Source organism: Macaca nemestrina, chromosome 15 (assembly GCF_043159975.1).
Source record: "Macaca nemestrina isolate mMacNem1 chromosome 15, mMacNem.hap1, whole genome shotgun sequence".
In the NCBI taxonomy this organism is placed as follows: domain Eukaryota; kingdom Metazoa; phylum Chordata; class Mammalia; order Primates; family Cercopithecidae; genus Macaca; species Macaca nemestrina.
The window spans coordinates 57,567,532-57,639,620 of NC_092139.1; the positions used below are offsets into that span (position 1 = coordinate 57,567,532).

Consider the following 72,089-nt stretch of genomic DNA (forward strand, 5'->3'; position numbering starts at 1 on the left):
AAGCATATATTATAACTAATATTTGATACCAGGAAAAGTATAAAAATTAATTACAAGGAGAATTCCAAGGTCTAGTTTATATATTTAAAAAATCAAAAGTTGGGAGGTAGAACATGAAGAAGGAAAATCATTCTAAATTCTAAATATTGCATACATGAGGCAGCAGAGTCAAAAGACACATTTCCTCTCTCTCTGTGTTGTGTTCTGTTGTGCTGTGTTGTTTGTTTGTTTGAGACAGGGTATTGCTTTGTCACTCAGGCTGGACTGCAGCCGTGCAAACATGGCTCATTGCAGCCTCAACCTCCTAGGTTCAAGGGGACCTCCCACCTCAGCCTCTTGAGTTGCTGGGACTACAGGCATGCACCACCATGGCCAGTTAATTTTTAAATTATTTGTAGATATGGGGTCTCACTATGTTGCCCAGGCTAGTCTTGGACTCCTGGCCTCAAGCAATCTTCCTGCCTTGGCCACCCAAAATGCTGAGATTACAGGTGTGAGCCATTGCACCTGGTATATTTTCTTTCTTGATTTGAATAAGGAATTACAGGTTGAACAATTAAGCCAGAATGTAGATGTAATAAACCATTAGAGAAAATAAAGTGAAACATAATACTCTTAACATTTATTCCAACATAATAAAATAACAAATATAGTAGGGATTACAATAAATGTAAGTAGGCTGGGCTCTGTGAAAAAAGATGTATAATTTCTAGCTGCATTAAAAATCAGTATCCACGTATGTGCTTACATTCTAGAATGGTCTGATGAATAAAACATTTAAAATTTAGCTTATATATCAAAACAAAACAACAACATAGATGACAACATTGTTTTCAAAGAAGTAAAATTCAAGGATGAAAACAAACAGGTTGAGAAAATGTTATAGGGGACACAAACATTCATAAACATTAATATACTGATTAATACTGCATCAAAATATATAACACAAAAATTATCCAAATAAAACGAAAAATTGAGAGATGATCTTTACCGGAATTAGGAATGTAGCTGTGTGAGCCCTTGATAAGCTCAGCAAACATGTAACAAAAAACGTTGTAGAGAATTAAAGTCAGATTAAAATACTTTACTACCTTTTGTGCAGGAAACACACCTCTAAAAATGTTTATAAAACATTTACAAAAATCATCAGAATTTCTACAAATTTTTAAATGGGAAACACTTGTCATACTGCCATCAAGCTACAGTAAAACAAGAAATGAATGTGAAAAAAATCTGCAAAATTAACCAGATATCTAAAATACTTGTATAAAATTATTGGATCAAAAGATAAATGAAATTTCAATTTTAGGTTATTAGAACACTATATATCTTAAAATTGAATTAAACATGCATTGAGTACAAATTTACATACAAAATAAATAATGAACGAGTTATATAACAAAATAAGTTTAAAATAAAAAAGTAATTCTTGGGGAGCAAAAAAAAAGAAAATAATAATGAATGACAAATTAATTCATAAGATTTTCATAATTTAGTTCTGTGGTGAAGCTATTGGCAAATCTCAAGGAAAGATAAAAATAACCAAAAAATAACCCAATATGAGAAATGTTGATATTAACAGAGAATACTGAGAAATAACTTCCATAATCTGTATCCTAGTAAATGATAAAAACTTCTGGAAAGACTGATTTGAAGCTGATTCTTGACTTCCATGTCCTATGGTATTTCTTGGAGAGAGAGTAAGTGTGAGGCTTTGTCCTTGACAGACAGGCGAGCCTGTGGGACTGTGGAAGAACTTAAGGCTTATATATTGTTGTGTAGCAAAGCACCCGCACTTAGTGACTTAAAGCAATGGCCGTTTGATTTGCGTATGATTCTGCAGTCTGGGTTGGGTCAGCTGGGCAGTTCTCCTGATCTCACACCGGTCAAGCTGACAGGTCATCTGGGCTGGGCTCACCTGGGATGCTGCAACAGCCTCTGTCTTTCTTTCCACTAGTTTCACAGTCATGCTCTCTCCAAGGGGTCTATCCATCATGGTACCTGAGCCTTGGGGCTTCCCAAAGTGGAAAAGCAGAAGCTGCTGGGTCTTCTTGAAGCTTAAGCCTAGAACGGGTACAGCATCACTTCCTCTGTGTTTAATTGGGTAAAGCTTTTAGAAGATCATCCCAGACTTGAGCAGAGAGAACCACCTGAGGGTATGAACACCTGAGCGCGTGGTTCTTTGGAAGCCATGCATGTAATTGAAAGACACAGCTACTCTGGGGGCTGTGAAGGTTATTTATACCCATGTGGCTTGACCAGCAGAAGTCTATGAATCTCTCCAGGAAAGAGCTGCAGTGTGCAGGTGCAGGTTGAGGTTTCTGGTCTTGATGATCCTGGAGAAAGAGAAAATTGACGTTGGGTTGGATTGTGTGTAACTCCTCTGGTTGGGTGAAGACTGTGTTTAGCATTTGGAAGCAGAAAAACATCTTTTCCATGTTCCAAAATGAAGGTAATGATTTTCCAGCCCACTCCCTGCACATGCTCGGGGAGCAGGAGTCACACATCTTCCCTTGCTGTGGAGGTCGTCCTGTTCCAGAGGCCCTAAAAGCCTGATGGGTCTGGAAGAGGAGGGGACACACCAGCACGAGCAGGCCAAGGAAAGCTTCAGCTCCTCCAGAGCCCTTGAGTACGTGCAGAGCAAGGAAGCCCAAAGCAAGTAACGGAACACTCGGCTCCCCCTGAACTGGTGAGAGACCTACATAAGAACTTGACAAAAAGATAAGCCCTAGGAGACGTAGCTAGAACACAAAATACTCTGAGGATCTATAAAGTAGACAGAAGAATGGATTTTTCACTTAAATGAGAATGTTTAACAGATGAAGTGAGAGATGGTCACAGCGGATAACTGATGTACAGATGTGGGGGACCAGGTAGACATTCTGCAATCCCCTGAACGCACTCACACACACGCAGACACACACAGACACATGCACACGCACTCACACTCACACACATACACATGCACAATTATGCACACACACATGCACATGCACACACACACACACGCACATGCACTCACACACATGCATGTGCACACACACATATGCACACACACTCACATATGCACATACACTCACACACATGCACACACATACACACACAGGCACACACGCACACATACATGCACACATATGCACACACATGCACACCCACGTACACTCACACGTGCACACACACATGCACACACACACTCACAGAGACACAAAAGCCACAAGGTAAAATATAAAGAGACCCGAAGGACAAATCCAGGATACCCAAAATGTGAATAACGGACCCTCAAAATGGTAAACAAAAAAGAACCCGTGGAAGAAAAGTCACACTTGAAGATTAAGTGTATGTGATGAGAGGCCGGACTGATTATCCAGGTGGCTCTCACGGTGGAAGTAAGTGTGAGAAAAATAGTCTGTAACTTCGTTTTGGACATACTCATATTACAAAAGTGTAGCCCCTGAGAGGATATGCTACTGTCCCATGGGATGCCAAGCCTTTTGCTCTGTCAGGGTACAGATACCAGGTGACATGTATTAGCTTAATGCACTGAAAGAAACCAAAATGTTCTCCCCTACCTACTGAGGATTATGGAGCTTAAGAAGGTTCAGACGCAGGGAGAATCTGCCCTGTCACTGCTTGCCTGGTAGCAGGACAGCAATTTACAAAACCAAGGTATTCTCCCTTCCTCTCTGTCTTTCCCACCTAGACACAGGCCCCTTTCCAACACTTGCTTATAAGCTCAGAGACAGTCACGCCAGAGAATCTAGGAGCTGACTTTACTCTTCCCACAATTACTTTCCCACATATCTCGCCTTTTTTAAGCCTGAAGATGCTCTTTTCTTTGTCTTGTCACTAAATAGGATTTATGGCTCTTTGTTAAAATACTTTTTGTTTTTTTTTTTCTAAATGGAGTATGGAGTCTCACTCTGTTGCCCAGGCTGGAGTGTAGTGGCACAATCTCGGCTCACTGCAACCTCTGCCTCCCAGGTTCAGGCAGTTCTCCTGCCTCAGCCTCCTGAGTAGCTGGGATTACAGACGCCTGCCACCACGCCTGGCTAATTTTTCTATTTTTGGTAGAGACAGTTTCACTATGTTGGCCAGGCTGGTCTCGAACTCCTGACCTCAAGTGATCCGTCTGCCTTGGCCTTCCAAAGTGCTGGGATTGCAGGCATGAGCCACTGCACCCAGCCAATACTTTTAAAGCAAAGCCCCTAAGCCACTGCCTTGAGAGAGAAATAATTTTGAACTGAAGCCTCTCCCAGGTGATGGGCACAGCAAGCGTTAATAAACTCCTACTGGGTTTTCTCTTGTTAGATTCTCAACTAAGAATCTATAAGGGGAAAAAAAGAAATTGCATTTCCTCCCCTATAGCACTGAAGGAGCCCGGGGAACTTCACCCAAAAATATAGCTCTCTAGTATAGTGAGTATTTCGAATTGAAAGTCCTTAGAGATCAACAGAGGCCGAGAGAGTTTTCCTTTATCTGCATGAAGACCGACCCCCAAGGAGAACAGTTGCTTTTCTTCTCCTCCCTGTTATCTCCTTATCTTCTGCAGAAAAGAATCCTGAGGAATATCGCCACTCCTGAACAGGCCCTTTCGCCCTCTGAGTATGCCATCTGTCCTCTTGGCAACCAGGACCCCTCCTGAGGCGGTCTGGGGTCAATCACCACGTTCGTGTAGAAACAGACACTTGTCACTTTGGAGACTCCAAGCTTTTTAGGAACTGTGTGCCAGGAGCAGGACAAAGACCAAATATATATTTCTTATCATAAATCACAATGTCATACTACCGTCTATTCATCCCTCCCCCCGGGATAGATAAGCTTGTCGGTCATCCTTTGGGCGGCTTACAGAAACACCTAACCCCACAGAGATGTTCTAACAGGCTGACACATAAGAAAGGTAGAGGACATCCATCAGCTCTGCCTACTTCGGGCTCAGGAAGACCTGGTTATGTTGCAGCCATTTCTGTCAACAAGAACCTCCTGTGGCCCTGAGGGTAGCCTTAAAAATACTCTGCCCTGGAAGCAGTCTCCTTTACTAGCCCCAGCAGACCAAAGCAAAATGAAGTCACTCTCGCTAAAGTTCCATGTCACCAAACCAAAACTAAGCTACTTGACCCTCTGAGAAATCAGGAGAGAAAGAAATATAACCAAACAAGCCATCTTTAGCTGGCACAATAAGGAAGTCCCTCCTGCTTTAACTCTCACAAAATACTAACCTGGTGCTATTAATTGATCAGTTATTTTTCTATGGTTTTGTTTCCTTGTTTTCCCCTTAGAAAACCCACTGTTCTGCTACTGGTTGGTGGAAGCTTTCAAGCTTTCATTTTATTTTGTAGGATGGAGGCTGCCCTGATTCGTGAATTACAAATAAAGGCCAATTAAAATCTTTAAATGTGTTGTAATTTTGTCTTTTGACACAACTGTGATTATTTATTCTGCTCATGAATTTGAAGATAGCAGGGCTTGGTGAAGAGAGCTTGCCTTGCTCTCTGGGGCACCCTTTGGGGCAGCCCCCAGGAGGGCGGAGGGCCTGCTTCCGAGGTGGCTTACTCCGGGGCTGAAGTGCGGTTCCAGTCGTTGGCTGGGAGGGCAGCAAGGGTGGTGGGCCCCGGGTTTTAGTTTCTCTCCACACAGGACCTTCTCCAGGGTCTGCCTGGGCTTTCTCACAGCACAGTGTCTGGTCCCAGGAGTAACATCCCAAGAGAACAAAGAGGAAGAACCGAGAATTTCCATGACCTTGTCTCAGGAGTCACAGGGCTTCACTTTACTGTACTCTGTGTTGAGGCAGTCAAAGAGGTCTACTCTGATTAAGAGGAGGGGACACAGTCCTGATCTCTTGGTGTCACAGATGACGAGTCACTGCGTAAGGAGAATGTAGGGGATAGGAGATACTGATGGCGCCATCTTTGGAAAATCCAATCTGCCAAAACTCTCCTGGGAAGTGATGATAGAGCCTGGGGGCTGGAGGACAGGCAGCCTAGAAGGATCTGGGCTGTTCACCTTGAAGAGCGCAATCACTGAGGAGGTGTGTGAATTCCTTCCTGCTCCTAGTCAGAACTCAGGACTGCACTGAGTGCACCTCCTGCAGGGGATCCAGCAAGCATGGCACTGGGGATGCTGGAAGGGTTAGGTTTTCCTCGGCAAGAGGGACCAGCAGGAGCAGAGATGTGATCTGCCTCTCTGCCACTTCGTCAAACATTAAACTACAGCCCTCAGGTTCCTTCCACCCCCAGGAGGAAGAATGTATATCTTGCTCTGTTGCGATTAAACATTTCTCCTTGCTGAAGGCAAGGAGGTCCCAGGGAGCTGCTGATCCCTCAGGTTCAGCTGTGTCTGCACCAGTGCCTCCAGCATCTGCTCATAGATTTACACACAGCCCAGCATTTTGTTACCTATATTGATCATTGATAAGGAATTGGATGGAGTCTGGAATTTGGTTTCTGGTGAAGAAACTAGGGCACAGGAGACGAAAGCCACCTGTGCTTTTGGTGTTTTCCTGGCTTCTTTCCCCTCAGCGGAGACAGATTCTTTGATTAATGCAGAGCTAGTGTCTTTGTAGCTCCTAAGCGATCGATACACTACTGCTCTCATCCGGACCTCTCAGCTACTCCAGTGAGTTAAGGCGATATTTAAAATGCTCACCGCAACTGCTTTGCATTTCTCCGGTGTCATGTACCTTGCTAATTGCTTGTGTTAAGCAATTAGCAGCTTCGACAATCAGCCTGGGATGCACTAGCTGTGGGGATGAGATTTCTTCATGCTTTGCTTTCCCCAGTGGATTGAGTGCGTATTTCCGATTGGCAGTAGTAAGGTTGAGTTTGCAATAGCAGCTGCTGGTGCCAGCTCCAGCCTGGAGAACAGGGACAGCCCCTGCCCTGATTTTTCCTCCCACTGGTCTCTCTTCATGTTTGTTATATCACCCAACCCCAGGTTCACAGGAGTAACTGAGGAACTGAAGCATGAAGCACAGACTATGCCTCCAGTTGTTAATGAGCCAGATCAGGTTTGCTGCAAAACAACCAGGTCGCAGTGGTTTGGAGTGCAGCTTCCATGCCTCCTAAAGCACAGTGACAAATTACTATTGGGAGTTTTTTGTTTTTAATTAAATTGAGAGCAAGTGCTCCCAGAGCACTGGCAATGTCTCTGCTGACATGCACGGGGGCGCACGTTGCTCTGACACCCACTTATTTGCATGTGCTGAGGACACAAGAAGCTAAGCATCACTCTGCCTGAGACGTAGTGCCTTCCACGATGATATCTGAAGCTGAAAAATACCCCCTGTGTCCAGACATACTGTGAATTACAGCACACTCAGCCAAAAATAGATCAGAGAGACTTTCTGAGAGTCATTCACTTCTCTGTCCACTTCGGAGAACTCAACTTTGATTGGCATTATGACCAAAACAGATCTGATTTCTGTCCTCAGCGGGCATTAAACAATCCTAGGAAAACACATTGCATACTGTGATATGTGCTATGAATAATAATAATCTTAACAATCACAAATCATGATTAACATTATGGAGCGGTTACTGTGAGTCAGACATTGTTCTAAGTAACTGACATTTATCAACTCATTCAATCCTCACAACAATTTTTTCATTATTATCTCCACTTTACAGATGAGAAAATTTAACACAGATGATATGAAAACACCTTGCTAAAGTCATGAGCTAATATGCTGTGGAGTCAGGACCTGGATGTGCAGCCAGACCTCACAGCTCAGTTCATAACAAGAGAATGTCAATTCAAAGTCATGAGCTAATGTGCTGTGCAGTCAGGACCTGGATGTGCAGACAGACTCCAGGGCTCAGTTCATAACAGGGGAATGTAAATTCATCTCTTCCCTGGTTTTCTCTGGACTCTCATTTGGTCAGACTTGAGTTCCCATGGCCCTACAGACTCTGCTCTTGTCAAGGTCACCTTCATGATCTAAGCCAGGGGTCTGTTCTCAGTCTTGGCCTCCCTGAACTCATCTGCGGCTTACACAGCTGATTCCTTGAAGCACCATGGATGCGTGGCTGCAGCCACACCAAATCCTGCTGCTTCTCCTTCTGCCTCTCTGTTCCCTCTGCACTGTTCCACTAGTTCCTTCTTATCTCCCAGCATCCAAACCTCACTGTCCTTGGCTCACTCCTTGGACCTCTTTGCCATTTCGTATGTGCTCACTTCCTTGATGACCTCCCCCAATCTAATGGCCTCAAATAAATCTATATGGTGATGATTCCAGTTTACCTTGTGTTTTGACCTCTCCCTCAACCCTGGAGGACCAGCAAATCTAACTACATACTCCACATTTTCATTTGGATGTCTAGTAGGACATTTCCAGGGTGACCTGCCCAAGACAGAGCTCCTGTCCACCCTCCCCTCCTACTACCAAACTGACCTCGTTCCCTGGCCTTCTGCATCCTGCCAGTGGTGATGCTCTCCTTCCAGTTGTTCAGGCTAAGACATTTGGTGTTATCCTTGATTGCCTTCTCAGCTTTGCTTATAAAAGATGCCCAGAATCTGCCTGTGCCCAGCATGGCCTGCCAGCACCCGGGGCCCAGCCCTGCTGCCTCCAGGCGGGCTTGATGCAGCGGCCAGGTTTCCTGTTCCTGGCATCCCTGCTGCAGCCCTACAGGGCCCTGGTAGTATGCAGGGACGTGGACCACAGCATGGTCTAGAGCTTGACTTACAAGTTCAACTTTTGCTTCCGCCTCTGAGTAACTGTGCTTCTATGAGGATGTCACTTAGACTCTTGTGGACTGAAAATGGGCCTGATATTAGTTTTTGCCCCTCAGAGTTGTTGATGTAGGTAAAGAGTTTGAACTTATGTCTGGCTCATGTTGAGGGCCCCACAACACTGGTATTATTATGAACATAAAAGGCAAAGCACGGGACCCAGGGCTCAAATCTTCCAGTGGCCTCCAGGTTGAAGTGAAACAAAAATCATAACAGTGGCCTCCAGGGCTTCACCTTTCACCTCTGCCCTCTCCTCTTGTCTCCAGTCACCTCGTGCACTCACTCTGATGTGCCAGGCTCTGGCCTGGGGCCTTTGCATGTACTGTTTCCTCTGTCTGAAAGTCTCTTCCCCTATGAGGCCACCTCTCGTTCCCTATTCCATGTGACCGTGCTGCTCCCAGGCCATGCACTTTTCACCCATCTTTCCCTTCCTCCATTGCAGCTGTCACCAACTGACATCACACTAGCTATTGACCTTGTCCATTGCCAGTCTCCCTGCTAGAATGTAAGCTTGGTGAAGGCAGTGGGTGGGAGGAAGTACTTTATTCTTTTCTGCATCCCAGCCTCTAGAGCCATGTTTTAACTGCCTACATATTAGGCAGTTAACAATGGATGTTAACTAAATGATTAAATGAAATATAAAAACAGCAGGCACTTATTGGGTACCAACAATCTTGCATACCATATCCCATTGAATCCCACCATAACTCTGTGCCATAGGGCCTTATTTTTAGATCTTTCACTTTGCTGGTGAGGAGAGTGAAGCACAGCATGGCTGGTGTGCCCAAGGTCAGTGGTGGGTGGATGTGAAGCTAAGACACACCTCCAAAAGCCTATTTCTAGAGCTGTAACCATTCTGAATTTCAGTGAATTCTCAACCTGTCTGCTGTGTACATTTGCTTCCTCTCCGTGATCTCTATATTCTGAGTAGAGAATACACTCAGGGTATATTCTCTATACCCTGGGTTAGACCTTTGAAGTGTGGCTTGTGCCACTGAGGAGCTGAATGTTTAATTGGCTTCATTTTCATTAATTTAAATTTACATAGTCACACATGGCTGGTGGCTATCTTATTATACAGTGCAGGTCAGCACTGCCTCTTACCAACAAAGCCCTCTCTTTCTCATTGTCTTGTGCCAACATTTCTTTTAAAACTAGATGTCTGCTGTAGACTGAATATTTGTGTTCCCTCAAAATTCATGTTTTGAAATCCTCACTCCCCAAGTTTATGGTATTAGGAGGCAGGGCCTTTGGAAGTTGACTCCGTCTTGAGAGTGGAGCCCTTGAGAATGGGATTAGTGCCCTAATAAAAGAGGCCCAGAGAGCTCCCTCACCCCTTTGCCATGTGAGGAAGCAGTAAGAAAGCACAATCTCTGAAGCAGAGAGCAGCCCTCAGCAGACACTGAATATGCCGGCGCCTGCATCTTGGACTTCCCAGCCTTCAGAACTGTGGGCAAGACATCTCTATTGTTTCTAAATTATCAAGTCAAAGATATTTTGTTTCAGCAACCCGAATATGCTAAGACAATGTCCTTCCAGCCAGGTGAAGTGGGCCCTTCTTTTGACTAAGAGAAATGCATTATCCACTGTGGCAATGTCATTGAAGGTCATCTGCTCATTGTGTCACAGAATTTTTCTGTCATTTTGCCCAAGATCTTATTTGCTTTCAAATTGCAACAGTCTAGAAGAATCCCAGGGATCCAGTGGCTCTGATTCTCTGATTGTGTGTAATGGTAAATATTCTGTAGCAGTTAGAGAAGTCTGATAACAGATGTCAACAGAGATGCAAGGTGTTGCCTGTCAAATCACTGACTTTTGGAGCAGGGGGTTTTCAGAGTAGGTCTGGCAGGAATGGGTATGTTCCTTCCCCCAATCCCTGACACCTTTTATTCAAACATAAATCATTCTATTCTCTCACAGACAGGCAAGTGAGACAACTCTGGGATTGACCAAAGGGTATCCTTTCCATTTCAGTTCCAAGGTGTTGGTTCTGATGTTCCCTTGGGGGCCACTTTTATTTGCCATGCTATGTTGATTGTCTGAGGAAGTAACTCATCAGGAAATACAATTATTGCAGAACTGTGGTGCTGTACTGCAAATTTCAAAACAGAATTGCTGGGATTCCTGGTTCTTAGGGCTCATGTTTGTTGAGGTTCACAGCAGCATAGGATTGACAGAGCAATGCACACCTGCATGGATCCCTTGACCTAGGAATGGGAGTATTGCAATTGGCTGGGACTGCTGACACTTAACTGCAACCTGGGGATCTCTCAAAGCAGCTGCTGGTTTGGCTGCAATTACTGTCATGTATCTAATACTTTAAAGGGTATACAAGAAACACAAGAGCAAAACCAATTTCAGACTCAGCTTTCTTCTCTCAAGGATCCCCATGTAGCCCAGTGCTTGGGGAGGAGGGCTGGATCAGTGGTAGCATGCAAGGTGGATAGACAGCTGCCATTTCCAAGTCATTCAGACCAAGCATTTGAAGGACACTCATGGCCTCAGTCACTCAGTATGCACCTACCAGCCACTTTCTCCTGCGTGCATCTCTGTCATCACTGTGCTTTGTTGGTGGAGGCGAGATGCGGTGCTGCCCAGGGCTGGGCTGGTGGTGAGCACATCTCATAAACATGCTCTGTGAGTGGGGGAATTCAAATGTTGCACACCAGCTGACTTTCTGTCATCCACACTGACCCTCTCAATACTGTATGCTGAGCTCCACTAACTCCTATACTATGTAATTGATGAAGTGGAACAAACTTCACAGCAAGTTAAATGCAGACTTTATTCAAGCTCCAAAGGACTTGGAAAGACACTCAGCCCAGTCAGCCCAGATGAGCCCACCTCTGCGAGCTCCTTGATTTGGAAAGGTGGCTTGTATGTCTGTGTCACCAGGAAGCCCACTGCATTGTGACTCAGGTGAGGAGGGCTGCCCTGGGAGCAAACTCCTCTGCCGCCATCATCAGGACAGGCACAGCACAAGCATGAGTCTCTCATCCGGCCAGAGCCTCCCCCATCCACTGGGGCAGCAGTCACATTGAAACCCTGCCCTGTGATGCACCAGCCTGGAGGGGGGCATCATGTCCATTAGGGCTTTGGTGCCCCCAGTGAGTACAGAAGTCTGGGAAACCTGGGAATCTTTCTCTCGGGGGAAAGGTTGACATGATATGCAAACCAATTTATATGTGTCTGCCTTTGCTAGAGGATGACCTGGGAAAATGATGTGCACATACTATCCATGCACTGAGAGACAAGGTGGGACACCCCATGAGAGTGGTACAGGCAGTGCTTTTGGGTGCTAAGCAGTTAGGGTGATTTTTGGCTGGAGGTATTCAGGGAGACTAATCTCTGGCATTTTGATTGGTCGGATCAAGAAAGCAGGGGAAACACTACAGAGATAGGGATAAGGGGAACCCACGCAGGCTGGAGTTTTTGGAGTGTGGAGTGAGGTGGGGAATATGGCAGCACATGGACCCTAACAGCGTCACAGCAGCCTGTGGACACCAGCCACAGAGCTCGGGTACAACTAGGAAAGCATCAGGAGCATTTGAGAATTTGAGGAAAGAAAGAGACCTCACCAAGGTGGGCTTCTAAGAAGACTCCCCTGCCAGTTGAGCAGGAAGCGAGAGGGAGCAGGGTAGCCAGTGTCTCCCCCTGCCCCCTTGCAGAAGAACGATGCTTGTAACAGCAGGTTCTTGTGGGTGGATGTGGTCTCAAGTAAGACGGCAGGTCCAGGGCAACACCAACGGGATTCAGGCTCTGCCAGGTCACAAGTTTTGGAGACGGTGACTACACCTGCTTTGAACTCCTATAAACCAGTAATGAATGCCCCAGGGTACAGGAATGGTGTGGCGGGTACAGGGCAGCCTGTCAGCCTCCAGGTGCAGCCCATGGCCGTTCCCTATGGATGTGTCTCTGGTGGGCCTTGCAGACCCTTCCCCTGGCAGGGCAACCTTGCTGCATGCTCCTCATCCCCTCATCCCCTCTTGCCCAGGCTTCCCTACTTAGCCAGTGATTTGATTTCCTTTGCATATGAGTGCATCCACCTTCCCTCCTCTTCATAACACATCTGTCCCCATGGCCCACTCAGTCCTGCACCTTGACTCAAGTCTTTTTGTGACTGCCCTTCAGTGTGACCACTTCTGAATGGACTCCCTCTTCTCTCTTTAAAGACACTCGAAGACATAAATTGTCCTCCAAGCAAACCTATCACTCAACCCCACTGCCTTTCTGGTTCTCATCCTGTGACATCGAGGGGAGACCGAAGGTTCCATGTGGGGAGGACCTCAGGAAAGGAGCTTCCTAGCTCCTGCCTCTGCCCCAGGAAAGGAGTGGATAACACACACCATCGGCTTCAGAACAAGATTGCTTTGTTCTGTTCATTGTTACTGTCCTATGTTTGTTCATTATTCCCCATGTTTCCTAGGATATGTTTTCTAAGCCAACACCTTCATTCAAATTACTGCATTTTTCTTGAATCTTGACGAGAAAATTACGTAGGAAGTAGATTTGAGGCTTTGCATAGCTGTGTCTACTGTGACCCAATGGACTTTCACCCTGAACCTTTCATTTCTTGTGTAAATCACACTTTTCTGCATCCTTTCCTACCATGTTACTCGAGAGCTGTGGCTGAGTAACATTTCAGCACAGCATCAGTTTCCCTGGCATCAAGTCTTGATTTGTCCAGAAAATGAAAACTTAAGCTCTATCAAGGACATACCTGAAATTTCATTCCTTTGGAATGAATAGCTTGGTTTTTGTCAATGATAATTTGATCCTGTTGAATTTCTGACCCTTTCAGGTAAGCCCTGGACCAAGCCACAAAAGTAGCAAGATTGGTTTTTGGAGTTTCTGATTGGCTGTTCTTGTTGCCTTCTGTCACAGTCACTCCATCAGGGCCTACTCGCTGCCCAGATGAGCCATACACATTGACTGGATGACATGAAACTTGCCCTTCTTGTCCTACACGTCTGTATCTAAAAGTATACATTTTGGAAAGAGGCCTTATTCATCTTTTTATTTTTTATTTTAAGGTAACAATTTTAATTTCTGCTTCATTTGGTGATATTTTGTTCATATTAGTGGTCCTGTGAGTTTGCAAGGAAATCCATCAAGGTTACAAAAGAACAGTTTATAACTCTTATTTTTAACCTAAAAATAGCAAAGGAACAAAGCATTAGTACTGTTTTAAACATAGGTGGACACTTACAGCTCATTTGGCTTAAATGATGGCAAGTTATCTGTGAGATAAGGATTCAAGGCATCTGAGGGAAAAGTGGGGTACAGGGAGCAGCTTGGGGGCTGAAATGCAGTGTCATGTGCGTGGGAGTGTGATGTCATGTGGTGTGCATGTGTGTGCAGAATGTGTGTGACAGATGACATATGTGTGCCTGTGTGTGATCTGGTGTGCGTGTATGTGTGTGTGCAGGTGTCTGTGTTGGGAGCAGTTTCCTGGGAATCCCTGACTCCTGATAGCGGATCAAGCTTCCCCCAGGAGATGTCTGAACCCTGCCTGCTTTCAGCAAGAATCCTACCAGGTTGGGTTAGCCAGATTTCCCCACCCACAGGCCGGATGCTTCCTCGTAGTGATTTAACATCCACTGACCCCATCCTGCTCTTTGGTGAAAGTCCCTACTGTCCATGCTGTATTCAGGAGTGACCCATGTTCTTCTTTGAGGCCTCTTTTACCCTATTGCAATCGTTCCTGAATCAAATCTATTTTTATGGCTTTAACTGTTGTCCAGTTCTGGTTTTCTTTAGCGGAGGGAAGCAGCCAGGGGGTCTCCACAGTCAACTTGACCCTGATCTTCATAAAGGTATGAAGGCACTTCCAGGCCAAACTTCTAGTGAACCTGGGATGTTTGGGAGCTAAGTAAGCTGCCAGCGGCTCTAGGATCAGAGTGGGGAAGGGCCTAGGGTCCTCCTCCATCTCAGGCTTAATGACTGGGGCATTTCAGCTCCACTTACTGCTCTGTCTTTCGTAACTTTGTCCAAATCATTTTTTGGGATTATTCTGGAAGCAAAGGGAAGCACAGTGTTGATTACTCGCTGTGTGAGCAGTGTGTTCCCTTCCGTGCTGTATGAGTACTTTGCTCACATCTTACGTTTCGCTTTACACATGTGTGTCAGGGTCTGGGAAACCATCTCGTTCTTGTTTTATCCTTGGCTTTAGTTTTTGGCATCTTGACTGAAGCACCTCTATGTAAATGCGCCCTCACTGACATCTCCTGGGTTCTCTGTTCCAGTGTCTTGTGGATTTTCTGCTCCCCTATTTCTGACCATGAAAGACAGGGTCCCCGTTGCCCTGCCCATCGGTGCCGCTGCTCCCTGCAGTTCTCTGGCCAGACTCAGGACCCACACCACCAGACCTTGTCTCCCTTTCCCCTTTCCAGCCCAACCTCAGACCCAGACCCATCCTGTGCAGCCTGGGACACCCCTGCAATGGCTCCCAGCCCCCTCAGCTCCCTTGTAGGGTTTGTTATTGGAAACCAAACCCATTGCTTCCTCTCATATATCTGGTGCTAACCTAACCTGTACTGATTCCCTTTCTCTACTTCTCCTGTCCTGATACTTCAAAAACTACATTTAATACTCCAAGTTCACATGAATCATCTATGAAAAGATAGGCTATTGATTTATATTTTCTTTTTTGTTGTTTTAATGATATGCCTTCCTTCCCATTCTCATTTTTGTATGTGGTTACCTATTATAGCAAATTCCTCAAAGAAAAACGTGAAATGATGCCTGTGGCTTTGTATTATAAGGTAGATATCTTAAAGACCTTCTTTAAAAAATAACTAAATCAGGTCATTATCTCTAAATGCACTAACTCTTATTAAAATACCTTAAGGCTCATTTGCCACTCTACCTACTCATAGGAATTTCTTTTTTGATGTAAAATATAGTATTTATTTATTTTTTTTTACTATACTTTAAGTTCTAGGGCACATGTGCACAACGCGCAGGTTTGTTACGTATGTACACATGTGCCATGTTGGTGTGCTGCACCCATTAACTTGCTATTTACATTAGGTATATCTCCCAATGCTATCCCTCCCCCCTCCCACTACCCCACAACAGTCCTCGGTGTGTGATGTCCCCCACCCTGTGTCCAAGTGTTCTCATTGTCTAATTCCCACCTACTCATAGGAACTTCTTTTTTTTTATTTTTTTATTTTTTAAAATTTATTTATTATTATTATACTTTAAGTTCTAAGGTACCTGTGCATAACGTGCAAATTTGTTACATATGTATTCTTGTGCCAAATAAACTCATCTGTATAAGAGGAAACATCCTTGGCATGTCACAGGTCTTCGCAGAGATTAATGTAGTAAATAAGTTACATAAAACAGTTCCTAACTCTCTCCAGTGATAAAAGCAGCAGCTGGCCCGCTTGTCCTCATGCCCACTCCCTGTACAAGAGTGGATTTGGTGCCCTCACTTAAGCATCATTGTCTCCTTGTGCAGTGTTCACCAGGACCCACAGCGGGGTGAGTTTACTAAGGTGGTGTTGAGTCCTGGTTCCCAAGGATGGGCCTCACAGGCTATGTCAGAAAACAGCAGAGGGGAGGTGTAGGTCCGAGAGGTGGGCTGTCCATTGCAGTCCACCTACCACCTTCTCCAGACAACACAGCAGGGCTGCTCTGTGCTACGAGTATTGTTGCTTTCTGAAATTGTGCAGGGATCTATGCACTGCTCCTTTCAGTTTGAAATACTTTCAGACTGTGAGCAGTTTAAACTAGATAAACTGTGTTTCCTTCCAGCTAAAATATGCTCTCATCCTATCTTCTTAAAACCCATGCATGCAGAGAATCCAAAAATAAATCACGTAATGAATGTCACCTTCCCATTGCCTTGCAGCCCAATCAAACAAAAATTCCTTAAACAGAGCCCTATTAAAGTCACTGCTTTGTAACTTCTCAGAATATGAAACAAGCAATTTAGTCTCACTTGAGGAACAGACCCTGCCTTCTGGTGTTTGATTTTGTGCCCTTCCTATTTGAACCACCTTCCTTGACAATCTCTGCTGTTAGCTTAGAAGGAAAGCACCGTCCATGATTGTTCTATGTTCCCAGCTGATTGGAGCTATGGAGGTGAGGTGTACTTGAAGCTGGAGAACCTCCTATTCTTGATATGTTTTATGTTTTGCAAACTCCTCTAAATGCACAAGAATGCTAGTTGCTGAGACAGGCAGGACTGCAAGGACTTGGTATTTACCAAAGACCCTGTAGCACTTTTCTGTAACACTCCAAAATCCTGGCACCTCCTGGCTGTCATCCTCACTGCTTCTCCCACAGAGTCCCGGTCTGTCATTAACACCAGCCTCACTCATCGCTCAGCCACTCAGTATGACAGTGATGGTGGGAACACAGATCTGCTGTCCCTCTAGTAACTGTGGAGTAGGAGATCGCAGAATGTCAGCTCAAGAAATGGCTCGCATATTTCCTGTGTGTTATTACTTTTTAACCCAGATCATCTTGGAAGAGAAATAGCTTTCATTTATATTCTAAACTCATGCAAAGGGTGGCAAAGCTTGCTGATTCAGGAATCTGATTTATTTTACAGAAATTAACATAACCACTAAAATCAAACCCATTCCCTTCCCCACTGTGGTTGCTAAAGTGGCTCAATTATGATAAAGAGAGTGCAAAAAGTATAAGTCTCATTTTCTGCTCATCTATTTTATTTTGATGCCTTTATTAAATGCAGGAGCCATGGCTGCTCTGATGGGTCTCCTCCCTTCACTCCCCTGGACCAGCCCTACCTTGCCATCAGCATCTGGCTTTTTTTTAAACATATGTCTTCTGATTTAAACAATGCCTTTCTGATTGTGTTAAAATATACATAACATAAAATTTACCGTCTTAACCCTGGTAAAGTACACAGTTCAGTGACATTAAGTACATTTACACTGTTGCACAATCATCACCAGCCCCATCTCCAGACCACTTACCATCTTCAAAACTAAAACTCTGTCCCCATTAAACAAACCCATTAAACAATCCCCACTCTCCCCCTCCCAGCCCCTGGCAGCCACCATTCTACTTTGTCTCTATGAATTTGGTGACTCTAGCCGCTTATATAAGTGGAATCATTGTGAGTGGCTTATTTCATTTAGCATAATGTCCTCAGAGTTCATCCATCTTGTGACCTGTGTCAGAATTTCCTTCCTTTTTAAGGCTGAACAATATTTCATTGTATGGAAATGCCACATTTTGGATACTGTCTTATTTCTCTACCTGTATTTTCTGGAAATAACTTCCCGTTTAGCATCTGTATCCAGGCTCTTAGCTCAGGGTGTGCTTTGGAGGGAATACAAATCAAGGAGGATTTACATGCTTTTTACCCCTTTGAGGTGTTTTAGACCCTGGCTTATAAGTGGAATAAAAAAACAAGGTAAAGAAATGCTTAACATAAAAAAAAAATTCTTCTGAAGGAACTGAAAAGAATACCAGGGCTACTTAGAGAAAACTCAGGGCAGCAGAGTTGATATAAGGGCATGTAACTCATGGTAAGTGCAGGGGGAGAGTCCACAGACTCAGCCAGAAGACACAGCACTGGTGAGTCAAGGCAAATGGGTCAGGGTCCGTGGCTGGTGACTTCTTGGTGTGAGGGACCCAGATGAGGTTCATTCCCAGCACAAGGCCCCAGAGAGCTGGACAACCGCTTAGGGCTCTACAGGGACCAAGAACCCAGGCAAAGGCAATGGCTTTCAAGGACTCAGGTAGATGAGGCAGGTGAGAAGCCTGCTCCAAAAGATGGGCATGAGAATGGAATTTCTAATATTCTCGCCCAGCTGGCTCTCTCTGGGTCCTGGCTGTTGACAGCTCTGGCCAGTTGGGGAAGGACTAATGTGGCAAAACCAATCTGAACTTTTTAAGGTTTCCCCAGATGTTATGCTTGCTTCAGTGGATTCCACAGTTGAGTCTACAAACATCAGAACTTCGGGTGTGTGAGCTTGTGATCTCTTTGCCCTTCTCTCAGACTGTCTGTGCAGTCCACAGTCCTTATGACCATCTTCCCATCCCTTGGCAAAACAGTTGAGCTGACATCAGGAAGAAAGGTCTTGTGAGTAGTTGCCCAGTTCATCCCCACTGTAGATCACAGCTCAGGGCTTTTCCACTGAGCACTGCTGATTCATTCTGGTTGCCCCTTAGTTTGATTATGAGGTCCTCTGTGTAGCATGGCTCTCTCTTGTAAGCCTGCTCTTTCAGAGACAGAAGAATGAAGATGTCTTCAATAAAGGAACTGGATAATACTGAGCTTTACAAGTGACATCCTTTACAAGCTGAGAATGTGCGAGCATAGGGGCAAGTGATCCGTAAACTAGCAAGTTTAGTAGGGATGAGGAGGTTCTACTAAAGGACTGGAGAGGCCAGGTGAATGCAGAATGAGAGGAGCTCCTGGGGGTTTATGTGACAACAGGGATCATCCCCTGGATGTGGTACAGATCCGACAACCCTGTATCCTTAAGCCCGGCCGTTCTTTCACTGTGACTTGTAATGGGGAATGAGTAGCCAAAGAACAAAGCCTTGTGGCAGCTGCTCTCACAGCCATAACCACATTCCCTGGACACTGACTGCTCTCAAACCCTCATGTGGAGTCCTAGGGTGCATTCCAGTTACTCCCCAGGGCTTGCTCTCCCCGCTCACAGGAAATGCCAGTGCCCAATTCCCCAGGAGCAGCCTTCAGCCAAGGAGGATGGGGTGTTGGGTAGAAAACAAAACTGCCCTCTTCCTCACCTGTTCAGGCAAGTCTGAGACAAATTCCACACCAACCGGTCCCCAGATTGCACATGAGGAGCCCACAGCAGAGACCTGCTCCTTAACTGGCTCCCATCCTTCCCTGTCTCACTTTTTCACAAGCTATCTGTGTCTTCCTGGAAGCAGATACTGGGAAAGAGTTACAAATACAAGTAATTCCTTGAGGTGGGTAATACCTGTAAAAGAAAACTGGGTGTGATTGTTAATACTGTGTGTTAACGTAATTGGATTAAAAGATGCAAAGTATGATCCTGGGTGTGTCTGTGAGGGTGTTGCCAAAGGAGATTAACGTTTGAGTCAGTGGGCTGGGAAAGACAGACCCACACTTAATCTGGGTGAGCACCGTTCAATCAGCTGCCAGGGAGCCTAGAACATAAAGTAGTCGGGAAAACATGAAAAGACTAGACTGGCCTAGCCTCCCAGCTTACATCTTTCTTCCATGCTGGATGCTTCCTGCCCTCAAACATTGGACTCCCACTTCTTCAGTTTTGGGACTTGGACTGCCTCTTCTTGCTCCTCAGCTTACAGACGACCTATTGTGGGACCTTGTGATTGTGTGAGTTAATACTTAATAAAATCCCCTTTCTATATATATTTCTGTCCCTCTAGAGAACCCTGATTAATACAGATTTTGGTGCCAGGAGTGGTTCTAGAGAAACAGAATATTAAGAATGGAGTTCTTTCATTGGTTTTGGGTTTCTGGAGTTGGCTGCTTAATATGACTAGACCCCCAAATACCAAGGACTCTACTTCTAATAGTATAGAGAACAATGGTGGTCCTTGGCATGAACTGTTTAGAAAGTTATGCAAAATAAATGCATTTGACACTCCGGATTCATTGCTCATGAGAGGCAGAGAGTTTAGTGACTCAATACATAACACCTTTGACCATATGTGGAGAACAAAGGAACATAATGAAGCTGGTTGGTTGCTCCTAAGTTTGGTGGAAAAAGTGACGAAAGAAAATGATGAACTCAGGGATTCTAACTCCCAGCTTCAGAAGCAGATACCGAGGCTCAAATCTGGTAAGACTGCCCTGAGTGAGAGTCTTATCTCCTGTAGAGAAAGAACTGAAATTATGGAAAAACAGACACAAGCTCTTATCATGTGAGTGGCTGACCTGCAACAAAAGGAGCATGCAGAGCCTCACCGTGTGTCTACTGTTAAAGTGAGGGCATTGATAGGAAGAGAATGAGACCCTGCAACTTGGAATGGGGACGTGTGGGAGGACCCTGATGAAGCTGGGGATGCTGAGTTTGTAAACTCTAATGAACCTTTTTTGTCAGAAGAAACAGTTTCGCTATCCCCAGTAGTGGCAACATCCCCTCCGCGACCCATGCTGCCATCCGCCTTTCCACCTTTGTCTGAGGAGTTAAACCCTGCGCTACCTGAGGCAACAGTGATGGTCTCCCTGAGGCAGTTTCCAGGCAAGATAATGTTGATTCTCCTGAGGAGCCACCCCCAACACCCCTGTTTGCTTCTAGACCTATAACTGGACTAAAGTCCCAGCGGGCCCCTAGACATGAGTTTGAGAGTGTGACCCATGAGGAGGTACACTACACTCAAAAAGAACTGCTTGACTTTTCTCATTTATATAAGCAGAAATCTGGAGAACAGGCATGAGAATAGATATTAAGGGTGTGGGATAATGGTGAAAGGAACATAGAGTTGGATCAGGCTGAATTTATTAATTTGGGTCCACTAAGTAGGGGCTCTGCATTTAATATCGTGGCTTGGGGAGTTGAAAAGTGTTCTAATAGTTTATTTGCTTGGTTAACTGAAATATGGATGAAAAGATGGCCTACTATGAGTGAGCTGGAGATGCCTGATCTCCCTTGGTTTAATGTAGAGGAAAGGATCCAAAGGCTTGGGGAGATTTGGATGGTGGAGTGGATTAGTCACTTATATCTACTCATCCCAACTGGGAGCATCCAGAAGATACACCCTTGACCAATGCCTTGCAAAATAGATTTGTGAAGGCAGAACCTGTGTCTTTGAAGAGCCCTGTAATTGCTCTTCAGATCTCACAGTGGGAAACTACAACAGCCCAATCCAGGCAGGACTGAAAATTGCCCAGACCCTTTAGGAATGGAGGTTTGGGTCACTCCACCAGGAATAAAACACAACCTGCTGAGGCGCTTGCTAAAGGCAAAGGGAATACAGAATAGGTAGAAGAACGTAGTCACCAATACCAGCTATGACCACATGACCAGAAACGTGACCAGACCTTTTTATATATATAAAGGGGAGTTTATATGTGTGTGTGTGTGTATATATATATGTATATATATGTGTGTGTGTGTGTGTATATGTGTGTGTGTGTGTGTGTATAAATATATGTATGTATATATCCTATTAGTTCTGTCTTTCTAGAAAACCCTAATACACTGGGGGAAGAAAACCTGGTGTGTGTGTGTGTGAGTGTGTGTGAGTGTGTGTGTGTGTGTGTGTGTATATCCTATTAGTTCCGTCCCTCTAGAAAGCCCTAATACACTGGGGGAAGAAAACCTGACACCAAGTGCAGGGCCAGAGTTGGGCAGGGGGAGCCTTGGACTGTGGTGCTGACTGAGGAAGGCTCCACCAACCCTGAGATAGCCCATTAGAGCGGTCCAATGCTGGGCACACCGAGTTGGGCTGCAGCACCAGCTGTGTGCAGGCTGTGGCAGGGATGGCCTGGGAAGAGTTTGTCTGATGAGAAAAGCAGGGGCAGATCCTGGTGGCAGCCACTGAAGGCTGCAGGAACCTACCTTCCTTGCAGCTGGGCAAATTCTCCCTTGAAGGGAAGAGAGGTATTCCACACTGCTCCCCAACACTGCTCCCTCCAAATCACCACTCAAACCAGTTCCTTGCTCTGGATCCTTTCCTCAAGGTGTCTTCTTGGGGAACGAGCTTAAACCAAACTTTAAGTTAATATTTATTATGCTTCATGTGCCCCACTGTGCAAGGCGTATATCCCTAAAAGCCATGGGTTCTTAATGAATGTGTTTCCTGCTCCCAATATGTTCGTTCCAGTTTTTCACCTGTGCAGTTTTATGCTGCACATAAAAATACGTGAAGGGAGATTGCAGGATCCCTGCTAGAGAAGCAGGGCCACTTGCAAATTGCAATCAACTGAATTAACATGATGTAGAGGAATGCTGATATCTGTCACTTGCAGGAACGTGTACTCTGAACAAGGAAGGCAAAGGACATGGGGCAGGCATTGAGGAGGACAACCTTGAGGTGGGTCATCACAGCCACAGTGTCCCAAGAGCTCTGAGTTCTAGCTTGCAAGGCTGTCCTGGGAGGTGCCTGTTGCTACTTCATTTTCCCTTTGTGACACCCCAAGTAAATGGCACAGCCAGATGCAGAAGAAACAAAAGACTTTTGAAGATTTATAGGATTTAAGATACGGATCCTCCTATCAGGGAGCAATTGTATGAAAAAAATCAGTTAAGAGCGAGGTTTCCAATTTATATGAACACTCAGACTTGTCCCACAGGTTATTAAAGCCGAACAACAAGCTTTTCATTCTGTTTGGAGGCCAACAGCCGCAAAGCTATTAACTTGCATACATCTTGTGTGCTTCAAAATTGAAATTAGCTTCTTTAATTGCATCAGCATAAAGCAAATATCTGTTCCTCAGAGGATCTGCTTTTAAAGGTAGCTTGAAATTAAGTGACCCCAAGGCCCACACAGATGTCATGACAGCAGCTATGAAAAGAGGTGACTTATTGTGTAATTGGGAGTAGTGTAGAAAAGTTGAAATAATGAGAGAATTGTTGTTCTTTGCATTTTCTTCCTTATTCTCTGGATTTTATTATCAGCAATTAAGTGCTGATTAGTTCCTCTACTGCCTGATGCTTTGAGACATGCATAACAATCAGTGAGCCTGCAAATTGAGTGGAAACCCCTAATTGCTTAGATAATGATCCCAACAGAAGCTGCTCCTCAGGAGAGGAACCGCTCATGATATTCCCAGGCGGGGGCCTAGGTGTCCTCTTTGTCCTTTCTTCTCACCTGTCTCAGCACAGGCCAATTCCACCAGCAAAGGTGCCCAGCTCACCTGCTTGGTCCCCTGGAGAAATATTGAGGCCACAGGAAAATGGGGCCTGAAGAATGATACTCCCAGGAAGAAGCAAGACTGAGAGCAAGACCAAGACAAGGGGGACTAAGAGAGACAGGGGCAGAAAAAGAAAGAGGAAGAGGATGAGGGAGGGAGGAAGGAGAGTAGGGCAAGGAAGATGACTTATTTGTCCACAGTGCCAATGACAGGTGCACTTTCCATCTTTCCCCACCAGGCCGATTGTTAACTTGGCATCAAACCAAGAGTATTCTTAAATTTGCTATTTGAAAAATTCAATAATTATAATAAAGATAACTTGCTTTTTTGTAATGTTTATTTTCTCTGAAATATTAGTGATGATATCTTATAATTTTGGTGCTCAAGGTTCTTTCATCTGGGTTACCTCTTTGAGTCACCCCATAGACCCCAAGGAAGTCAAGGTTATGTAAGAAATGATACTAATGAGGGGTCCAGGCAATTCTTGTAGGGGCTAGAGGTATTTGCTGACTATCTTTGCATACCAAAACTTAGTGCCTTAAAACACCATTAATGAAGCTCACAATTGTTGTAGGTCAGGAGTTTCAGAAGGTCTAAGCAATTATTGGTTGGATTTCTCATGCTTGTTGCAATCAGCCTTGGGTGGAGCTGCCCTCACTTGAGGCACTTGTGCTGGAGGTCCAAGAGCTTGCTCAGCTGATGTCCCCCTCAGCCTCTCCAGCTTGGGGACCTCAGGGGAGTTACATTTTTGATTGGACATCCAGCTTCCCTTGGCATGAGCATCCCAGGAGAACCAAGTAGAAAGTTTATGCCCTTCCACTTGCCGATGGAAGTCACACAATGCCCTTCCATTGTTCCTGTCCTTGCAGTGACTCACGGTCTGTCCAGATTCAAGTGGGAGGCTCATAGACCTCTCAATAAAGCACCAATTAACTGCTGCCATATTTTATTATCGTAAGAGACTTTCACAGTGCAGTGATTGAACAGATATGGCCTCAGATGAGTCTTGTCCCAGGACTAGAATCTTAGGTGTCCTAGCAGTATTCCAGGACTGCTTCTGTGCCCAGCAAGTGCTTCTGGGCTCTCTAGGCATAAAACACACAGGACACTCCATCATGGGACCTAGTGTACTGCATTGTTAAATAGAATAAAAAATAAGCCATGAAACGAGAGGGCAAGGGATTAATCACACACCTGTGCCTACATGCAGAACTGCCCCCACTCTGTCTGAGTTGCAGCAGAGATAACCGCTCTGTCACAGCACCTGTGATGCTGCTGTAATTTATTATTTATGGTACAAAAGTAGCATGCATGCATCTTTTCAGATATCATGTGAGGTACTTTTAAAAAATCACATAGCTATAGGCACTAGGCCTGCATAAAAGTAAAGCAAAATTACCCTCGCTGTCAACCCAGCTGTGGGGATGGCTCTTGACTCTTAGAAGTACAAAGGTGGAGTGGCTTCTCCTTCTCATTAATCGTTCTGGGAAGCTGTCATACAAGCAGAAACTGTTGTTCTCATTTTTATTAGATTTCCCTGTAGGGATTCAGACCAGTGATACTTATCACCTTCTTTCCAGGATGTGAGGGGTCAATGTGCCTATTTTCAGCTGGTGAAGGATTAGAGACCGAGGGAATTTGGTATTATTGCTACAGAATTAGATCAGATGGAGCCAGATAGTTACATGTATCGTGTTTGGGATCATAGAGCCTACCTATTAAGAAATGTGAGAAGTAGAGTGGAAATAGGAATAGTTTTATATAATAAGTAATTGTAAAATTCATAATGTTTATCAATATAATATGCACATACGATAAATAAAAATGAAAGGGTATCCAGGTGTACCATGAAAGCACAGTCTCTTGCACACCCTTGTGCTTTCCACCAGACTTGCAACTTGTTCTGCCTTCTGGTGGCTACCAGCAGAGCACTAACTGATGTGCCCATTATGCTTTTTCATTCATTCTAAAATAATTTTCAGACAACTTCTGGTAAATTTCTGATTTAAAATTTTAAAAATTTAGCTTACCTAAATTATTTTATTCTCGCTTTTACACCTCTTCCCAATTGTAGGCAGGCCTTCCATTAGTTACTATGTAAATACAAGTAAGATCATAAAATATAGATCTATGTTTATATCAATTTATAAAGTATCTTTGGATTCATCTCTATTTCTGCACCCACTTCCAAACCTCTATCAATTGGATCTTTGTTAAGGAAGATAACATCTATTTTATATTCTGTACCATAGGTGATTTAAAAGTTCAAAACTAATAAACATCCTTAATAAAATATGGCAAAGTAAGTGTGGTTTAGCCCACAGCCAAGTACTGTGGTTGACTTATATTTCCTTCTCCAAGCCCAGTGTCGTGGCCTGGGACAACACAGGCAGATATTTCTAGGAGGAAAATCAAGTTATATCCCCACTGCCCAGCAGATAACATCTTAGTTTGCTTCATATTTGAACCATAATGTTCTTGAAAATATTTTGCTTTGCCTGAAATTTCTAATTGCCTTTTGTTTCTTGAATCTTGTACAGGTTCCACATTTTCCCAAATGTGTGAGTCTCTATCCTAAGACATGTCCAAAAGTTCTTAATTTACAGGGACATGATCTAGGGGCTTGGAGGGCGCTGGAAAAGTCAGATAATATATTTTAAAGATCCAATTTTACACAAAAGAACAAAAAGAGGAAGAACTATAGCAGAATGCCGCTGCTGTGGATTCAGACTTCACCTCCCAGCCCAGGGAGATGATTGAAGGGGAAGAAGGACAGAACATGAAACTAACAAGCTTGAGACTTATCAATGTCTGTATTGGCAAATTGAGGAGCGATGCACTCCCCAAGGTGGGTGAGCTGGTGGAAATAGCACTGCTGAATCCCAGGCAGGTGTTTGTATACTGGTGTTTGTCTTCCCACACATGAATCAAAAACACCAGATAGAGTGAGCTCCTAGCCCACCCCTCTCGCCCTCTCTCCATACCACCATGCTTCCTCTGTCCCTGTTCAGCAAGGAGAAACAAACTGAAATGATCTGTACATACATATTGCAAACAACAACAACAACAAAAACAATGAACCCGAATCAAATAAAAACCTACATCAGAAGTGAGATTAACCAAAGGAGAATGAATGTAAACACACAGTTCTCCAAGATGCTCAATACATCACAAACATCATGCTCCATAAAATCAGTTAAAAGATAAATACGTACAGCTAATATGTATCAACTGAAAAAAAACAAGTTAAAAGATAAATAGAAATTCAGGTAGATATTATAAAATATCAGAGACAGACCCATAAATGCACCCATTGGGTTTCACGAAGATGAGAATAGAAGAAATAGAACAGAAATAATTTATCCAAATGGTAGTAAAACAAAATATTGTTGAAATGAAGAGCTGTGTCTGTAGACTTAAAGGCCACACCATTCTAGGCAACATACATACTCTGGAAAACGTGTGATGAGTGCCCTCCTTTAATGCTTGGGACATTTATCGGTCCTTGTGTTTATACTTCAGTGTTTATGGTTTTTGAAACTTTTAAATTGGGATTTCCAAACATTTTCTCCCATTATCCATGATCTTTACTTTTTTTATTTATGGTCCTAGCGGGCTTTACCTTTCAGCTTACCAATATTTTATTTTAACTTCAGAAATACTAATTTTAACTACCAAGAATATTTTCTTGTCCTTGATTCTTTTCCCCGCAGCCTGTCCTTGTCTTAAGGATATAGTTTCTCAAATACTTGTGATGATGTTTGGAGTTTTGAAAGTGATCTCTTTTGAATTATCTCAATTTCCTACAAAATACGTTATTTATGTTGGCCTCGGCTGTTCCCCTTGGAATTGTCGCCTTTCCTCCGCCTCATTGAGCAGTGCTTCCTTGAGGACTGGAACAATTCCAACAGCTCATCTCCACCTGTGTGCATCTCCCCTCGCTCCAGTCACAGAGGTCAGCATCTCTCTGAATTTTGGTTTTGCCATTCTCTTTTTTGAATATGTAAGTCTAACCTACATATATGTATGTTTAAGTAATAATTATTTTAAATTTTAAAAAATATATTGAAATACTATCAAAGTATGTTTCTACAGGGACCTATTTTTTATTTTTCCTCCCTTAACCAAGTGTTTCTATGATCAGTCCTTGTTGCTGTGTGTAGCAGTAGTTCATTTTCAGACAGGCAGCTCTTGTAAATTCCTCTGGCCACTGAAATACAAGCAAAAGGGTACATGTGTCAGTTCCAGGAAGCATTTACAAGTCAGTGCGTGATTTCCTGTGCTCACGCCCACAGCGGACACATCTGGGGAAGCGTGTGTGGACGTGGAGCTGCCACAAGATCAGCACCTCCTGGAGTGATCGGCTGAGCCCGGAGGAGGTGGCCCTGGAGAGTTCTGGGAGCCAAAGCAAAAGCGGCAAGAACAAGAAATACATTTTGCTGTGCCAGATCAATAAGATTTTTGAGCTATTTCTTGGCACAGGATCATCTACCATACCTTTTCCTTCCTTTGATGTGTGCGTCTGCAGTGATGGAATTCCATTTCACTTTTCTATACAGATCACTGATTGTCTGCCTCCACCCACAAAGCGGCCCTTTCCTCCCCCGGGGTCCTGCAGTGCATCTGTTTGTGTGAGCCTGTTTTGGGCTCCCTTCTGCTCCATCATCAGCTCATCAATCCTGAACAAATACCTCTGTAGTCTTCATTACTGCAGCTTAATAGTATCTGGTGTAGTAACTCTCTCTACTTTCTATTGCTTTTTCAGGACTGTCTTTTCCCACCTTACTTTACTCACCATTAAGTTTTAGAAACCTACAACCACATACACAATGGAAAGCTTGTTGGGGTTTTGATTGTAATTGCATTTGAGGTGCTTATCTTTACAATATTGAGTGCTCCTATTCATCATGGGCTCTGGGCTACTTGTCTTTTTTGATGTATCTAAAGCATTATAAATTTTTGGAACAAAAGAATAGGATTTCTTGAGTTTAGGCAACCATCTGGAATTAGAAGTCTATTTGCAACTGTGTTTCACAGAGTTAAACTCAGGATTCAATACCATAAAGCAAAGTACAGGGAGGAGAGGGGCTGGGGAAAGGACTAAGCCTGGGGTATTTTCTCTGTGTTGGATGCCCCTTGGGTGTCATGTATGCAGTATTTCAATTTATTCCTATGAAACCTCTATCTAACATGTAGCAGTTTCTTCATGAAATCAAGACTCAATTATGTTAAACAAACTATCAAAGCTCAAACCCTGGTAAAAAGTGGCAGGGCTAAGAATTGGAGTGGGCCACTTGGATTTCAAGCCAAGCTTCCCCAATATCATCATGACAAGTGTATTGAAGAAATTCAAAAGATTTTGCCCGACTTTCTTCAGGTTGATGGACTGGCTTATTGTCTTGGCTAATACTTTCTATCAAATTCTTAATTATTACAATACATTTTATTTTTATTATTTATTTATTTATATTTTATTTTTTGAGATGGAATTCCATTCTTGTTGCCCAGACTGGGGTGCAATGGCGTGATCTCAGCTCATTGCAACCTCTGCCTCCCTGGTTCAAGTGATTCTCCTGCCTCAGCCTCCCAAGTAGCTGGGATTACAGGCGCCCACCACCATGCCTGGCTAATTTTTTGTATTTTTAGTAGAGACAGGTTTTCACCATGTTGACCAGGCTTGTCTTGAACTCCTGACCTCGGGTGGTCCACCCGCCTCAGCCTCCCAAAGTGCTGGGATCACAGGTGTGAGCCACCAAGCCCAGCCCACAATAAATTTTAGAATAATATCCTGCTTAGGCTGATAAAAAGCATATGACTTTAAGAAGTGTCTCTCCACAGGCCAGTTTGGCAGAGATCAGGAGACACTTCATCATCTTCCCATCAGCAGATGTTGGTGAGCTTACCACTTGAAGGAATAAAACAGCAACAACGCTGTCAGTTCTGGAGAGACCCACAAGGTGGGCACAGCTATCTCAATGTTTTGAGAAAGGACATTAGTTTCTTCTTAGTCTCCATTGTCATATTCTTCTTCCGTAACCTAGGGGGCAATTTATTACCAGTGGAAATAAATTGCATTGTGTACCAGCTCTGGCTTTGAAGTTTTCATTTTCTGTCTATGTAATAACATGCTATGATTATGTATGAACTTCTAAATGCGAACAGAGGAGACTTAATTCCATTACATTTCCCTGGAGAAAGGAAGTCTGATTCAGTTTATACACAAGGATTCTTCTTGTTATATAACTGTAGTGTTTGGAGCATTATTTTCAGAGTTGTTGACTGTGGCTTGATGAGATTTTATTTTATGTAGCCAGTCCAGGCTACCCATATTTGACTTAACGTGAGAGGCAATAATACAAAGAATTTTCTTCCTTCTGAACTTGTAAAATGTAGCTGACTTTCCAGCCCCAACCCTAGGGAAATATGAATTTAGCTCTGATAAAATTTAGCATCTAAGTTAATTTTGCTCTCTCCTTTCCACAGGCTGAATGTTTTTCTACCAATGCATAAGATCTTCCAGCCACAGACAGGCGCTGTTTTTAGATGGTCTCGAGGCATCTCATTTTACAAAGGATATAGAAACAGACAGATGCTATATAGAAACTGGTGGGGTGGGGTGGGGTGAGAGAGAAGACAGAAGACAAGGATTATAGTTCAATCATCTAAACTCTGTATGCAATAACCAAGGTCTCCCCAGAAAGCTGTCAGGGTATACTTCTGTGGTCAGTAGATTTCTAATCAGCTATAGAAGGGTGGCCAAACACAGCTGAACTGTGCCTTTTAGTAGCAGGAAAAGTATCTGCTATAGTTCAGACGCTTGTCCCCCAAACCCCGTATTGAAATTTGACACCCATATTGGAGGGGGACCTAAGGGGAGGTGTTTGGATCATGAGGACAGATCCCTCATGAATGTCTTGGTACTGTCCTCGCAGTGAAGAGTGAGTTCTCACTCTATCAGCTCCCTTGAGAAACTGGTTGTCAAAACAAGCCTGGCACTCCCCATCCCCTTGCTTCCTCCCTCACCATGTGGTCTCTGCACACACAAGCTCCCGTTCGCTTTTCATCATGTGTGGAACCAACCCGAGGACCTCATTGGAAAGAGAGTGGATGCTGGCACCATGTTTCTTGTTCAGCCTGCAGAACTGGGAGACAACATAAACCTCTTTGCTTTATAGCTTACCCAGACTTGTGAATTTCTTTGTAGCAACACAAACAGACAAAGCATCTGACAACCGAGTTGTTCAATGAAGAGATTGTTAGAGCCCAGGCCAAGATTCATCATGTTCAATTGGTACAAGACGCAATTAACTAATATGATTTGGGACAGCTGTCTCCATTGAGGTCACCAGGGGGTCATGGAGTGATGCTTCAGGAGGAAAAGCTGACTACTTCCTACCCTGGGCTCCATTTTTGTCAGTGCTCTACAGAGAGACAGAACTGACAAGATATACAGAGAGGAATACATAAAGAGGAGCAGCAGGGGAATTGGCTTACTCAATTATGGAGGCTGAGATGTCTCATGATAGGTCCCCTACAAGCTGGAGAGTGAGGGAAGCTGATAGCATAGCTCATTGCAGTCCGGAAGGCCAGAGAACCCAGGAAGCTGACGGTATAACTCTTAGGCAGAGGCCTAAGGCCCGAGAGCCTTGGGGGAGTTACTGCTGTGAGTCCTTGAATCCGAAACAAGAGAACTTGGAGTTCTGGTATCCAGGGTCAGAAGAAGGGCATCCAGCTCAGAAGAGAGAGTGAGAACATCCCTTCCTCTGACTGTTTGTTTCTTCTAGGACCCCAGAGGATTGATGGTGCCTACTGGCACTGAGGGTGGCACTTCCCCACTCCCTCTTGCAACTCAAATACTAATCTCGGAAACACCCTCGCAGACATACTTTGGGAGCCCAGTCATTCCAATCAAGTTCCAAACCACCTGGCTTTCCCTTTCAGCAGAAGAGAGATGGGATCAGCGCCTACTGAAGCACTGGGGATAAATGATGCTTTACCAGCTGTCTGGGAACCCCTTAATCCAGTCAAATTGATGCCAGAATCAGCCATCACAGGCTCTTTCCGCATCCACAGGGACTGAGGGTGAAACAGATCAGACTGGCTTTTGAAACATTTCTGCTTTCATCCTTGAGCTCTGAAGAACTCCACTGGCTCTTAAGGAAATTAGATTTAGGCTTTCTGAGATTCTAACTAATCACTTGTACAGAGTGTCTAATTTTCTGAACTATTTTGGATTGTGCAAAAAGTTTTAAACTTTATATTTTCTATGTACACTTATTCTTCATCTTTATCCAATATAAGTCAAAAATGACAGGAATAAAACGGTGAAGTGTTTGAGACTTTTTAGGGACCATGTGTCTTCTGTTCAGGGACAGTAGGTGGGAGTGTCAGGGAGGGAGACTGTGCTACTGGACATATGAGTTTAGCAGCCACCAAGACCAGTTAATACTGCCAAGCCCTTGGTTATTTATGTGAGTTTTCAGAGTATTCCTGGGGAATTTGACTTTCAAAAAGCCAGTGGACCTTGATATTCTGCTGCTGAGACAGCTGTATTTTTCAACTGACTCCCCAGTCAATCTTGCCAAATGTGGCAAAGAGTTAGGGAGTTTCTGCAGTCAGTGAATGAGCAACAAGGTCTAATGTATATCGTCTCAGGGAAGGTCTGATGTATACCATCTCAGGGAATGTCTAATGTATACCATCTCAGGGAAAACTGTTAGTGGAGAATAAAACCCAGATTGGTAGATGGACTTTGGTTTGAAATGAGTTTGAATACACTTAGGGTGAAGTGGGATTTAGAATTCTGCCATAACAAAGATTACTTAATAATTACAATGGAATTTTTTGCAGTCCAGTTAGTCAATTAGGTCAAAAAATCCAGATATATCTATGAATCTGATTATTTGCCAAATAAAATGTGAAAGCTTGCCTCCATCTTTCTATTGTGTGCAGATATTTTGCACAGTGTGGATTTGGTCTCTGGGTGTGAATGTGCCCTGGACAAAATGCTTACTAGACAGACATTGTGCTTCTTTGTAGACACTGTGCTAGGCATGTATTACACATTGCCCCGAATCCTTATCACAAACACATCAGGAGTATGATGCTTCTCTTTTGGCCAAGGAGGAAGCTGTGGCTCAGGCCAGTGAGGCTGCATATCCGGGGATCAACAGCCAGTAAGTGGGTGTGCCGACTCCCAAGGCCAAAGCCCACCCACTTGCCAGGTAACTTTCTAAGAATACGAAGGTATTCCGTGTTATGATGGTGTGCGTTACATGAATGTATCTATCTACCAAAAGTGTGCTTCCATGATTTGTGCAATCAGATATGGGAAGTAATGGTAACTCATGTTTTTACCCAAGGATTTTTTCATCATCATAAAACATCACTTCTACTCAGCTTTATTCTAATGATATGAGGCAGAGTTTAAAAATCTATCAAAATTAAACATATTTTTAACAAAGTGAAGACATCTAGACCATCAGTCAACGGGGTAGGAAAGACGGAGCTAAAACCAGGGCTGAATTTCATTTACAGATGACTCGAGGTCCTACTCAATTACTAGGAATGGACTAAACATTCGCCTCTAAGCTTTCCAGTAAGCAACATAATAGGAACAATATCAATGCAATAGGCTCTGAGTCCATGAAAAATAAACTAAGCAGTTGCTTAGGGAAAGCAGAGCTGCTTCTGGTAAGGAATTCAGAGAGAGTTTTCCTTTGAGTCTTCATAAAGAAGACACTCTTTGATGTAGGGCACAGCATTAACTACATTCTTACGCAAGTTTTAAAGGCTAAATCTTATAAAATCTTTTAATATAGGCCATAACACCAAGCAGCAAAAATAGAGAACTAGAGGATGGGGAGATGGAATTTGCTGTGTTTGGAAACTAATACAATTATTGGTTTTCTGTGTTCTCACTTAATCCAGGGTTTTAAGGAATCTAGAGAAAAATCAGGATTGATGTTTTTCATTAGTGCATTTTCTTACAACAAAACCTCTTGAACGCTCTGGGTGGTGAGGAGTTTGGGTTGCTCTTGGCTTGTGATGAGTTTCCCAGGGAGCCATGCACTTCTCACCTGAGCAAACCACCAGGAAAAGTTTTGGGATAGTCCTGGAGGCAGGGAAATTTCCTATGGGTGTTTATTTAGCTGTAGTGCTGTAATCAGCCTTTCACATAATTTGATAAAACTGACCAATGTGAAATAAAACTGTTAATATGACCCCAAACTCTCCAGACAAGATGGATTCTCTATGGCTAACAGAAACACCCAAATTAAAATAATGGAAACCCAGTGGCCATAGTTAGAGAAGGGTGGTCACGTGCCTTTTGTTTCTGAAGACGGCAGTTCCAAACAAACATGCTGTCTGTGACTCTGAGCTAAGATAGTTCTTGTAAAGGGAGCTGAGGCACCATGGCTGGAAATCTCCCACCAGCCTGACATGGCATCCAACAGACACTTACCGTTTGGGGTATAGAAACTACCCAGTCAGGACTCAGTTATTTTCAACCAATCAGAATTGAATGTGTTCAAATCCTTCATTTACATATACAGACCTGATTGAAGACTGTGACGGGAACTCTCCTTATTCAGGCCAGACCCTTTCTGTGTTCTCCAGAACGTGCTTTTGTTTTCCACCAGAGCTTGCATCTTCCCAATATCTAGATTTTTTTCTATTTAATAAAAAGTAAAATTCTCAACTTTTCCTCCACAGATCTCATGGTTTTTTGTTAGTACCTCAAATATATGTGTACAAAGGTGGAAAAAGCAAAATTCCAGGGCATTAGCTGGGGTTGAAGTATCTGTGTTTTCACCCATCAGATTTAGGCTTCATTCCCCAGAACCCACTTTCTTTTAACCAAGTGCATGCTTTCCCTCACTCATATACTTGAGTGATTTCATCAGGTGAAAGGAAGATTATAATGAACATCTCAAACTTTATATAATTTGAGGAAGTCCTTATCAATATTTGCTTCTGTTTTCTCCTTGACAACCCAGCTCAGGCTGGTCTGACTTCCCTTTCCTCTCTTCCTTGTTTACTTCCCATTTATTTTTTGTTGCTGTTGGGTAATTTAGGTATAAGTGTAATAGTCCTTATCACACTTCATACTAGGGAAATGGAGTTCATGATTGCTGGGTGTGGGGCAAGGATTTTATATTAAAAATCATCCAATGATTGGAGGCAAGAAGGAAAATCTCTTCTTTGGTGCCTCTGAGAAGATCTTCAAAAGATTTTCAGGGAGCAGCGTGTCCCCAATGGAAACTGAAAGTACTTCATTTGTTTTGTTTTCTCCAGTTGTGGTAGATGGAAAAATGGTCACAGTTCTATGCACCTCCACTCATCAAAAGGCAGGGTCAGTTTCCCCATTCATTGACCCTGAGTTTTACCAGGTTTGGCCAATAGAAGTCAGAGGAAGTGGCAGGTGCCAGTTACAAGTTTGGGCTGCAAGTTCCACAGCCCCTTCTAGAAATCAGCTGAACCACTGTGTGAATAAGGCCAGGTTAGCCTGCTGGAGAATGAGGCCCAGTTGCTCCCATCATCTCATATGACAGCCAATCAACCAACAGTCATGTGACTGAAGTCATCTTGGACCAGCCAAATTCCAACCAACCTTTTCAGTAGACCCCAGACACATGAACAAACCCAACTAAGATCAACCAACCAACCCTAAACAGGTCTGCAGAGTTGCCCAGTAACACACAGAATCACGACCAATAATAAATGTATACTGTTTGAAGTTGCCACATTGTTAGGTGGTTTGTTATGTCACAAAAGCTAACTGACACATCAACTCTGAAACCTCCTTGGTTTAATCAGGGTGCTGGCATGTATGGGGCAACTGTGCCCAGGATAACATTACTTAGTCTCAGAATCATAATTAGTTAAATTTTAAGTGACAGAAATCTAATAAAATCTGACTTACTTAAAAAGGGGAACTTATTGGTTCACAGAAACACGCTGCAGCAAGAGTCAACTAGGGACTCTTGGTTGACGAGAGCCAGGAATGTGACCTGCATTGAAGTTTGCTCTTTCAGAGTCAGTGCAGTTGAGTGTGATGGAAACTCTTCTTTAGAAAAGAAAAAAGAAACATCATCCAGGGTAAGTTTACCATATATTCTTATGCAGGGAGGGTGAGGTTGATAAAATATTTATTTTGTATGCTCTTTCCTAAGTGGCTCTGCTCTCTGGAAGATTCCCTTTGTCTCATGGCCTTTAGAGCCGACAGCAGAATTGGGCAGACCTCACCTGTTGAGGACTCATAGTGGAACTTGTTTTTTTTTGTCTCTCTCTCTTTTTTTTTTTTTGAGATGGGTTTTCCCTCTTGTTGCCCAGGCTGGAGTGCAGTGGCATGATCTTAGCTCACTGCAACCTCCACCTCCCAGGTTCAAGCGATTCTCCTGCCTCAGCCTCCCAAGTAGCTGGGATTACAGGCGCCTGCCACCATGTCAGGCTAATTTTTGTATTTTTAGTAGAGACGGGGTTTCACCATGTTGGCCAGGCTAGTCTTGAATCCTGACCTCGTGATCCACCCATCTCGGCCTCCCAAAGTGCTGGGATTACAGGAGTGAGCCACCACGCCCGGCCAGAATTTGTTTTTCTTTCTGGGTGCCTGAAATCTGAATCACCTTCCTATATTTTAGGGATCCTCTACCCACTGTGGCAGAACCTGGCCCCCATTATGTAAATGGGAAAGCCCGGATAGCACCTTCCCAGCCTCCCTTGCAGCTGGGGCCTAGTCAATGTGACTTGCCTCTGCCAATCAGGCACCTGCCCTCAGCTTACAGGGCACCTGTGATGTGAGGTGGCCATAGCTGCTGGGAACCCATTCTGTGATGATGGTGGTCCTGAGCAGCTGGCCCTGGGTTCTGTGGGGGGTCAGCAGCAGAGTTTCTAAGGAAAGCATCCAGTGTTCAGTGTCAGAGGTGCATCTTCAGCCAAACCAGCAGCTGAAGCAAAGATGCTTCCACCAGGCCAGTTTTCAGGCTGCTGATGGCTGCACTGCCTCCTAGCCTGGCTCCCCTGTCTTCTTCAAGATTCATGGAGCTTTCCAGCACCATTTTAACACATTTTTGTTTGTTTGTTTACATTCCCCAGTCATTAGCTATTGCATGCAACTGTGAAGCCAGGATAAAACCACACAGCATCTCAGCCCAGGTCTGTGCTGGTGTGAGCCCTGAAGCTGAACTCAGATCGGGCATTCACAGGCATGGGGATTTTTCTGTAACACGATCCCTTTGAACTTTGCATATTTATTTTGTCTTGAGTGATTGTTGGCTCGCAACCAATGTGAAAAATCGAGTCATGTCATGATTGCTGAACCTTTGCTTACACCCTGAAGCACAGAATCCAGCCCCGTGACTCAGCAAGGTGGACAGCTGTCAGGTCCAAGTATCTTTGCATCCATGGTCATGACCTGAGGAACACTGTCTGCACCATAATCTTACTCTTTTCTATCTGCTCTCCAATGGCCCCATTTGAACTAGTTTGTTTCTTATGGCATCTCAAAAACTCAAAAGCAGCAGTACAAAAAAATGAGAAAACTTTAAAATGTCTTTTTCAAAAATCCAAGATTGTCCAGTGTTCTTATTATTCACTTTTTGTGTAACAAATTACTCTCCAGTTTAGTGGCTTAAATATAATTTATTATCTCTCGTGATTGGGTTCAACTGACAAATTCTCATGTGGGGTCTCTCAGGTTATTGCATTTACATATTGGCTAAGAGAAGAAGCATCTTAAGGCTCAGTGGGGCTGGAAGTTCAAGGTGGCTTCTTCTCTCCCATGTCAGGTGCCCAGTTGAGACGGCTGACTGGCAGGAGCTGGCCATCAGATCTCTCTTTCCATGCAGCCTCTTAAAGTGACCACCTTGGGCTTTCTCACGGCCTGGCTGTTGGATTTAGGGGAGAGCTTTCAGATCCAGCACAGTGCCACTTCCACCATATTTTATTGTTCAAAGCAATCCCAGAGTCTCCCCAGATTCAAGGGCAGAATAACATAGACCCCACATTCCAGTGGAAGGAATATCAATGAATTTGTAGCTATCTTTGTTCCTCTGCTTGTTGGAAAGAGTTGAAGTCCCAAGAGAAAAACCTGTTATCTGTTGTCTTAACTTGGATTTCCCCAGAAAGGGATACTGAGGCAAAGATTGTGAGTTCAGTGTTACCTGTGGAAACACTAGCAGCGTAGTGAGACAGAAGAGGGAAGAGATCCAGTGAAAGGTACATTATCAAGCAGGTGACTGAGTGTAGGAGACTGGGCTAATCCCAGTAGGGAACTCGGATGATATGTGGATATGTGCAGCTATGCTGACAGAGGTATGTGGGAACTGGGATTGTCCACTGCTGCTTCCAGATGTTAACTCCCTGGCACTTCCGGTCACTCTGGCATGTGTGTTCAGAGAAGATTCTGGGAGCTTTTCAGGTGGAGAGAAGGCAGACTTAGACCTGGAAGCTTCTGGTTGGCAGCATTGGGTTGGGGCATGTGGATGGGCCACCGGCCATGTCTGCACCCTAGTGGCTTCTCTACCAAAAAAGGGGCCAGAGGAACATGTGCCACTCCTTAACATTTTTCTTCCTTCCCTTTGTGACTTTATTCTCCCCTTTTGGAAACTATCACTTGGGATTCTCCAGTTTCACCATTTATTGTTTCTGCCACAGAACTTGTTGGTTACAAGTTGCAGACCCAAAGGCAGACTTGCTTAGGATTAAAAATAGGGAAATATTGGTTTATGTCTCCAAACCATAGTAAGGCAAGAGACAGAAGAAGGCATCAGGGACAGTTGGGTCCAGAAATCAGTTACTGTCAGGCCTCTTACTCTTTCTCTCTTATTCTCACTTTTCTGCACTTCTGCAGTACTCTCAGACCTGCTTCTCCACAGTATGGAAATGTCTTTGAGGGCCTCTCAGGGCTCATATCATCCAAGTCTTGCTACCAAAAATGAATTTGAAGTTCCAAGTTTTAAAATTCTTTGGAATAACTTAGACTGACACACCATGGCTCACTTACCCAGCTCTGAAATCAATAGAAGGCAGGGGTGGGAGAGGAGTGAATTATGAATGATAGTTTTCCTTGGAACTCTGCCATTGTAGGGGCTTGGGGGCACTATTTCCAAAAATAAGGGAGGTACCTTACCTGGAGTGGAGGCCGTGATCATCAGAGGAGCTTTCGTCTTTAGACGAGTGGCTTATCAGAAAACCTTTCTCAAACTCTAGTGGGTCCCATCAGACCTCCTGGCCATCCTCTGGAGGGTGCCCTGCAGAGCACAGAGAAGCAGAGTGAATAAAAGCTAAAAAGTATCCAAAAGAAAATACATGTTTGAGAAGATGGCCTGTTTGTTGACCAGGGCAAAGGTTTCTTCACAGCTTCATCCTCCACCTTTCCCACCTTCAAAGCCAACTTGACTCTTTATGTAAGAAAAGTGTGGAGTCCCCTGCTTGAGGAGTGGGTCGTTTGTAAGGGGGAAATCTGCATAGGGCCCTAATTGTGCCCTCACCCTCTAGGGAGGCTGTTGGGGACCTCCTAGCTCACAGCAGCCCCTCCCTCTTTCAGCAATGGTCCCACTGGGCTCCCAAGGGGGGCAGTCATGCGACATCATGCAGGACCCTAAGTGGTAGTTGATTGACCCAGGGAGGGACTCATGACCCAAGCTGGGTCTATCAGATTCTCCTTCTTGGAAAATTTGAATTTTGGAATCTGAACAAGATGAAAACTATGAGTTTTGGCAGTCAACATGCATCCCAGTTAAGTTTTTCTATTATGTATTGGCTACGTATTGTGAACAAATCCCGACTCCAGGCATGCTGGAGAGAAATGATTTTTTTCACCCAACTTTGAGGTCTTGAGTTTCTTGAGTGAAAGGGATGCTTGGAATGTATGAGACAGGATGCTAAGGAGGTGGAGAAAGACGATCAAGTGGGGTGGAGTATTGGGGTGGAGTAAAGAATTGAAGAGATTCTGGAACCTTAGATAGGGATGCTCCATCATGTTTCCTGTTACTAAGGACTCAAATAAATTGAGAACTGAGTGACCACTGGCACTTGGCGACTTGGTCAGAACAAGTTCTGCTCCACAGGTACCTGCATTCTCCTTTCCTCGCAGGACTGCACTTGCTCAGTGGACTTTTGAGCAAAGCATGGTGGCAGGCACACAGCACAACCCTGGGCTCCAGAGCCTGCCTTTCCCTTCACCTGGATATCAACCCTAAAGTTCCATTTTTCCAGACAGAGCAACCTGGCTTGAGCTCCATCTTCAGCGCAATAATGTAAGTGGACTCACCATCCCATGTGCCTCTCCCTGGGATCCTCAACTATTCTCAGGGATGGCCCCAGCAGCCTGGCTGGCACAGTGTGACTCTTGCCCTGCAGTCATATGTGTTTGAGTCTAGGCTAGTCATGTGACGTAAGTTTGGCCTGTCATATCCTCTTTAGCAGAAATTTTAATATGAAGAATTAACTGAGGCAGGCACTGGGGTGGCTGGAGCATAGCTAAGCTGATGGCAGCATTTGGAGGGAAGAGTTTCCTTTCTCTGCTGAGCTTTCTGGTTGCTTCCCACCTCACTGGGGTGCTCAGTTCTTCCTGGAAATCATGAGGTGTCCACTCACATTTTGGTAGATCCTATTTGTTGCTTAGATATTGAAGTTAAAGTTAAGCAGTTGGTTTCCATTGGTTGCAGAAAACAGAACTTTAGTGATTATACTCACTTGCTTTTTTACCCCAAATTATGAGAACACTTAAGCCCTTTACATTTAGTCACAAGCAGAAGGAAAGAGGAGGCTGGCGATGAGTGACAGGTTTTCTTTGGAGGGGTAGGAGGATACTAGTGACTCCTTAATTCAAACATTTGGAAATTCCCATTTTGTAGCAGCAAAGCTCAACCTAAATAACTTTTTGGACATTTCAAGAAACTCTAAATAATGCAGAACAATAAAATGCTTTGTTTCTAACCAATACTCAATCTTGCAAAGCCTGGTGTTCAAAAGAGATCAGTGAGATTTAAGAGTTTTAGCTGAACTCTGGATCTATACAATTTTGAACGTCAGAAATTTCAATCCTTTCTGACCTTCTAAAAAGAATATCCATCTGGGACCATTCAGCAAAGAAAATAAAATTCTGGCCTCCAGGCAGTTCTGCATCTGTAGGCATAAGAAGCATTTTTCCTAACCATTATACCTTTTTGGGTGGCTTCGAGCCCCCATGCCCCAGGACTGTCCAGCTGTGCGAGTCAGCCTGGATCGTGCTCCCTGTTCCACCTGAAGCCATGCAGGCAAAGGCTGCAGCATGAGGCTTCCCAAGCTGTGTTCAGATGCTGTGCCTTTCCTCTCATCTCATCTACAGGTCAAGCCCAGGTAAGATGAAGGCCCTGCCCTTTGCAGGGACCTTGTGAGATGCAGGAGCAGCTTCCGCAGAGAGATGCAGACACTAAAGGCCCGTGTAGCTGAAGCCTCGGAAGCTGGTCCACCATGTTCTGCCAGAACAGGGGAATCATCATCCTTAGAACCACCCGGAAGCACGAGTTGTCAGATGGAGACAGGGCCTCATAAATCAGCCAGCACAAACCCCTGGTTGGACAGCAGGTAGGGTGGCAGCCCTGACACTCACAAGGATTGCCTGGGGCTGCAGCTTATTAGTGGTGCCTCGAAGCAGCTAGAATCTGGGTGTCCCCAGGAGATCTTTCCACGCCTGCTGGCTTCTTTCATGGTGCTGTTTGCCTGCTGGTGCCTGGTGAGGGCCCCTGGTGAGGGAAAACGGGGGCTTCTTATTCCTTTCCACTCTGTGTGAATTGATTTTCCCAACTAAGCCCCAAGTTCCAGTAACTTACTGAGTTGATGGAGTCACTGGCTATTTCAAGCTATCATTTTCATCTGAAGCATTTCGCTCTTTAAACTGACATTTAAATGCATATTCAGACGTGGGCAGCCTTCCCTTAGTGCCCAGGAACCGGGATGGACCCATGCATAGATGCTCCTCCTTTGCCCCCATACTGGAAACCACGAGACACACACTCCATGCCTGCTGAGAGGTGAGGAAAACAACTCCAGACAGTGTCAGAAATGCACATGCAGACACACACAGGACCGGGTCCCCTCGGTTGAAGTCAGCTCCTTTAGAGCAGATGCAGGAGTGCTGGGATCTGGCGGGGACACAGGACAAAGATGGCCTCTCTGTTGGAGTCAGGGGTCATCCACAGGGAGCAGCCTATGCCAGTGCCCTGGGGTGGGAAGGGATGTGGCCTGTCCCAGGAATAAGGGGAAGCCTGTGGACTCAGTGCCAGCGAGCTGGGCACTGACTGGACAAGGCTGTGAAGTAGCCAGAAGCTAGTCTAGGAAGGCCCTGCAGACAGGACACGGGCTGTCCTAGAGCCGAGGTCCGCACCCCTCTCCTCCCACCTCCTGAGCATGCTGCTCCTCTGCAACTTCCTATGCTGAATGTGTCTCCCCTGCAGGCCTCTCAGCACGTGGCCTGAATCTGGGGTGCAGTGGCTCTTCTCTCTCCTCATTGTCACTTCCACACCACTCTCCTTCCTTCTTAAAATCCCAGCCTGAGGCTCGGGACATGAGCCATACCACCTGCTGCCCCTCCTTAGGCAGTTGTCTATAGACCCCTTTTCCTTTATTCCTTGGAGGTTTCAGCTTCCCTGACAATCCAGTTCTCCACATGGAAGACCACGCAGAGGCTCTGTCCAGTGCCCTAGCCTCACAGCTCCTTACCACCACCATAACAAAGCCGTGCCCTCCAGTCACCGCAGCCACTCATGCCGCCCAACCCCCCAGACCTTGTCATTAGCAAACAAAACAGTGAAACTTCTATCATCTGGACTCAAAGCAGCCCACATCCTTACCACCTCTTATCTTAATACAATTTAATAGTTGCAGAAAAAAGTCCTCCATGCCAAAATTAAAAAAAAAATTAGTTGTACACACACAGGGCAAGGTAGATTTGGCTAAACAGAAATCTAAATGACATAAGCTGAAATAAGCAAAGGTTGTGTTAATGGAAATGTTCAGTATCGGAGCAAAGACAGAAATCCTGCTGTAGTGGAACTGGAGAGGCCGGGTCACATTCCCATGCCCGTTTTCTGGTAAGACTATTGAGGTGAATCCTCTTCAGGAATGTTGGAAGTGAAGATGTCCAGGATACCTGGTGGGTGAGGTGAGCTGATCCTGGAGAAGTGTAGTCTCAGTGGCAATGTTGGTCCTGAGGCCATTGGCCACACTGTTAAAAACAATTCTGATCTTTGACCAACTCATTTCTCATAAAAGCTTGCTTTTTATGAGAAGTTTGTAACTTCAGAAAAAAAGTCTAAAGATTTGGTAGTGTTAACTCCTTTTGCCCATGACTACCATGGGGGCCCCTTGGGTTCACTAGAGGCCTCACCCTGTACCCTCCGCCACCTCTACCCAACCCACTCCTCCTGTTTTCTCCTCAATCTACTCCAATTGAGTATCCATGCCCTCCATTCAACCAAAACTGCCCATTTCAAGGTTACTATTGATGGCCACACTGCAAAATACAGACCTGAATGCTTGGTTCTCACCTGACTTGAAGTTCCTGCAATGTTTTTGTTGTACTTGAGCCAACTAGCAATTATTATATGCAATTGCTCCCAGTGTGAGGAAGGCAATGGGAAGAGGTAACCAAGAAGTACAAAACACTTTTTGCTAACTAACCACACATTTATTCCCATTTAACAAGTTAATTAAGCAATTAATAGATAAAGCAATTAGGGCTAATTCAGCAGTCAAGCCATTATGTGAGCTAGCTTCCTGCCTTGGAGCTAATTTCCTAGGTTAGAAGGGCAGCACTGCCTCCCCCGGGGATTCATCCAGTTGGTCAGGCTCTCCTAAGGCCTCCAGCCTTCTGGCTACCCCCAGCCAACATGGAATTGACTTCTGCTGGATGATACCTTCATTCCATCTCCTCAAGAAAATCACATAGTGACGACTCTGTGCCCTCCAGAGAGGTGCCTGGAGACCAAAGCTTGTCTTGGAATTTTGATTGCAGACTGAGTTTTTGTATTAAATATTTGCTTCTTTGGGTTTTTTGTTTGTTTGTTTGTTTTTACAACGTTTTTTATCCTTGCAGAGTCTCAGGGTGAAATGCTGGAATGATGGACTACGCGTCTCCTCTTCCACACTCACAGCCAATCAATGAGCAAATTTAGAACCTCTCCTTTCAGCACAGCTCTGGACTCCGGCCACTCCTCAGAGCCTCCACCACCTCCACATGGGTCCAGCAAGGCCATCTTTTTCGGGGCGATTGCAAAGGCCTCCCAGCTGCTTTCTCTGCACCACCCTTGCCACCCTTTCCTCCCAGTCATGCCAGGATGGCCTTTTGTAGTGTGAATTTTAGAGTTCACTCCCTTGTTCAAAACCCCATTCCAGGGTAAAAGCTAAAGTCCCCCCATCTGCTTCCACCCAGGGTGACTCTCCAACCCTCCTTCGCACCCCTTTCTCACTCTGTTTCAGCCATGCTGACCTCTGCGCCTCGCAGCCTTTGCCCTTTGCCCTCTTGGCTTCCTCTGCCGAGAATGTCCCCACCAGCCCTCAGCCTGGCTTCTATTCTCTCTGCCTTCTTTCCATACACCCGTCTCTTCCTTCCCATTTGCCCTGCTAGGTTCTCCCAGAGCACCCACTTTCTCAGCCCCATGCACTTTACTGAGCCATTTGTTATCTGTTGCCCGCACTGTAATATCAGCTTCACAGGTGAGGGGATTTTTGTCTTTTTTCCCCCACTTTTGCATTCCCCAAGAAAGTAACAGTGTCAGATACACAGTAGGTATTCTAAGGTGTCTGTTGAATGAATGGGGAATGAGCCTAGCTATTTGGTGGGTTCCTTGTGAGCCTTCTCTTTGTGTTTGAACATGTTACCAAATCACGGCAAGGATATAGTCTGTGTCTTTTAAACACTGGTGTTCCCTTTCATATCTGATCATTCATCCCATAGGATTTGGTGTGGGCAATCACTGGTTTCCATGAAATCTGTCCCAGTACTAACAGCAAACACTGAATTCTCAAATGTTTTCTACCAACTGACTAGGAGAGATATACTAAATATCGTACTAAATTTTAGCTTGTTTGCTTTTTGTCATATGTAAAAGCCAAAGTAGTTTAAACCTAGTCAAACAAAATCCAACCTCTGTTCGTGGTTTCTTCTACTAATTTCAATGTAGTGCTTGGTAATAATTAGTTGTATTAACTGAAGACTTTCAGGAGACCTGATGGTTAAGTCCCTGGTGTCCCACAGAGCTGACCTAGCATAGCAATGGCTATGGTGGGTTTGACACAGAGTGTGGGCTTGGGGCTAGAAACAATGTGTGGCTGCTGGCTTCATTTCCTTACTATTAATGAATGGGCTGTGGCTGAACCTGGCATTTGTGGAGACAATAGGCACAGGCTTTCTCCATGGCAGTGGCTATCACCAGGGCATCTTGGAGAGGCATATCATGTTTCAGAGTCCTCCAAAGCCAGCTCAGGAGGGTGCACGAGGGGCAGGAGAAGGAAGGGCCCATGCTGCCATCACCATCACCCACCAAGTGACACAGATTCAGTGTCACTGTAGACAAGTGCCATGGATATGCAATTACATAGACAATGAGGGTACAGGGAACTCCGGAGCCTGTGGTGGCTGCAGCTGAATGCACTGCCCAACCTGCCGTGCTCTGGTGGGGCTTCTCTGAGGGGACCTCATTTGATGGCACCATCGCCCTATCAAGAGAGCACGCTAGCTTCAATCACAGGTCTCTCGATCTGGGCAAAGTCATCCCACACAAAGTACTTGATTCCCGAGATGCAGAACATTGCATGACACATGGAGGCCAAACTATGTGATGCCCTGATGAACGCAGAGAGCTCTGGAGGGGAAGAGGTGGAGGTCAGAAGCAGAAGCTATTTGCTTTCTGCCTGGGTGTGCTTATTCCATTACCCTGACTGATGGGGTGATTGTTCCTTTATTTTAAACATGACTTGAAAGCATCAACTCAAGCCAATGCCAGAAATCTGTTCCTGGGCAAATGACAGAAGAATCACTCTAGTGAAAATGTTTAGTTTGTCATGAATCTAAAGCTGTGGTTCTTGAGGTATTTTGGGAATTTGTGAGGTCATCTTTGCTTGACACTGTGATTGTCAGAGACCTGCTGGTGTTTATAGGCAAAGATCAATGACAATAAATGTCTTGCAATGCACAGGACAGGATAATAACCAATAGCTGTCATAGCAGGAAATGCCGAATTCTCAGGGGCTTAGTACGACACTGATTTATTTCTTGCTCGAAAGGAGTCGAAGCAGATCTAGCAGCCAATCACACCTTGTACAGCTCCATCTGGAACACACGGCCTTGCAGATCCCTGTGGATCCCTGTTGGGCTCTGTGGGTCCCTGTGGCAGGAACCACGGAGCAATGGAGGAAGGGCACCTGCTTTCACTTGCTTCAGCCCTGAAGTCCCATAGACCACTGGCCACTGCCACAGACCATCCACAGGCCAGACTGAGTCACGTGGCCACAATCTGCCAGCAAGGGAAGTTGGGTGGCTGGAGGAGCAAAAGTGGTGTCGGAGGAGCCCCGTCTCCGATGACGTCTCCCATGGTGAAGGGTTATACCACATCCCACTGCACTCCCTGGGGTCTTGATTCTTGCCAAGGAGGAATTCGCTCAGTGCTGGGCACATAGCAGGCATAAAAAAAAAACCAGGAAAAATAAACTGTTGATCATGGGGGCAAATGCTTTATCTCTTACAGGTCTGTTTTATCAACCTAACCAAAGGGCTGATTTTTAAAGTTAAGCGGATTCTTTCTCACATTTTAAGATAGTTTTTGTCTTGGGTGGTGAAATTTTAGCTTAGCCACTGGAAATATATTGCTATCTGAAGCCCTGGAAACTTATATAAACATCATTTTTAATTTTAACTTTTGACAGATGAGCTCCATTTCTAACACTTTGAACTCTGAACTGATGGCCTTTGGTGTTTTGCATGTTGGTGGGTGTTGTTTTTTTTTTTTTTTGCAACCACCTAATTATAGAATAAATATGCTTGCCTTTTCTCTATTGCCCTGATCAGAGCAATGGTAGGATTTAGTTATCTAGAGAAAGATCAAGGTTTTAGGTTTAGCTGCAGCGCTTGGTACAAAACGTTCTTCATTCTTATGCCTGAAAATTTGAAGTTCGAGCCAGAACAAAGAAATAGAATCTGTGTAGAGGCAAGAAGATGGCCTGAGCTCCACATCTTGATGCTCATGCACTTTATTCATAGAATTACGCCTTCCTTAGATCGGGGCTAGTTTTAGTTCAAAGACAGATCTAACGTGCTCATTTATCATGGTCCTTAGAACATGACCTGGAGGTTGCAAGCTAAGAGAAACACCAACAGCAGCAAGCATCAGCAGAACATAGGGTGTGGAGATGGCAGAAAATGCCAGAAACTGCTTTAACGGCCGCTGAATGCAAGATCGAGTACCTACTCGTGCCTTAATAGGTTCTGTATAATGTATGGCTATATGACAATACTGAATAATAACTGATGCTTGTAATTATGATATTGAGTTATTAGGAAAACAATGATTATATTTAGAAACATTTAGTTAAGTAGGCAGATAAAGGTATTACATATTTTGGAAAAAAATATTTAATATGCTTACTTATAGGTTGTGCATTAAAATAAGTTTACATCATCTAGAACATTTCGTTCTCTGCTGATGCTGAATATGATATTTCACGACTCTGTTTTGCTATTAATAAAATAAAAACTGGGCTGATGGTATCTGGTCTCCATCCTTCTCTGTATGACAATGTGGCTTCAGTGACCCCATAAAGGCCCAGGGAAAGCAGACTGGCTCTGCACACTGATGACGCGGAATCTGGTACTGCTGGTGATGCTTTAGAGTGGTAGTTCTCTAGTGGAGCAGGGGGCTGAAATGGGGTGGTGGCCCCAGATCTCCTGGGATCTCTCTGGCCAGCTCTGAGTGCCTCTTTTCAGCTTTGCCTCTAACAGCTGTACTTGTAGTGTCCTTCAAGGACTTCCATTGGACTACTTCATCCACAGGAGCTCACAGGGCTGGAGGTGTCTTGGAGTTCCTGTCCCCTGGGGCAGCCTGCAATCCATGCCTGATGGTGCGGAAGTGGGAAAGCCCAGATTCTTTGCTTGGGAAGGGGAGACACAGAGTTGCGATTTATGCTCCAGAGCTCCCTGCCCCTTCAGGCTGAGCTGGAGACTGCCTGCCTTTGCCCAGCGCTGCGCTGTGCTCTTGCTTCCATAGCAGGCCTGCTTCCCACCCTTTTCTGGATTCTTATCGTATTCTTCCCAAATCAGTCACATGCAGGCAAATACTCATCTTAGTATCTGCTCATGGGGAACCTGACCTCAGACAGGAAGGAAGCAGATGACTAACTGCAGGAACTGAGTTCACAATTGTACTCACAAAGGCAGGGTCATGTTCTCTGCTTCATTTTAATGAATTCAAATTCATTAAGATTAGTCTTAAGCCCAGAGTCCCGTCTCATTTTTAGAAAACAAAGAACAGCTTGGAGGAGGCATCTGGTAGAGGTTGCAGGGGCTGTAGCCTTGTGATTTTGCTGGGTCCTGAGCCTGTCTGATTCCCACAGCAGGCAGAGGACAGCTGCAGGCCCTGATTCCAGGGTCAAGATCAGTCCAACAGATGTGCGAGTCCATACACACCTCAAGACTTTCAACTTAAGAATGTTAGCATTTCCAAGCTTTCTGATCATGTAACCCAACCAATAAACATTGTAAATATATGTGTGTACTTATACATGTACTAATGTCTCATGTATATGTGTACATACATATTACTAATATGTACATTTGAAACTATGCAAGAATACTAATTCATATAACATGAGGACACCTTAAATACTCAATTTGTCAATGACAAAAAATTTTAGTAAAAATAGTTTAGTGGGGACAACAGAATCAAATATGCTTCAAAATGCTTGAGGATTGTTTTAAATATTTTGTAATATAGAAATTTGATTTATTTTGATATTCAGCTTTAAGGGCTGCCATAGCAGATGTACCTGGCAGATACAAAGTGCCACTTAGGCACTCTAAATCCTATTTCCATTTTTCAATCTCCTTTGCCAATTATGTAAATTTGTATATAATGCTGTAAATTTTCATTTTCTTTATTGTTTTTAATCATTTGCTTCATAACCTATGGACACATTTTTTCCTTCAAATTTGAATAGTGCACAGATGAGAGTGATGTTGAGGTGACATATTTCTATTCTTCTTAATAAAATTATGTGACAATGAAAATATTTTCAAATGTTTATTTTCATGATGTTTTCTTCTTACTGTGAGTTCCTTTGAAAAATAGTTTTCTTTCCCCACTCATTGTCAAAGCACTATGCATACCTTGAAAGGATGGATTAGGTATGTTAAATCTACTGGGGCATACACTGCAGAGAGCTGATTGTAGCCTAAGATGGCAGCGTTTTTCTTTTTGATAACAAGAGTCCATCAGTGGTGGGAGCTTGTAGGACGGGCAGACCTCCATTGTCCTGCTGAATATGTACAAGTTGCAAGAGCTTGTGTCCTTCTGCCAAGTGCTATGGGATGCACCACAGCTCTCAGGAAGATCAGCCATGTGCCTCACCTCCCCAACGCTGTTTGCTTTCCTCCTTCATCTATCTCAAGCTGGAAGGAGAAGAAATCTTTGAATGACATGAGAGATTGCAGTTTTGAGTTAGATTGCACTGCACTTTTTTGCATCTAAAAATAAGTCTGATGCAATAATTGAAAGTAACAGGAAATTGAATCTTCTTGAATTTTAGTCAAGTAATAGAAAAAGACGATCTGAAAAAAAATGTGTATAAGCAGAAACTGAAGAAAAGTAAAGCAATTGCCCATTGGGGCCCACCAGCATTCACCCTGTTAAATATATCTTTCATAATCATAAGCTTTATTATTGAGTATTTCATGTCAAGAGATTCAGAGTTTGATCCTCCTCCAAAATTATCCTTTATAACATCGCAGTGATTTAATTACTTGTTTTTCCTTTTCTCTCTCTTTCTTCCTTCCTTCCTTCCTTCCTCCCTCCCTCCCTCCCTCCCTCCCTCCCTCCCTCCCTCCCTCCCTCCCTCCCTCCTTCCTTCCTTCCTTCCTTCCTTCCTTCCTTCCTTCCTTCCTTCCTTCCTTCCTTCCTTCCTTCCTATAGGGCCTTGCTCTGTCATCCAGGTTGGATTGCGGTGGTGTAATCACAGCTCACTGCAGCTTCGACCTCCTCAGCTCAAGTGATCCTCTTGCTTTGGTCTCCCACATATCTGGGACGACAAGCATGTGCCAGCACACCCAGTTAACTTTTTTTTTTTTTTTTAAAGAGACAGGGCCTCTTTATGTTGCCCAGGCTGATCTCAAACTCCTGGGCTCAAGTGATCCTCCCACCTCAGCCTCCCAAAGTGCCAGGATTACAGGCATGAGCCACTGCACCCGGCCAGACTCTTGTGGTTGGAGCAGCTAAGCACTGAAACTCTGTCCTGCATGCCCAGGAATGTCTATAAGACCCATGAAAGATTCCACCTGGGTCTCAGCAGTAGGGATGGTTCTGAGGCCATGCCATGATGCCATGAGGCCTTTCATAATCGGCTCTGTCGTGAGGAGGAACAACGCTATGTGTGCATTTCATAAATTGTTCTTCAGGGCTGTAGCTGCTGAGGTGGTTTCACAAGGCACCCTGAACCCTGCCTCCTCAAATGTACAGCAGGGAAGACTGTAGAGAGAGCCACCCTGGCTCGCTCCCGAACAGCGGTGGGTTGCAGTCACCCTCACACCTGAACAAACATGGAATTCAGTGGAATGCTCACGTTGCTGCTTCCACTTCTTGGTTTTCCACTCTAATAGGTGCTTTATTTACCCTCTGCTTCTAACTTAACCTGAGGATTTCAAGTTTTATTTGGAGACAGATTTCCACGCAATTAAAACATTTACACACCGTAGCTGCTTCTTCTGAAGCACTATAAACACTGAGCAGATTGAGGAACAAAACAACCCAATACCTCACGGCAATGATTCCAACGAGGAGGGAGAGGCCAGATGTGCATTTCATTGGGAACTGCTCCACTACAGCTGAGACGTGCGCCTGGCTTGCGTCATGCAGTAGGATTTATTTTCAGGGCTAATGCTGCATTCACTAATTCCCCTCTTACCCCATTCTCAAGGAGCCTCTGAAAATAGCTTAATTTTGCCTGTTGAAGCCCAAATTAAAAGGAGGCTCATCAATTGCCTTGCCTCTTCCCTCCAAACCAGTCTCTGCCTACCACATTACCATCCCTGCAGTCACCCAGATTAGAAAGTGGAAGGATGACTGACTCTGTTCCTTGAGAGGAATTCCCTCCTGCATCTAACCACTTCCTAAGTATATCAGCTATTTTCTCCATGTTTAGCAGTGTTGTCATGAGTGGACACCACACACATGCACTTGTGCACACACACACGTGCCACACACACGTGCATGCACACACATACACTTTAGGTTTTGGGGTGACAGGAGAAGTTTTGAGCAAAGAGACATTCTGAGCTTTCAGTCCAAACCCCTCTTTTGTGAATTCTTCCTGCAAAACTCTCATACGTCTTTATATCTCTATCCTTGATGACAGTGACTGTGCCACTATCCACAGCTCACTGAGCACTATTGGCCGAGATTACTTGTGCAAACCATTGTATCAATTGCATTGTAAACATCTTGAGGCCAGGGACCGGATCTTCTTGACATGTTGTACCTCCTTTTGCTTTAGGTCAGTGCTACAGGTATTGCAGGGGCTGAGTAATATTTTCCAGATGATATATTCGATCTACCCTTTGAGAATAAAGAAAACTTTTCACTTGCTGACAATCAAGTGAAACCAAGCCTGGTCTCTGACATCTTCTCTGTTCTCAGGAAGCCTCGAAGAAGCTGACGTCTCTGCAAGTGAAAGAGCTGATACCTGGTGAGACTTAACCTGTGCTAGGTGCTGAGCTGAGCAGGTACAGGGATGAACTTACTTCATCTTCAAACTAATCCCATACTGTGTGCACAATTTTTATATAAGAAATGAAGGCTTAGACTTGCCCCAAGTTGCAGAGCACATAAGGAGCAGAGACGGCTCCTTGACTTCTACTTCTTTTGAGTAGATGGCCAGGTTGGCCTTTGAACCTCAACACGGCGTCCAGCAGCTTGAATTTCTGTTTCCGTCCTGTTTCCTTACCCTGTGCCTGGTTAGTGGTGAGCGGCATCCTATTTAACAACGAATGTTAACTAAATGAAAATGTATGCAACGGAACAACACTTTGACAGCATCTGTTGTGACCTGGCTCATGGTTGCTCTGTGCATCATGCTGGGTTTCTGAAGCGCTGTCCTCCATGCCAGGAACATTACTCTGTGTGCACAAGCTGGATGCTATTCCTTGTTACAGGCTCTCTTGGTGTCCCCTCCATAAGCCTCTGGCACTTGCTGTTTCCATCCACCCAGACCAGATGGTTTCCAGCATCCCTCATCTGCTGCTGCTCACCTAAGAGCAGGTGCAGGCTGCCTGGGGTGGCTATGGGCCAGGTGCCAAGGGGGTGATGTCCCTGGGAGCAACCATCAACTGGTGACCAAGAGAGCTTCATGAATAAAGATGCCAGTTCTCCCACCCTTCAGCTGCGGTGACACAGAAGCCTGTGCTGTCTCCCAGGGACCCTCGGCAAGACTGCCATTCTCTGCTCAGGAAGGCTCCCGGTCACCTTCTCAGGTCCTTGACTCCCTGCCCCTGCCCCAGCAGTGTTCCTGGGGTCACTACCTGCATGCACATCCTGTCTCAGAATACCCTCCTGGAGGCCCAGGAAAGGCCCCAGGTCCCAAGAGGGCTGCATGTTCCTGTTTGGACCATTTGTGGGAGCAATGAGAGCACCGTGGCTTTCCAGTGTCTGTGTGGGTGTTCCCAGGGGCCAGCTTCAGGGCTCCCATACAAGAGGCTGGGACACAAGCAATGAGGAGAAGCAGTCTGGGATCTGCAGGGGAGGGTCTGGGTTAATTTGATGAGAATCAGAATGAAAAAGATTCAGGGGGAGGATGATGCTTCAGCTCCTAAATGGCCAGGTTATCTCTCCTCGTTCATCCCTCCCTTCCACTGGCTCCCTCTCTCTCTCCTTCCCTCCTCACCTCTGTCTTTTTTACTCAGTTTCTTGGTCTCTCTCTCTCTCTCTCTCCCCCCCCCCCCCCAACATCTGTCCTGGGACAGGATTTCATTCATCTTCCTGTAGGTGCCCACATTATTCACTTTTTAACGCATGGGCCACCACACATTTAGATTCTTTATCTTCCTCTCCTTTAAAACAAATTCAGGTCATTTCAGGGACTAATCAAGGAGGATGGATGGGCTGATTCTCTGGGTAAGCAGAGGCTGCTGCAGCGCCTGCCCTCCCCGACTCCAGCCTGCCCCCTCCTCCTCCATTCATCTCCATTGGCGGGGTCTTTACACTGCTCATGCACACATTTTGGTGCTCCTTGTAAAACTCAGAGAAGGGCATGCCTAATTTGCTGAATACTGCAAATCTATAAACATGATTTGGGTGTAATGTGGCATGTGGCATGTTCAATCTCAGCCTGGTTTGAGCTGATTGTACTGGAACCATGTTCTAGTAACTTCTGCCTGGGGAGAAAAGTTGACACAGACTTGGATGTCCCCATTGTTCTGTGGGCTCCTAGTAGCTTGGCTTTGCCATTCATAGATGTGGGTCTGCATCAAACTAATTTTGAGATGGAAATATTTTAATTATTTAAAAGGCCAGTGCATTCATGAGTTATCTAAACAGTGCTTATCTGTGCATCATTCAAACTGACTTTAGATCTTCCTGATCAGGATAGTAACTGATAAAGTCAGTTATTTAAAATCTTTTGGTAAAGAAATACAATGTAGCCAGAGAAAACATCTAGTGATAGATCAGAAATGCTTTGTACAACTTCTGGAATTCAAGAATTGAACCACCACCTGTCTCATCCTGAGGGCGTGACCCTCAGCAACTCGTGCCACACTTATGTTTATTCAATGCTCTTTAAACTTTCTTTTTGAACAATCTAATGTATTAGTATCTTCTCACACTGTTATAAAGAAATACCTGAGACAGGGCAATTTATAAAGAAAAGAGGTTTATGGCTCATGGTTCTGCAGGCTTTACAAAAAGCATGACTGGCATCTGCTCAGCTTCTGGGGAGCCTCTGGAGAGGTCTTAGGGAGCTTTGTGGTAAAAGGCCAAGCTTCTGGGGAGGTCTCAGGGAGCAATACGGCAAAAGGCGAAGGGGAAGCAAGCATGTCTTACATGGCCAGAGCAGAAGGAAGAGAGAGAGGGTGGGGGTGCTGCCCACTTTTCAATAACTCACTCACTATCACGAGAACAGCACCGAGGGCATGGTGCTAACTCATTCATGAGAACTTCGCTCCCATGATCCAATCACCTTTCACCAGGCTCTACCCTCAACACCAACCACTACAATTTGACATGAGATTTGGTGGGGACACAGATCCAAACCATATCACCTAATCTTTCTTTCTTCTTTAATGGCATTTAAAATTCCAAAATAAATAAAACACTGTTGAATATGGATGCAGCTTCCCGTGAAGTGCCTATCTCTGTGTATTTTGAGATGCCTAATGTGCAAAACTTGGGGGAGGCTGCCACTCACTCTGGGCTTCCCACATCCCTCATTTGGACAGGAGGATGGGCGTGAGCACAGTTGCAGATTGGGGACTTGCTCTGTTTCGGGAGAACACCAGCCTGCCCACTCTATCCCACTGCCATGACAAACACAGGTGGTCTTCCCCAGTGCTGGCCTGATTGCCATGAAGACAACCAGACATGAGATGGGGCTTTAGTACAACTGTGTTTCCAATGACTTTCTTTACCTTTTCTACTCTGAGCCTCCTTTGGGGGACTGGTTTTGAAGAAGAATTAATGCTTTAGAATCTTTGGTTCTAGCAAATGTATAGAGTGACAGTTCCTTTTCGGAGCATGTTTAGAGGACGAAAGGGCTGTGAACAAGAAGATGCTTCCTGCCTCATCTCCCGGCTCTGCCCTGGAAGCTCCTTGCTTCAGGCTCAGCCCCCAGAGCCTCCGCGCTGTGGACAGCAGTGCATCTCCGGTCAAAGTCTTCACCCATTGCACCTTTGAGAGCAGAGAGAGAAGGATTCTCCGGGGAAGTGTGCCTTAGGCAGGGCCATGCTGCATCCTGTAACTAGTTATGAATCACCCGGAACAGGGCGACCACCCTGAGGTGTTAAAGCAACAACCTCTGTGAGTGGGAAAGAGGACATCAATCCACTCTGGATTCTCTCTTCTCCCCAGCACGTGGCAGGGTTGTAGGACTTGTAATAAAGGCCAGTGCTCAGCCGCTCCTGCACCGCACACTGCCACCCAGAGGCTGGAGGCTGAGCAATAAGCTGGAGGCTCAGGAAGTCTGCATGGCGGGTCCAGCCCTGCGGTGGATGCGCAGCTCTAACTGGGGAGAACCAGCCCGACTGCCAGTGGCTGAGATGGGGGCAGAAAATGTTTCTCATCTTCAGAATAAGCCATTTATTATGCTCTGCACCTCAAATTTCCCATAAATCCAATGGGAATGGTGCCTCCCCTTCCTATGGACTGTGCTGCCACAATGGGCATCCTCCGTCCACCTCACAGTGGTGTGACAGCCATGGACGGGGAGGCACCGGCTGCCAGCCACCACCTTCACAAAAACATCCCTTCCCCGGTCTGCCTGTCCTGTCAGCCTCTCCGCCAGTGTCTGACCTGCAGGGGGTCCCTGGTGCTGCCCCAGAAGCCTGCTGCCTGTACCCACAGAAGCCACCAGGATAACCTGTCATGTAAGGGAGACCTGACCTTTCTCCAAAATAGTCACACTCCCTTCATTTCACCAGCCTCTGCCTGGCACCCCTGCAAGATGTCACTCCCCGGGCCCTGACCTCTTGACCTGCTGGGGCATGGACAGGGCTCTGCTGCAGGGCGAGCACTCTGACTTCTAAGCTGGGTCTGTCCTCACCTGGTAGAAAGTGAGGAGCCCAACTAAGCTTCTGGGCAGCGGCTCTCACCTCTGCACACAGGCGGACTTGGAGGTCCCCTTCAAGCAAGATGAAGGGTGTTATCAATCTGGTATCTTCTTCATTATATGGACAAATGAAAATTTGACTCATACACCCGGTGTTTGAAAGGGTCATGATCTAGGGATATTTCAAAGCAGGAATTCTAGCTCCTTATGAAGACCAATAAAACTTAGCAATATTTTTAAAAACTCTAGGAAGCCTTTTGTGTTTTGAATTGTGTGGTTTCTGGTGAAATGCCAGAATGAGTTGGTTGTAAAATGTGTTCAAAAGTAACTAAAGAAATTGCTTTTCTTTGGTATTATTGATTATAAAGTAAATTTTAAAGGTCATATTTAAAAATCATTGATTTTAGTTTTAGTACAATTGATCTCAGATCATTCTAACTGACAACATTAGATAGAAAAATGAATGGCTAAATATTACCGTTCTTCACGACAATAAAACTTTTTTTTTTTTTTTGAGATGGAGTCTCGCTCTGTTGCCTAGGCTGGAGTGCTGGACTGCAGTGGCACGATCTCGGCTCACTGCAACCTTCACCTCCCAGGATCACACCATTCTTCTGCTTCAACCTCCCAAGTAGCTGGGACTACAGGTGCTCGCCACCATGCCTGGCTAATTTTTTATGACAATAAAACTTTTAAGAATTTAAGAAATAATAGTTTGTCCATTTTTCATTCTAGGAAAGCAGGCAACATCATCATTTAAGTGGAGCATCAATTATTTAAGAAACTCACATATACATCTTCTGCTGTGTGTATCTCATGTATACATATATATATACACACAGAAAGATATGAAATACCTCCGTTTTATGTTACTTTAATTTTTTTATCTGACAAGCTTGGAGACAATTCCCACTAACTAAGGCTGTAAAGGCTGTGTTTGGCTCAAGATTTTTTTGGAACTATCAGGCTTGGGGTCTAGACAATGGAGTTCTCATTCATGCTTAATCCCTTTCCCACTACGGCCAGGAAAGACTCAAGCCCTGCCAGCATCCCATGTTAATCTTGGTGATTTTCTCCACGTGACGATTAACGAGTGTATCAGTGGCCCGTAGCTGAGTAACTCTGTCTGAAACTCACTTTCCCCCTGTGTAAAACATCTGCTTTAAAAGCCAAGACCGTGTTTGCATGGGGGAACCTCGTAAGTTTTAGAAAGAACAGCATAGTAAGTAACAGGCCTGCAGGTTTGGGGGTTGTGAATTATATTCTGAGTTAATCAAAGCAAAAGAACAAGTAGGAGGTAAATATAGGTAAGACGTTAAATATCAGAACCCACCCAACAGAGAATATCTAAAATAATTGTGGAGCAGAAATAACGTGTTGATTGTTCCCTGGCATTTTGCATAATCCACTCTTTTTTTAAAAAAGTAAACTGTGCAGTAAGAGAAGGCTTGTTTGAGTCCCAGTGAGAGGGGAGCATGGCCTAATAAAGCATTTTCCAGCTGTTCTGGGTATATAGAGACAGGTAAAGAAGACCTCTGGGTAACAGTTAGAGTATGAATACTTCATTCGTGCTGGTCTCCTCAGCAGAGCCATGCACAGCAGACAATGCCTCCATGTCTCCAAATCTACCCACACTATGGTCTGCAGGATAAGTTTGCTTCAAATGCTCAGTCATCTGCAACAGCCCTTGCTTCTTTAACTCCTCCCAGGAGCATCCAGCTCCAGCTGGGGACTGATCACAATCACCTCCACATCCTCCTACTGGGAGCACCATGGCTTTCCATGGCCTATGGTCTCCTACGCTGCAGCAGGTAACACACCCAACTTTGACTACAGGTGTGGCCCCGGTGGTCTCTGGCTTGGGACATGGATAGTCGTAAGCCTGAGCTGCCATTTTGGGGGCTCTGCTGGCAGGGCTAGCTCTCAGGAGATGAGTCTTGAGTATGGTGGGGACAGTGGGAGCAGGAGCTTAAAATGTTAGACAGAAAAGCACTCAGGCTGCCTGAGGTGAGCGGGGAGGTGTGCTGTCGTGGATGAGCTATATCTGCCCTGAGAGAGGGAAGGACCCTCACTGAGCCCCTTCCTTATACTACCCAACCTCCAAATGCACCCCCTACAGTGAGAGTTCAAAAATTATTTATTAAATGAAAGAGCCCCCACTGGATACATGAATTCATGTTGTACCCAGGGATAGTATTTACTGGGTATAACAGAGCTGACTTGTGGCCTCTGGCCCAGCCCCTCCTCCCTCCAAAGAGTATCCTTTGATTGGCCTGCATTCATGGGCTCGCTGATATTTTTAAAACTTCAAACAACCTCCTTTTGGGGCCATCACTGAACCATGATATGTAATTTCCCCAGGCATCTCACCAGACAATAAAATCAAATCACTCGTCTATGAACTTTGTCTATTTGTCCCTGGAGAACTAAAGTGAGATGCCTCACATTTTTCAGGGTATTATGAGCTAACACAAAAGTGTTAAAAAGTTGTTCCTATCTCTTAGAGAGGAAAAATTATACCAGTGCCAAAATTCCACAGGATTTCTTATTTTTCTAAAGCTTTATAACAACATTTCTATTAATTTATTTGCTGTTCGGGGTGTGATACAATCTATTGCTGGGAGGTGAGAATCCTCATCTACAGCTGGTACAAACATGATTAAGATGCTTTTTGTGTATTTTAATATATGACAAATCCATGACCCAGAAATTGCACTCAAGGGAATCTGTACATTAGAAATGACACTATCAGGTTACAGCAATATTTTATTTTTAAGAATGTTACTACAGGTTTTGTGTTGAGCAGCAAAAACTGGAAACAAAGAAATATTCCCATTATTGGGGCAATGATGGAGTAACTCATGGTTTATCCACATCACAAAATTATGGAGTCATTAAAATAAAAGAAAAAACAGAGCAGTTCCACACACACAGGAATCTCCATGAAGTATATTGGAGAGGGTTGAGGAAGGCACAGCAGTGGGTATTGGGCACTACACTGTGGTCAGAGAAAGGAAGACCAAGGCCCTGTGCACGGACAGCCGCACAGGTATGGTGATGTGATCTCATACGTGTGCCAATGTGCCTGATGTCGTCGGAGTTGGAGAGATTTACAGCAGCCATGTGTGGTTGGGAGTGGTTACAAGCAAAAGGAGGAAATCAGACTACAAAGGGAAATAAAAATAAGCCAAGAAATTGTGCTTTAGAAAAACTAGCATTTATACGTGAACCATTTCAGTTAAATTATGTGTGTGTAGAAAAGGGATCTCTATAGCCACTCATTAACGGGAGAGTCCATGACACACTGAGAGGAAGCAGTTAGTGTATAAAGTATGCTCTATTTGGTTAAAAAATGAATGAACAGCCAAGCAGTCAAAACAATCTTGAAAAAGAAGAACAAAGTTGGAGGTCTCATACCCCTGATTTTAAAACTTACTATAAAACTACAGTAACCAAAATAGCGTAAAGACAGACTTACAGCCTATGAAATAGATAGGGAGCCCAGAATTAGCGCTCACATGGAGGGTCAAATGATTTTCCACAAGGGTGTCAGGTTCATCCAATGAGAAGAGGACCATGTTCTTAACAAACAGTGCTGGGAAAACTGAATATCCACCCAAAATCAACAAAATTGGACCCTGGCTTTATACCATATACAAAAATTAACTCAAAATGGATTGAAAGTCTAAACAGAAGAGATAAAACTCTATAACTCTTAGAACAAAACATAGCGGAAAGTGTCATGATATTAGATTTGGCAGTTATTTCTTGGATATGACACCTAAAGCAAGGCAACAAAACAGAAATAGATAAATTGGATTTATTCAAAATTAAAGACTTGTGCATCTAAGTACACTACCAAGAAAGCAAAATGGTGGCCTACAGAAGGGGATAAAACATTTGCAAATTACACATGTGATAAGGAGTTAATACCCAGAACATAAAAAGGACTCCTAAAACCCAACAACAGCAAAACAACTCAATTAAAATTGACAAAGGACTTGAATAGACATTTCTTTGAGGAAGATGTACAGACGGCCAATAAGCACATGACAAGATGCTCTGTCAGTATCATCACTCACAGAGAAATGTGAATCACTACCACACTGAGATACCAATAGGACAGTTACTACTGAAAAATTAGAAAATAGCAAGCATTGGTGAAGATGTGGAGAAATTGGAATCCTTGCGGGAATGCTTATGGGAATGTGAAATGGTGCACACTGCAGAAAACAGTATGGCACTTCCTTAAAAAATTAAACCTAGAGGCCTGGCACAGTGGCTCAAGTCTGTAATCCCAGCACTTTGGGAGGCCGAGGTGGGCGGATCACGAGGTCAGGAGATTGAGACCATTCTGGCTAACACAGTGAAACCCCGTCTCTACTAAAAATACAAAATAATTAGCCAGGCATGGTGGTGGGCGCCTGTAATCCCAGCTACTCCGGAGGCTGAGGCAGGAGAATGGCGTGAACCCAGGAGGCGGCGCTTGCAGTGAGCCCAGATGGCGCCACTGCACTCCAGCCCGGGCGACAGAGCGAGACTCCGTCTCAAAACAAAACAAAACAAAACAAACAAACAAATTAAGCTTAGAATTACCATATGATGCAGCAATTCCACTCCTGGGTACATATGTAAAAGAATTGAAAGCAGGGGCCAGGCACGGTGGCTCATGCCTGTAATCCCAGCACTTTGGGAGGCCGAGACGGGTGGATCACTTGAGTCCAGGAGTTCGAGACCAGCCTGGCCAACATAGTAAAACTCTGTCTCTACTTAAAATGCAAAAAAGAAAAAGTCAGGCATGGTGGTGCCCGCCTATAAGCCCAGCTACTTGGGAGCCTGAGGCAGGAGAATCACTTGAACCTGGGAGCCAGAGGTTGCAGTGAGCTGAGACCGCACCATTGCATCCCAGCAACAAGAATGAAATTCCGTCTTAAAAAAAAAAAAAAGAAAAAAAAATGAAAGCAGAGATAGATATTGCACACTCATGTTCATAGCAACATTATTCACAATAGCCAAGATAAGGAATCAACCTAAGACTCCCTTGACAGATGAATGAATGGATGAGTGGGTAAACAAAATGTGAGGTACACATACAATGGAATACTCTTCAGCCTTAAAAAGAATGAGATTCTGACACATGCTACAACATGGAGGAAACTTCAGGACATTATGCTAAGTGAAATAAGCCAAACACAAAAACACAAATACTGTATAATTCCACTAATATGAGTTCCCCACAGTAGTCAAGTTCTTACAGACAGAAAGTAGAATGGTGGTTGCCAGGGACTGGGGCAAGGGCAAATGGAGAGTCAGTGTTGATTGTGTACAGAGCTTCAGTCTGGTATGATGACGAAGTTCTGGAGGTGATGGTGGTGATGGTTGCACAACAATGTGAATGTACTTAATGCCACTGACCTGTACCCTTAAAATGGCTAAAATGGCAAATTTGATATCATGTATATTTTACCATGATAAATAATAAACTGACAGTCTAGGCCTCAGAGATGTGCACACAGCCTGTGTATGTGTGCCTGAATTATGAGAGGAACTGGGAGTGTGGGAGGGTGAGATGTCTGGAGGGTGCCTCTTTATTAAAACAACTTTGGTTTTGTTTCACTTGACATAACAAATATGAACTAATTGCATAAGTTAAAATATCACATAAAGAATATTTTTCTGTTAATGACAGGGTCAAGGAGGCATGTGTGCCTGTCAATCAAAGGCCAGTTTTCCTCCTTCTACTATGGGTGCCCGGTATGATTGTCTACTTGCTAAGAGTTTTCTTAACCCATTGTCTAACTTGGAAAGAAGGCTAGTTGCTGAGTGGATTTGAGGGTTATTTTGGCCCCATAGACTCACCCTAGCATGTGCTAGTGGAGAGTAAATGAGTGGATGTCTGCTCTTGGCCCCTGTGGATAGACAGAGGCTCGGTGTGTCCTGAGCACAGCCCAGTCACCTGTGAGCAAAGCCTGGCCCCCATCTGCCTGAAATGCAGGATCTCAGTGCACCAGGGGGCACTGCCGGGGTCTTTCCCAAAAGATCGCATCCTGTGAGAAAGGCAAACCCAACCATAACTACCTCTGACATAAAATGAGAGAAAAGTTCAAAATTTGTGAATTTTGACTCCATTTGCTAGAACCAGCTTTCTGTGCTCAGAGTTGAGGGAAATCGACCAGGCCTAGCCACAGCTCGGAGAGTCGTGGGAAGGGAAATGTCTTGAAATGGAAGTGTCAGGTAGACTTATGTGGCTTGAGATGAGGAGGAATGTCAATTAAGTAATAACAGAAGTACTGTGATGACCCAGAGTCCACACCAGGGAGCCAGGTAGAGGCAGACCCGAATCCCATAAGGTGCACCTGGGCCCTGAGAAGGCAGGGGCCAAGGAGCCCTCCCTCAGACAGTGACGTGCAGCTTCGGCTGCCTTGAACACAGCATCTCTGAGTGTGCTGAGCAGTTTAGAAGGAGGTTATCTGGAAACACATAGACAAAACAGAAAACTTCTAGAGTTTGAGAGCAAACACTTATCTTCCTTCCTTCCTTCCTTCCTTCCTTCCTTCCTTCCTTCCTTCCTTCCTTCCTTCCTTCCTTCCTTCCTTCCTTCCTTCCTTCTTCTTCTTTCTTTCTTTCTTTCTTTCTTTCTTTCTTTCTTTCTTTCTTTCTTTCTTTCTTTCTTTCTCTCTCTCTCTCTCTCTCTCCTTCCTTCCTTCCTTCCTTCCTTCCTTCCTTTCTCTCTCTCTCTCTCTCTCTCTTTTTCCTTTTTGAGACCTTGTCTCACTCTATTGCTCAGGTGCCCAGGCTGGAGTGCAGTGGTGTAATCTTGGCTTACTGCAGCCTCTGCCTCCCAAGTTTAAGCAATTCTCTTGCCTCCCAGATTCAAGCAATTCTCCAGCCTCTACCTCCTAAGTAGCTGGGATTAGGTGCCTGCTACCATGACAAGCTAATCTTTGTATTTTTAGTAGCAATGGGGTTTCACCATGTTGGCCAATGACCAGGCTGGTCTTGAACTCCTGACCTCAAGTGATCTGCCTGCCTTGACCTCCCAAAGTGCTGGGATTACAGGCGTGCGTCACCATGCTCAGCCTATTTACTTAATTTCTAACAAGCTTCTATTTCCTTCTGCTATTGCTTTATTCTTGTTATGAGTAACAACCATTTACAATAATTGTCCATAATTATAAAATATGCTATTCAGTGATGGAGAGAAGGAGCTACTATATGAATAAATTATGGTACACATGAAAAAGGCTAAGATTTGAAAATGTAGAGGTAGCGATTATGCCTGAAAACTAAGATACCGTTTCTCCATCTTGATTAGAATTCATGAATTCTGAAATTAAAAACAAAAATTATAACCATGAAAAATTCCCTGTTATGACAGTGTTCTCAGAGGCATAGTTTGATTTCTTGTTATTCTAAGCACTAAATAAGATATAATGTTACATTCCCACCACACGATATTTTTTTCTTTATACGGATGTTAAGAAACTGCATATTTGTATACATTATGATCCTTTATAGGTTTATAATTTTATGCACAAATATTTGCTCTTTTACATCATGGAACGTGCTGTGAGATGTGCAAAGAAAGTGCAGGATGGTGCTTTTCCCTCAAGAAGTTCAATATTTAGAGGAGAAAACATTACAAGAGAAACCCAGCAATTACATAAGCCCCAACCAATACAGTTCCAGAGGCTTCCCAGCCAGGCTCTCGCACACCTGCTGTCCTCTGGTGCCCACCCCAGGCATAACGCTCCTTTCCAGGGGTCTGTTGGCCATGGTGAGCTCCATCCTGGGACCCTCACTCTCCCTTCCATCTCCACCACACAGCCAGCAGCTCCACCGTGACAGCAGCCCAGGGCTCTGTCCCCACCTCCACACCCTTAGGCCAATCACAATGAGCGTCTCCACAGTGCGGTGCCCTGGGACACACAGCACTTAGCCAGGGGAGCCTGAGCCAGGGGATCACTGCCTCCTTCAGAGGGGAGAGTGGAGCCTGGGCAAGGGGAGAAGAGCCTGCGTTGCTCTCAACCCAAGCAGACTCCACCCGCCCTCTGGCAAATGGATCTAGAAAGTTCACTTGGGCTGCAGTTTAGAAGGAGGAACAGATTCTGTGCACTGAGGCTTGTTACACCCTGGGGATAAAAAACAAAGAATAGCCACATAACCACCCCATCCAGTAAGGTCATCTGCTCCCTTCAATGTGTGGACACATGCTGTTATTTCAAAGCATTCTTATCTTACTCTTCACTTCCATATGCCACATGAAGGCCATGTGTTTCTGAGCTGAGGTTTTGGGTTGGCCTTTAGGCTACTTAAAAATCCTGGGATCTTTTTTCTAATTTCCCAAGGTTTTAAAATTGTTTTGTGTGTTATGTTTTATATTGATGTAATTCAAACTTTCAGAAAATTGCAAGAATAAGAAAAACAACTTTAATTATACACTTTACCCATATTCTCCAAGTATTTACATTTTCTTCCATCAGCTTTATCATTCTCTCTTGATAAATATATAAATATAATATATAAACATTGTTTTTCATTTATATATTTTGTATAATAGGCAAATATGTATTTATGTATAGATGTAAAAAATGTATTTATGTATTTGTGTACATTTATGTATATGATGTGAATATATAGTTACATTTCATGAAGTTTTAGATATGTTTATTATGTAACTATATAGGTATTTAATCTCTTATATGTATAGCCATTACATAGATGCATGTGTGTATGTGTGTGTGTGTGTGTGTGCATACATATGTATGCATTTTTTCCCTAAATCATTGGAAAATGATTTGGAGGCTTTGTATCTATTTACCCTTAGTGACTTCAGAATGTACCTTCTAAAAATAAGGGAATTTTCTAATACAAATGCAGTATAATTATCAAAATCAGAAAATTTAATACTGTACAATTACCTCACCCACAGCCCATATGCACATTTACCAATTGCCAATAATAGCTGTACTAGTTTCCCATGGTTGCTATATTCAATTACCACAAACTTAGTGGCTTAAAATAACACTTGTTTATTCTGTTACAGTTCTGAAGGTCAGAAGCCTAAAACCAAGGTGTTGGCCAGCCTGGATTCCTTCTGCAGCTTTCAGGGGAGAGTCTGTTCCTCCCAGCCTTCCCTGACTCCTGTCTTCATGCTCAGCTCACTCCAGCCTCAGGCTTCTGTTGTCACACTACCTTCTCACCTGCGACTCTGCCGCCTCCCTCTCTTAAGGAAACCTGTGATATCATTTAGACCTTTCCACCCCCAGATAATCCAAGATAATCTCCCATTTTAAGATTAACTTCATCACATCTACAAAATCGCTTTTGCCATGTGAAGGAATGCATTCATGTATTCTGGGATTAAGATGCCGGTGTCTTTGCAAGGCCATTATTCAGCTTCCACATCATCTTTTATGGCTATTTTTCCTTCCAAGTCCAGATCACATTCTAGGGTCCTGTACCACATGTAGTTGGCATGCCTCTTTAGTGTCTTTTCATCTGGAAGTTTCTAGTCTTTCTTTCTGTCTTCTGACCTTGACATTTTTCAGGAGTACAGACCGGTTGGTTCACAACATGTCTCTCAATTTGTTAACCAGCATTTGAGAGAAAAACCATGCTAATATGCATGTACACCTTTAAAATAGAAGATGCAGAGAGTTCATGAGGTTTTTGGATGGGTTCTATATCTCCCAACCTGTTAAAATCCACTGGCACTGAGATAGTTGGATTGACTCAATGTTGAATCTTAATCTGCATATGTGTACATATACATAATATGTGTATCACTGGTGTATGTGGCAGATTATAAAATAGCTACAGATCCTCCTATGTGCCTTCTTCTCCTTACAATGTGACTTAGCTCCTCCCATCAAGACACAGAGGAGTCCTTTCTCTCTCTCTTAAGTCTAGGTTGGCCCTGTGACCTCATTGGCCAATGGGACGTGAGCAAAAGCGACACAAGCAGGGCTTTGAAAGGCGCTGTGCCCTGGGACTTATTATCCTGCAACTTCTGGTGCCCTTCAACTGCTGCTATTTGAAGAAGCCCGGGCTAGCTTGTTGGATGGTGAAAGGGATGCGGCCTTGTCAGCCCTACGCCCTGGCCCTCAGTGTGCCATGTATGTGAGCAAGCCCACCCTGGGTTATTCAGCCATGAGCCAGCCCTGCCACTGACCACAAAGATCAGCCACACCAGCTTAGACTGGAAGAATTACCTACTAACTCACAGAATCGCAAGCTAAAAAATGATTGTTTCCTTAAGTTGCTAAATTTTGGGGTGATTTGTTACATAGCAAAAGCTAATTGATAGAACACGTATACTTTAATATTCCATGTAATTTAAATTATTACCTTTTTTGGTTAGAGTGTACATAATCTTCTCTCTGAGTCTCCTAAAGATAGAGGTACAGTCTTTGAATTGTTTTTAGCAGCTGAAGCAGTGTTTGAGTAGGCCAACAATAGTATGGTTTCTTACTAAAATAAAAACACTGTGTATTTTGGTTTCTTTGTATATAAGAAGAGTATATACATCTACAACTTAATATATATTAATATTACAACTTGAGGGTCAAATAGGAGTTATTGTTCCCAGTTGTCCACCCATAGGGGAATGTCAGCTTCTGCAATGCTGCTAATCAGACATTATGGCTAGCTGGAGGTTCATCTAATTCCCTTTCCATTTCCCAGTGCCCCTCCCCTTCCTGTTTCCCCAACACTATCTTGTCAGGATGAGGGGCTTGCTTGATGGGAGCTGAGCCAAGAGTTCACCCTTCTCTCTCCTGGCTTGGTCATTTCTTCTCAGATCCTAAATCCTCATCTTGGCTTTAATAAATCCTCATCTTGGCTTTCAATATGCTTTTGGCATCCACAGCTCATTCTTGTGAACTAGAGCAGGGGTCCCCAATCCCTGGGCCATGGGCTAGTACCAGTCCTTGGCCTATTAGGAACTGGGCCACACAGCAGGAGGTGAACGGTGGGCAAGTGTGCAAAGCTTCATCTGTATCTACAGCTGCTCCCCATTGCTTACATTACAACCTGAGCTTCGCCTCCTGTCAGATCAGCAGCAGCATTAGATTCTCATGAGAGCATGAACCCTATTGTGAACTGCACACGGGAGGGATCTAGCTTGCATGCTCCTTATGAGAATCTAATGTCTGATGATCTGTCACTTCTTCCGTCACCTGCAGATGGGACCATCTAGTTGCAGGGAAGCAAGCTTGGGGCTCCCCTTATTCTACATTATGGTGAGTTGTATAATTATTTATTTATATATTACAATGTCATAATAATAGAAATAAAGTGCACAATAAATGTGATGCCCTTGAATCATGCACTGACCTAGTGCATGGGTTGCTAAAGAATGTGGGTGTTAATATATCTAGGGTTTAATTAGTTGTGGAATCCGGGATAGCAATTCTTTTGGTTGGCATCTTCTGCTTTTCCACCTTCTCTTTCTTCTTAAAAATGCATATTAATTAAGGGCCTTATTTGATGGCTTCAAAATCATTGAGACCAAATTAAGAAAATAATGTCTAAATCTGTAAATGCTTAGTATTGTTACTTGCTGCAATTATATAGAGTTTTCTGTCATTTGTTGCAGTATCCTGTATTTTCATACACTGAAGTCAAAAAACACTCAATAAGTAAATATTTAACCCCAAAATTAATCATTCCATTTATCCATCTATTCATCCATCTCCTCCTCCCTCAATGCTGTCACCTACCCACCCATCCATAAATTTATCCCTCCCCTTTCTCCTCTTATTATCACCCTTTCTCTACCTACCCATCTATTCCTCCATCTCCTTTCCTGTTTCCTTCTATCCCTTGCTCCCTGCATACATCCCTATTTCCTTCCTTCTTCCCTCACTTCTCCCTTCCTCCTTCCCTCTCTTGTTCCATTCATGCATATGTATCCATCCATTCATCCATCCATTCATGTACCCATCCATCCGTTTTCCCTTCATCCTTCCCTCTTTTTCTTCATTCATACATCCATTCATACGTACATACTTTCTACCTATACATCTTGATAACTATCTACCTGTACTATCTATGAACATATAAGTACATGAAGCATTTTTATGTGAACATGGAAAGGAAACATACATTAGTAAAGAGCAGGGCACCAGAGATGGATTGTGTGGATTTAAGTCCTGTCATAGCTCCTCACTACCTTGTTGGTTTCGGAAGTTTCTCACCCACCTTTTGCCTCAGTTTCCACAATTTTTGATATGGAGATAATATTACCTACTCCATAGATATTATTTTCAATGGATTAAGGCTTGATAGCTCTAAAATACATCGAATGGTGCCAGGCTCATAATAAGTGTGATTACTTTTGCTAAAATATTGATTTAAAAATCAGGTATTGAGAAGTCTGCATCCATGGCATGGTGACAACCTGCCTGTTTCCATTCTCTGCCTTTCTTTAACTACACACATTTTGTTGCCCAGATATGATCCATGGATGCACAGAGGGTGTTTGTGCTTTGCTGGAGAAGAGCGTGCACACTAGACTAACTCAGCTCCCATGGAATCTGCTGACAGATCTCTCTGGGACCCTGGGCAGCTGGGTGTCCAGGACCACCAGTGGCTCCCCATTTCTGTGTCTGCTTAGAAGATCTGACAACCCAGCATACCTCTTCCTGATGTTCTGGATCTACTGGCTTTGTAAACTATAAATTGGCAAACTAAATTAATCAAAGAGGAAGCTTTCTGCATGTGTGCTAACAGTCACAACTCTCTAATCTCACAAGGCACCAACGTGACACTTCTTGCTAAAGAAGGTGGATATTAATATATCTGTCTTTGGTTTTCATTTCTGCTCTTGGAGCGGAAAGTCCCTAGAGGAAATAGTTCCTAAAAGGATTTATAATGTACTTGCTGGAGAAATAAGATTTAAGAGGGCAGCCTTTCACATCAAAGTTTCAGCATATGGTAATGAAGGCTTCTGTTCAGACAGGTGGAGGAGGAGCTGTCTATGTCTCCTGCGGGTGAGGGGGATGTAGGCATGGTGTTGAGTCCTGAGCTCTCAGACTTCGCTTAGCTTATTGCAACAGCTGACCTGGGTCCCCTTTTTGGCTCTGTCTCTAACCCAGAGGTCAGCCTCGGATGTCACTGATTCAATTTCTCTCTGTCTCTCTCTCTCTCTCTCTCTCTCTCTCTCTCTCTCTCTCTCTCTGTCTTTGTCTTTCTTTCTTTTAGATGGAATCTTGCTCTGTCACCCAGGCTGGAGTGCAGTGGCATGATCTCGGCTCACTGCAAGCTCCGCCTCCCGGGTTCACGCCATTCTCCTGCCTCAGCCTCCCGAGTAGCTGGGACTACAGGCACCCGCCACCACGCCCGGATAATTTTTTGTTTTTTTTGTTTTTTTTTTTTAGTAGAGATGGGTTTCACCGTGTTAGCCAGGATGGTCTTGATCTCCTGACCTCGTGATCTGCCTGCTCTGGGCTCCCAGAGTGCTGGGATTACAGGCGTGAGCCACTGCGCCCGGCTGATTCTATTTATTTCAATGTCAGCTTGTCAGAGTATAATTTACATAAAGTAATGGTCCCCCTTTTTAGTATGCAGCTCTATTCATTGTGACAAATATATGCCATTCTATAACCACCGTGATCAAGACACAGAACATTTCCATCGCCTCAGAAGTTCCCTTGTGCCCCTTGTAGTCAGCTCCTCTTCTCAGACCCACCCCAAGCTGGCAACCAAGGGTCTGCTTTCTATACCTATAGTTTTTCTTTTTCAAAATATAATATAAATAGTCCATAGGCATTTTAACAGCCAAGGTGCCTAATAAATAGTGCACTGTGACTATCATTGTTTTTCTTAAATTAAAAAACCCACTGTGGAGGTGGGTACGTGGAGCCTCTCCTAACTCCAGCTTCCATAAGCAGACATGGTTCAACAAATATCCTTTTCTTCCTCTTAGCAGACTCACTGGGTTAAAATTCTAGTACTGCCACTCAGTAGCTGAATATCTTTGGATATTTTATTTCAATTCTCAATAACTTTGTTTTCTTGCTTGTAAAATGGGAATTATAGAGTACCTATCTTTGGAAGTAAACAAACAAATAAACTAAAGTGAGGAGCAACATAAACAAAAGAAAATTGCATTGTTCTTGGGATCTTAGAAAATAACAATGTGAAGTTACTTTATTTTAAAATTTCTTCCGCTGACAACACAGGAATGACATTCAATGCAAGTTACTTAAATTCTGCGTGCCTCAAATTCTGTTGTGTAAATTGGGGAAATAAGTGTACTTCCCTTATAGGATTGCTGTTGAGATTAAATGAGACATGATCCATATAAGGTCTATTAAGAAACCTTAAGCTCTTGTAAATACTGGAAAAATGTGTCCTGTCAGAATTACATTTGTATTTATGTAGCCTGAATGCAGCATACATTTAAGAATGCTTAAAAATCTTGCTGCTGAATTGTCCATCAACTGATACATTTTTTCTTTCAATTATTTATTCTAACTCACATGTCCTAAAATTCATCTTTTCAAAGCACACATTTCCATGGTTTTTAGTATATTCAAGAAGTTGTAATCCATCCCCATTATCTAATTCTGGAACATTTTCATCACAAAAGCAACCCTGTGCCCATTAACAGTTACTCCCCATTCCACTCTCACATCAGCCTATGGAAATCACTCATTAGTTTTCTGTTTCTATAGATTTGTCTGTTCTCGATATTTCCGATAAAAGGAATCACACAGTATGTGGCTTTTTGTGTCTGCCTTATTTCACTTAGCATAATGTTTTCAAGGTTCATCTACATTGTAGCATGTATCCATATTTTTTTCCTTTCTATGGTTGAATAATAGTCTTTGTATAGATAATATTACATTTTGTTTATCTCTTCACCAATTGATCCAACTGATGGGCATTTCGGTCATTTCCAATTTGGGGCTATTATGAATAAACTGCCTATGAAAATTTGTGTATACATTTTTCTGGGGGTATGTTTCACCTCTCTCTTGGGTAGATAACTAGGAGTGGAATTGCCAGGTCATTTGGTAGCTCTATGTTTAACTTTTTGAGGAACTGACAAACTGTTTTCCAATGCAGCTGTACCATTTTCCAATGCACCCACCAGCAATGCAGGAGGGTGGCAATTTCTTCACATCTACTCCAGCACTTCACTTGTAGTGTGCTATGATTTGTTCTGATACCCATCCTAGTGGCTTTAATGTTATATCTCACTGGGGTTTTTAATCGGATACGCATTCTAGTGGCTAAAATGTTATATCTCACTGGTTTTTCATCTGATACCCATTCTAGTGGCTATAAGGTTATATCTCACTGGGGTTTTTAATCTGATACCCATCCTAGTGGCTATAATGTTGTATCTCACTGGGGTTTGCCTAACGAAAAATGATGTTGAGTATTTTTTGCCCATTTTTAAATTGGATTACTTCTTTTTCATGATTGAGTTCTAAGTGTTCTTTAATGTCTGGTTACCTGTAAGATACATATTTCCTTCCATTCTGTGGGTTGAATTTTCACTATCTTCATCGCATCCACTGAAGCACATATAAGTTTTGAAAAAGTCCAATGTATCTAATTTTTGTTTGTGCTTTTGGTGTCATATCTAAGAAAACGTTGCCATTGCCTAATCCGAGTTAATGAATATGTATGCCTAGGTTTTCTTCGTTTTCTTGTAAGTGTGTTATAGCTTTAGGTTTGCATTTAGCTCTTTAACCCATTTTGATTTAATTTTTTATATGGTGTGAGGTAGAGTATCGCATATGTATATCCAATTGTGTTACCACCATTTATTAAAAAGACATTTCTGTCTCCACTGAATAATTTTAGTACCCTTGTCAAAAGTTAACTGACCATAAATGTTAAGGGCTTATTTCTGGACTCTCAATTGAATTTTAGAGATCTGTACATCAGTCTTTATGCCAGTTCCACATTGTGTTGATCACTACAGTGTAGTAGTAAGTTTTGAAATTGAAAAGTGAGAGTCATGCAACTTTATTCTTCCTCTGTCTGGTTATTCTATCTATTACTGAAAGTGCATATTGAAGTCTCCAGCTATTATTGATGAATTTTTTATTTCTTCCTTTAATTAAATCAGTTATTGCTTTCTGTTCTTGGTCTGTGTTATTTGGTGCATTTTTAAAAATAATTGCTATGTTTTCCTGATGGTTGACACTTTTATCTTTATAAAATGTCCTCATTTGTCTCTGGTAGCATTATTTTTGTTGAAGTCTGTTTTGTATGATATTAGTATAGACTCCTCAGTTCTCTTTTGGCACTGTTTGCATGGCTAAACATTTTCATTCTTTTATTTTCAAACTACTTGCTTATTTGAATTTAAAGTTTATCTCTTAAAGATAGTTGATTCTGTTTTTTTAATTACCGATAGTTTTGATCTTAGCATTTTAGTTAGAATATTTAATCATTTATATTTAATATAATTACTGATAAGGGAGAACTTATATCTCACATTATATTGTTTTCTACATATCTTATGTCCTTTGTGTTTATCTATTTCTGCCTTTTGCACTAAATGGATATTTTGTAGCTTACTGTTTTA

The 72,089-nt window shown here is 43.9% G+C and overlaps 2 long non-coding RNA genes across 5 annotated transcripts; one reads left to right on the plus strand and one right to left on the minus strand.

The window, feature by feature from the left end:
- Positions 1-18,190: 18,190 nt before the first annotated feature.
- LOC139358842 (uncharacterized) lies at positions 18,191-35,220 on the minus strand. Its single transcript, XR_011614365.1, has 3 exons — positions 34,089-35,220; positions 19,468-19,617; positions 18,191-18,927 (listed from the first exon to the last, which is right to left on the minus strand). It is a non-coding gene; the product is annotated as an uncharacterized lncRNA (long non-coding RNA).
- A 130-nt stretch (positions 35,221-35,350) lies between these two features.
- LOC105486745 (uncharacterized) lies at positions 35,351-56,191 on the plus strand. 4 transcript variants are annotated; one of them, XR_011613636.1, is made up of 5 exons: positions 35,351-35,632; positions 39,604-39,792; positions 40,866-41,104; positions 51,418-51,503; positions 56,055-56,191. It is a non-coding gene; the product is annotated as an uncharacterized lncRNA (long non-coding RNA). The 4 variants fall into 4 exon arrangements; XR_011613635.1 differs by lacking the exon at positions 56,055-56,191 and having other exon boundaries at positions 51,418-52,864; XR_011613634.1 differs by lacking the exons at positions 51,418-51,503; positions 56,055-56,191 and adding an exon at positions 43,614-49,501.
- Positions 56,192-72,089: the final 15,898 nt, after the last annotated feature.